The 72,089-nt window shown below is 48.2% G+C and overlaps 1 protein-coding gene and 1 pseudogene across 1 annotated transcript; one reads left to right on the top strand and one right to left on the bottom strand.

Moving 5' to 3' along the window:
• Window positions 1-620: 620 nt before the first annotated feature.
• Window positions 621-1,541, top strand: LOC134434305 (olfactory receptor 14C36-like; the record flags this gene model as incomplete). Its single annotated transcript, XM_063182982.1, has 1 exon — window positions 621-1,541. A coding segment is annotated over exon 1 (921 nt), but the record flags the coding sequence as incomplete, so codon positions are not given.
• A 33,104-nt stretch (window positions 1,542-34,645) lies between these two features.
• LOC134434258 (olfactory receptor 14J1-like) lies at window positions 34,646-58,476 on the bottom strand (annotated as a pseudogene).
• Window positions 58,477-72,089: the final 13,613 nt, after the last annotated feature.

The following is a 72,089-nucleotide window of genomic DNA, read 5'->3' as shown; positions in this document are numbered from 1 at the left end:
AATGCCATCATAAGGACACTTGGAAGTCTCCGAGATTTCAGTCCAAGCTGGAAGCTCCAATCCAGGATGCAAACCTGTCCTAGAGCATCTCTGACTGATAAGATTGATGGGGAGAGGCAGAGGTGTTGTGACACTGAAAATGCTGCTGGGTTGGTGAAATGAGCAATGTGAGTCCTTGGCTACAAATGTGGAGCTGGGCTGTGGTGGATCCATCTCTTCTGAGCAGGACCTGGTGACATTTTAGGGAAAAAATGGGAAGATGATCACTCTCCACCTGAGAAAGGTTAAAGCCCAGAGAAGCTGAATAGGTCAGAATGAGAGACAATCTCCCCTCACTCTCCTCTCATTATTTTGTCTCACAGAATTTGCTCTGTTCTCCCTGAGTGCAGAAACAATGTAGAGGGTTTCTGATATCCAAGAATACCAGGACACAAATGGGAAGAGCTCAATCAGAAAGCCTCAGAACTCTTAAACACAGAATTAATTGACAATTAAAATAATCCCTGTGTGTTACAGAGGAGGGTGTACGGGAAATGGCTTTAATTTTGGTTACAAATATCTCCTCTAACACTTCACTGTCCTTTTTTCCATGAACAGGTCCTCATGGCCAGCCACAGCAAATGTCCAACAGCAGCTCCATCAGGCACTTCCTCCTGCTGGCATTGGCAGACACGCGGCAGCTGCAGCTCCTGCACTTCTGCCTCTTGCTGGGCATCTCCCTGGCTGCCCTCCTGGGCAACGGCCTCATCATCAGCGCCGTAGCCTGCGGCCACCACCTGCACACGCCCATGTTCTTCTTCCTGCTCAACCTGGCCCTCAGTGACCTGGGCTCCATCTGCACCACTGTCCCCAAAGCCATGCACAATTTCCTCTGGGACACCAGCACCATCTCCTACTCAGGATGTGCTGTTCAGCTATTTATGCTTGTCTTCTTCATTGGGACAGAGGTTTCCCTCCTGACCATCATGTGCTATGACCGCTACGTGTCCATCTGCAAACCCCTGCACTACAGGACCCTCCTGGGCAGCAGAGCTTGTGCCCACATGGCAGCAGCTGCCTGGGCCAGTGCCTTTCTCAATGCTCTGGTACACACAGCCAATACATTTTCCCTGCCCCTGTGCCATGGCAATGCCCTGGGCCAGTTCTTCTGTGAAATCCCACCCATCCTCAAACTCTCCTGCTCACACTCCAAACTCAGGGAACATGGAATTATTGTGGTCAATGTCTGTTTATCATTTGGCTGTTTTGTGTTCATGGTTTTCTCCTATGTGCAGATCTTCAGGGCTGTGCTGAGGATCCCCTCTGAGCAGGGACGGCACAAAGCCTTCTCCACCTGCCTCCCTCACCTGGCCGTGCTCTCCCTGTTTGTCAGCACTTCCAGTTTTGCATACTTGAAGCCCCCCTCCATCTCCTCCCCATCCTTGGATCTCGCCCTGTCAGTTCTGTACTCGGTGGTGCCTCCAGCCCTGAACGCCCTCATCTACAGCCTGAGGAACCAGGAGCTCAAGGCTGCAGTGTGCAAAATGATGACTGGATGGTTTCAGGAACATTAAACTGCTGGCCAGTTTCTGCCAATTACTTGTAATAAAAGTCATCTTTGATACTTCTTGTTGGGTTTTGAGGTTGGGTTATTCTTTTCATTCCTTTGTTTTGTTTTTTTTTTTTTTTTTTTTTTTTATTGTCCAGAAAGAAATGTCATTATCCCAATTTTTATTTTGTTTCTCTCCACATTCAGTACGGCCTTAAACTGTGTCAGTGAAGAGCTGTGCTCTCAGTGGTTTTAAAGGAACTAAAGGACCTCCCAGCTGAGTTTTCCTTAGAGATTTCACTTCTTTTCCCTTCTCTGGAGCTGCAGCAGCAATGTCTGTGTGCAGAGCTGTGGGCAGCTCAGGGCTGGCACAGAAGCTCTGCTCCTGCTGGCCACATCATTCCTGATCCAGGCCAGGAGCCATTGGCCTTCTTGCCCACCTGGGCACACTGCTGCCTCATGTCCAGCCTGCTGTCCATCAGTGCCCCCAGGTCCCTTTCTGCCTGGCTGCTGTCCAGCCACTCTGTCCCCAGCCTGGAGCACTGCAGGGGGTGTTGTGGCCAAAGTGCAGGACCCAGCACTTGGTCTTGTTACACCTCACCTTGTTGGATTTGGGCCCTGGATCCAGCCTGTCCAGGTCCCTCTGCCGAGAGCCCTCCTACTGTCCAGCAGAACACCACTTGAAGCCAACTTAGTCACCACAGTTCCACGAGGCCCTAGAGTGTCACAAGGGTTTCCATGGTTTCATGAGACTGCTTAGTGTCACCAAGTCCCTTGCATCCTTGGGCCCTGCAGTGTCACAATGTCCCTTGGTTCCATGAGGTCTCTCAGTGCAGCAATGCTCTCCCTGGTCCCACAGTGTCACAATGGCCTCTTGGTCCCAAGGGCCACCATGGTGTCAAACATGTTTCCTTCATTCCATGAGTATCTCCAGAGCAACACTGGCCCCTTGGTTCCATGGGGCCCTGCAGTGTCACCAAGGCCCCATCATTGCACTGGGTCCTGCAGTGTCACAGTGACCTCCATGGTTCCACAAGGCCACACAGTGTCACAGTGGTCCCTTGGTCCCATGAGGCCCCAGAGTGCCCCAATGGATTCCCTGGTGGTGCAGTGTCACAATGGACTGCTGCTCACACAAGATCCTGCAGTGTCACAGGTGACTCTTGGTTCCATGGGGGCACCAGACTGTAACAATTGTTCCCTTAGCTCCTCAAGTCCCTGCAGTGCCGCAATAGCCCCTTGGTTCCACTGGGCCCCAGGGTCTCACAAAGGTCTCCTTGCTTCCCTAGTGTCACAATGGCCCCTCGGTTCAACAAGGTCCTGCAGTGTCAAAGTGGCCTCCATGGTTCCACGAGGACCCAGAGTGTCACAATGGGGCCTTGGTTCTATGGTGCCTTCAGTACACAATGTCACTGTGATCCTCTTCGTTCCACTTGGCTCTGCAGTGTCACAGTGGCCCCTTGCTGCCCCAGGGCCCTGCAGTGGAGGAGAGCAGGGCACCCAGGGAGCCTCCTTTCCCTTGGCCAGGCACCTTCCCCCATGCTGGGGCTGAGTCCTGTGGCAGCTGCAGCTGCTGCTGTGCCCTTGCCAGGGCCTGAGGCCGTGGGGCAGTGCCCAGAGCAGCCTGACCTGAGCAGAGCTGTGGGGCCAGAGCCGGCTGGGCTGAGCTGGGGAGAGGCCCTTGGTGCTGCCCAGAGTTCAGGGCAGCTGGCAGAGCTTGCAGGGAGCTGGGCTGGGCTCAGAGAGCCTGGCCCAGAAACCATCAGTGTCCATCTCAGCCTGGCTGAGTGTGCAGGGGCCAAGAAGAGCAGCCCAGGGTCTGCAAGTTCTCTGGGTGGGAGCTGAGCTTGGGAGCCCTTGAGCCCTGACAAGTGCTGGGGCTGCACCTCCAGCTCCAGAGGAGATGGGACAGATGGGAGCACAGACAAATCATTCCTGCTGGATTCTTTCTTGTGTCTGCTTATACAGGTGACTTGGATCTATATGTAGAGGAGGTGTTTTGTGTCAGATAACACTGGTAGAGTGAGAAGAATAATATTATGTAGCTGAAAATAATATTTCATGCAAAATACAAAATGAGGAAAAAAAGTCACATATGATCAGAAAATCATCTGAGTTTTTCAGAGGAGGAGAGACTCGTTGATGTTCCAGCAGTCAAACCTGTTCAAATGCTTTCTTCAGGGCTTCCCTGAGATGAGAAGTGACCACCAGATGCCAAGGGCAGCCATAGCTCTCTGTCCTGGCAGATTTTGTCTGGGACAACTCTTGCATATAGGGAATTTGTCAGAGGGAGTATCACTTTTGGCCATGGGCACCTGGAAAGTGGGAGAGTTCTTTTCCATTGGAAGGAAAGCACAGAGGCCCAGTGCTCCAGGAGCTGATGAGAAGCAGCCCTCAGCATGCCAAGATCAGCTGGACCTGTTAGGTGGCCCCTGGGAGGCCAAACCAGCCAGACCTGTTCCATGTTCCCTTGGTTCCATGAGGCCCTGCAGTGTCACAATGTTCCCCTTACTTCTGCAGTGTCACAATGGCCCCGTGCTTCCATGAGGCCCTGCAGGGTCACAGTCGCCCTTTGGTTCCGTGGGGCCCCACAGTGACACAGTGGTCCCCACAGGAAGGAAACTACGGAGCCCCAGTGTTTCAGGGGCTGATGAACTGCAGGCAGCAGAGACCAAGGACACACAGATCTGTCTCTCCTGGCAGCTTTGTCTGGTAGCAACCCTTGGTTATTTGAAATCATGCATGTGGAATCCCAATTTCAGCCACTTCTCCCTGTAGGAGAAGGCCAGTTCTTCTCCACAGAAAGGAAAGCGTGGAGCCCCTGTGTTTGGAAGGCAGGTGAGAGCCGGCCCTCAGGAGGCCAAGGCAGCCAGACTTGTTGGTAATGGCAGCTTTTGTGTAGGAGCAATCCCTGGATATTGGGAATTTTGGAGAGGGAATCCCATTTTGGCCACAGATGCTTAATGAGAAGGGCAGTTCTTTTCCATTTGAAGGAAAGCCCAGAGCCCCAGGGTTTCAGGGGTACATGAGAAGAAACCTTCGACATGACAAGGGCAGTAGGACCAGTCAGGCCAAGCAAAACCTGTTCCCTGTTCCCTTGGATTCATGGGACCCTGAAGGGTCACAGTGGTGGTGTCACATTGGATCCTTAATTCCATGAGGCCCAGATGTGTCACACTGGCCTCTTTTCTCCATGGGGCTCCAGTGTCACAATGGTCCCTGGCTTCCATGATGCCTTGCGGTGTCACAGGGGTCTCCTTGGGGCTGCAGTGTCAAAATGGACCCTTGGTTCTATGGGGACTCACAATGTCAGAAGGGACTCCTTGGTTCCATCAGGCCCTGCAGAGCCCCTTGATTCAACGAGGCCTCCAAGTGTCATCATGGCCTCCAGGATTCTATGAGGCCTCACAATGTCACAATGCACCTTTGGTTCCATGGGGTCTTGCACTGTTCCATGGATCCTTAGTTCCATGGGGCCCTGGAGTGTCACAATGGCCTCCTTGGTTCCATGGTGCCACACAGTGTGACAACTGCCCCTTGGCCTGCCAGGACTGCAGAGTGTCACAATGGTTCCTTGTTTCCATAAGGTCTTGCAGTGTCACAACAGACCATTGGTTTCATGGACCCCCATAGTGTCATTATGGTCCCCTTGGCTTCACAAGTCTCTGAAGTGCCACAATGGCCTTTTGGTTCCACAAGGCGTCCAAGTGTAAAAATGGCCTATATGGTTCCATGAGACCCTGCTGTGTAACAATGCACCTTTGGTTCCATGATGCCCCAGAGTGTCACAATGGTATCCTTGGTTCCATGGTGTCAGAATGGACCCTTGATCCCATGGACACCCAGAGTGTTCCCTGCAGTCCCCTTGATTCCACCAGGCCCTGCCATGCTCTAATGGCCCCTTGGTTCCATTGGGTCCCAAAGTGTCAGAACAGTCTCCATTGTTCAATGAGGCCCCACAATGTCACTGTGCTCCACTTGGTCCCACAGGGCCCTACAGTGGAAGAATGGACTCTTGGTTCCATGAGGTTCCTCAGTTCCAATGGTCTCCTTGGATCTGCAGTGTCACAGTGGCCCCTTGGCTCCATGTGGCCACGCTGCGTCACAATGGCTCATGGTTCCATGAGGCCACACAGTTTAACAAGGGACCCTTGGTTCCATCAGGCCTTGCTGTGTCACAATGGGCTTCTGGTTCCATGAGGTTTCACATTGCCAGCAGCATTCTCCTTGGTTCTGCAGTGTCACCATGGACCCTTTGTTCCATGGGGTTCCACAGTAGAACACGGTCACCTTGGCTCTGCGAGGTTCTGCAGTGTCACAATGAACCCATGGTTCCACCAGGCCTTGCTGTGTCAAATTGGCCCCTTGGTTCCAAGAGGTTTCTCAGGGTCAGAATGGTCTGCTTGGATCCACAGCATCACAATGGACCATTGGTTCAATGTGGCCCCAATGTGCCAAAATGGATTTTGGTTCCATGGGGTTCTGCTGTGTCACCATGGACCCTTTGTTCCATGAGTTTGCACAGTGTCACAGCTGACTCCTTGGTTCTGTTAGGCCATGCTGTCACTAAATCTCTGAAATATCAAAATAAGGCTCTTTAAGACTCATTTGCTATTTCAGAGGGCATCATTTATTCAGGCCTAAGGTCCAACATGGGATAACTCCTAAAAATGTGGACAGGGAATTCTAGCAGTGTGTTGCTTATATACACACCCTAAATGTGAATTACATTTTACCCATTTCCATAAAACCCACCCAAAATCCAAAGATTCAGTCCTTGTTTTCTCTATTCCCTGCACCCCTGAGCTAGATGTCTTCTTCTCTTCCAACTATCCTTGCTGAGAAAGCAGCCCCTGCATGCCTTTTTCCTGTGCTGAAAGTTAACAAGCAGGGTAAAAATGGAATGAAGCCTTTTGGTATCAGCCCCAGGCTTTGTGCGGGCAGGCAGAGGCAGGCAGGAGGCAGAGCTGTCAGAAAAGGAAGGGGCCAGCCAGGTGGGGCAGCCGGGGGATGCCGACAGCCTGGAGGGACAGAGGTGCAGGGCAGGGACACCGTGGGACAGCCTGGACTGCACAGGGCACAGGCATGGGCAGCAGCTGCAAGACAGCCCTGCCAGAGCCAACTTGGGCAGCACTTTGGCCATGGCTGCTGGGCCTGGGCCTGAGGCAGGAGCAGGAGACAAGTGACCCTTGCAGGCCTGGGGCTTCATGGCCTCCTTGTCCCTGCTCAGCAGCCTTGCAGGGGCCGCCCCATGCTCCTGCCCTTGCCATTGCACATCCCCACGTGCCAGTGCCCATCCCGGCAAGAGCCCTGAGCAAGGAGGGAGGGACAGCATCTGCCTGGCCAGAGGCTGGGGTTCAGCCCTTGGCCCTTTGCATTCCTCAAACACATCCAGCTTTGCTCACCACCAGAGACACCTTGGCCTTGTTTGTCCCCAGCTGTCATCACTGCCTCCATTGTTCTGCTCTAACTGGAACCTGGGGACACTTGCTGAGTTGTGTCCCTCAGTGGGACCCATTAAAACTTCAAGAAACTTCACACTTTCAATTTAACTTTGAGTTCTTGAGATGTATTTTGAAGACACTGTCAGGGACTGAGTCTGATGTAAACAACATCTAAGTCTTGTGAGAATCATTAAAGTTTTCCTAATCCAGTTAATGAGAAAGAATTCAAGGACCTTGTAAGAAATACACATTCCTATTTTAAATAAAGTATTTATTTTATTTCTCTTTACATTAGATCTTGTTGCAGCATTCTGTGATTGATATTGACCCAGGATCTCTCCTCAGCAGCTCTGGCCTGCTCACAGAAGCTGTGCCTGGAGCTCTGACCCAGAGTGGACAACCTTGTTCCACATTGCCCAGCCCCATCCTGTCTGTCCTCACTCCCCTGGGCCCTGCTGTGCTTGCAGAGCTGGCTGCACTCAGCCTAAGAGGGGTTTTCACTTTTGGGGATTTTTTGAAGCAGTCTCAAACTCCTGAGTTTCCCCACTGCAAAGAGACACACTGCTCAGGTGTGTGCCAGCCCCAGGTGCCACCAAAGGCACTGCAGAGCTGCCCTGGCCCAGCTGTGAGGGTGGATCATCAGCCCAAGCTGTACTGGGCCACTGCAAGGGGCTGTGGCCATGGGCACTGCGCTGACCCCAATGCTGGGTTTGGCTGCCATGGCCACCGAGAGAAATTAAACTGTCCTTGGAAACACTGGGGAGGACTGGGACATACTGGGGAAAACTGGGAAGGCTGTGGGAGACACTGGGACATACTGGGAGTGACACTGGGGGATACTGGGAGAAACTGGGGATACTGGGGATACTGCAGGGAAGACTGGGGACACTGGGGTACCTATGGATGACACTGGGAGGAACCGGGAACGACTGGGAATGAATTCAGGTGTATTGGGATGGACTGGGCTGTACTGGGAGGAACTGGAGGGGGACTGGGGTTGTACTGTATTCTACTTGGGATGTACTGGGCTTTACTGAGGTTTTACTGGTGTGTACTGGGAATGAACTGGGCTGTACTGGCAAGGACTGGAGGAGGCTGATTTTGCTGTTCCCACCTCCACTGCATCCCATTTGCCGAGGCCTCTGTACATCACCAGTTGCAACCAATCAGCACCAGAGATCCAGGTCTGAAGGCGGTTCCTAGATTGACAGCATATTTTTTCTGCCTACATTTCCCACCATGCCCCGCGGCCAGATACAGCCCCATTGCAGCCGCGACTGAACCGCTCGTTATGCCCCGCGCTCCACAGAACCCCGGCATCCGCCCCCATCAGTCCCATTAGTGTCCCCCAGATCCTCCAGAATTCCTCAGTGCTCCCTCAGCGCCCATTCTGGACCCCTCAAAGTGACCCCGGACCCCCCGAGTGCTCCCAACCCCACAGATGCCCGGTACAGCCACTTCTAGGAATTCATCTCCTCTCATCCCCCGCGGCCCCAGAGCCCCTCAGAACACAGTCCCGCGCCTAAAATTTCTGCCGTGCACCGTGCCCTAAAGAGCCCGGTTAGAGCTCCCCGAGCTCCCTCCATGGGCTCCCGAACCGTTTAAGTTCCCCCGAGGACTTTAACCCGCGGCTCGGATGCAAAGGTGTCCCACACGTGCCTTCCCGGACCCCCAAACGCTGCGTTCCAACCACTTCCGAGACTACAGCTCCCATCATTCTCCGCGGCACCTGTACAGTGCTAATCCAGCCGGGACTTCACCTCCTGTCATGCCCCGCGCCCCACCGAGAGCCATTGCAGCTGCGCCCAGAACTCCCGTGATGCTCCGCGGCCCCGTTAAACCGTATGATACCAGCGCATACAACTCTCATCCCCCCTCGCGCCACAGGGAGCCCCCTTCGAGCTCCTCACGGGCCTGCCCGGACCCCGAAGGGCCTCAAATTCCCCTCCCTGACCTCCAAGGGCCTCCTTGGACCCCCAAGTGCTGCCCCGGACCCCGAACTGTCCCTCAGAATCCCTGAGTGCCCCTCCAAGTGCCAACCCGGCTCCCCCAAGTGTCCTCCAGACCCTCAAGTTCTCTCTGAATTCCCTCCCCAGACCCAAAACTGCCCCAAATGGGCCCCTGAAGTGTCTCCATGGACTCCAAAGTGCCCTCACTGCCCCCTCCACCCCTGTATTGTAAAAAGGATTTTAAAAATATCACAAAAAGAATACAAGTGTATTTAATACTCTTGTTATAAATATAAACACATATAATAAATATATAAATAATAAAATAGTAACACTAAATAATATGTTACAGAGTAAAAATAAAATAATAAATTTCATGAACATTTTTGGATGTTTTGGGATCTCAGTCCAAGGGGGAGATGGTGTGGTTGGGGGTGGGGGTCAGGTTGTCCAAACAGGCTCAGCATGAAGGGGCTCATTCTTCTCCATGCCCAGACCTCCTAAGGAGACATTCAGCATCCAGATCATCTGGGGAACGCTTCTGTCACCTCTTCAATGAACTTAAAAAAAATAAAATGCACCCTTGATTAAAAACCAATCAGGAGGTGCATTTTGGAATCTCCCTCCCGAAGACAACTCCAAACTGACTCCAATCACTGCACAAGCCCTGGAGACTCAAAGACAATGGAAGGGAGACAAAGACTTCCTGAGGCCTTTCTGTATTTTAATCAGCCCCACGCTGGATTTGGGGCTGGGTCCAGCAGCCTCAGGCATGCAGAGAAGGATGGAGAAGCTGCTCAAGGAGTCAGCAGCAAAACTCCAAGTGCCTTGGAGCATGGCTGGGCCCCAGGGAGGGCAGGGAGTGCCAAAGGCTGCCCAGGGCCTGGTGAGAGCAGATCCTTGAGGGCAGGATTGCAGGGAGCCCAAGGCTCTGAGCAGGGAACTGCAATGCTGAGCAAGGCCTGGCTTGGCTGCAGGAAGCAGAAAGGCCAAGCCCTGAGCCCAGCCTGGGCCAGCAGGGCCTGTCCCTCACGGCTGCCTCGGGGCTCTTGGTGGGCCAGGGGGATGTGAGGGGCAGCAAGGACAAATGGCATCAACCTGCAGCCCCTGCCAGCTGTGATAAATGGGGCCCGGAGACCAGCTCCTTTAAAAGGCCTTTATTAAAGTCAGCTCTGGGTGGGGAACCCGAGGGGTTGCGCACACCGCCACTGCTCCCACTGGACAACGCTGAGGAGGAGGAGTCCAGCTTTGTCTTTCCACACAGCTGGGGCTTCCGTCCTCATGAGAGTCTTTAGGAAGGTGATGTTGGCTCCTACTTCCGGGGTATCTTTCAAGCTGGGTACTATCAAAATTATGGTGACAGCATGAAATCCAGCTCTGGTCTAGAGTGGGTGACTTAGTGTGGTTCTGGTGGGTTAAAGTCAAAGTTAATGTGATGGTTTGTTGTTTAGAGAGGGTTCATATAGTTCCCACAGCCTCTCATTTGAATTCAGTCCGGGTGCAAGTCCTCCGGGGAGCAGGGGAGCAGGGGAAGTGGTTCCCAATGGGAAGGGATACAAATCCCGGGTGAGAGGGAAAGGGGTACAAATACAGAGTATGATGGGGAGAGATACAAATACAGGGTAAAATAGGTACATCTAACAGCGGCAACTAAAGGCAAGTCTTAGAATTCTAACATTCAATATTTCACAACAGACTACAAGGGATACAAATAGAGAGTACCTCGAGGAGAGATACAAATACAGGGTAAAATAGCAACTTTTAACATCAGCAACTAAAGGCAAGTCCTAGAACTCTAACATTCAATGTTTAAAAACAGACCAAACACTTCAAATTAAGACCTTATCAACTTCATTAACATGAACTACCAATTACTCCTCTGAAAAACAGCTGTCATCTCCAGGATTTTATTTCCTCACAGTATCCTCCCTCTTTCTTTTTAATTGAGTTTAAGCCCACATCAATATGTAATTTTTGTTTCGTGGACATAAAACTTCTTTAACTTCTGATACAGGTCATAAACACTTTTAGCTGTTTTATGTTCTCCGTCTTGACTTTCAATCATCATTATTTGGGTTTTGGCTTGAGCAGTTGTTTCTGAAAACTGTGTACTAGCCTGAATTTTACATGATATAAACCGAATTAAACATGGGAGTAGGCAAGGTAAAACTATTAAACTTATTAATGCTGCCATTACTATAAAGATTACTTTCTTCCACCATTTCCCTTTAAAAGACCAAAAATCATCCCACCAACTGGTGCCTATTAGGGGAGTCCACTCCTGATTTCCCACATATGCTATTTTTTGTATTTCTGTAGAGATATTTCTTATTACCTCACTTCTATCATCGATTTTCAGGCAGCACTCTGATGAATTAAATTTTCCACATATCCCTCTTTCATCAGCTACTTAGTCATCAACTGCAAGTAAAATTTGGTAGATGACAGTTCTAGTTTGGGCCAGTTGGTAATTAATATGGTCAAGGACAAGTGATGTTCTGTTGGGCACTACTTCTAGTACTGCCTGGAGGCGAATGATCCTACTGAGCATGTAAATTGGAGTACGATATCCCCAGGATCCATCCTGGGCCCAAGTTGCAGGTCCATATGTGTTAATTATCTCTTCTGCTGTCCAGATTGTTCCCTTTCAGGTTTGTTTTCTCCCCAGGTCAATTATATTCCTCTTTTTCTGGTTAGTCTTTCTCAAATTGTCATACAATGGAACCCCTAAACTTGACCCTGATTTCTTTGGCAATAGAAAGAAAGCAGGTTTGATGACACCTATAGTGCAGCTTCCCATCCAGTCTCCTGGAAGAGTAGTATAGGCTGTGATGCCACAAATCCAAAATAGATGATCGGGGGCTTTCCAAAAGATGTCTCAGACTTCCCAAGGGTATTCTCAATATTTACATATTTGTCTTATTCCCCAAAAGGGGTTTACCCCTTTTTCTGCACATTTGTGCAGCCTATAGCCTTCAGGATAAATGCACCCCTTTTCCTTTTTCCCAGTGGACCATTATTGATTTGGCTCTTGGGGAATCCATCTAGCATTTAAGTCTTCAATCTTTAGATACCTCTTGCATGCTTTCCCACTGGGGTATTATATCTCTTCCCTGCCCTTATTATGCATTCTTCCCCAATTACTTTAGATTTCACGTCCCATTGTTCTTTCCTTCTTTGTCCTAAAATGTGAGGTTTCTGTCCTGATTGTTCCCACCTTAGAACTTCTAATGGTCCTAAACTAATTCCCTCCCATGGCCAAATTTCTGTCATTTTAGTACTCCCACAGACCCAGCAGTTGGTTAGATTTAGTTCCTTACTAATTCTTTCAACTAGGTCTAGGAATAGGTTCTTCCCTAAGGGCATTTCTATTTCATCCTTTTTGGTGGTTACTGTTAATTGTCTTTCCTTTATTAGATCTTTCAGTCCTTCCTGATTACTTTCATGCTCAAAACAAAACCAATTTTTTCTTCCAGGGCATTCTCCAAGTGCCTAAATGAGGCACTGCTTCTTGCAATCCAATAGACTTTCCCGACCTCTTGACAGGTAAATACCTGGGAGTAGTTAAAAAATAAGGATTTACATTGGTGTGAACCCTTATCAGTGACCCAATGTTCTCCCCATTGTGTAGGGGGTGATAGTACATGGATTTTCCTTACTCCCTATACTTTCCATAAACAGGAATAACACCAGTCCTCCCAAGAGTCCAGTATGAACCATTGCCATGATCTCACCCGGCCATGCCTCTTAGGATTGGGATCCCTTCTCTTTCCTCCCACTTCCTATCATTTTAATAGCTCCTGAGGAATGTTCTGTAGGAGAGTAGGTTTGAAACCCCCAGGGTTTTCCTTGGAGAAAAACAGATTATTAGAACTCTATTGATGATATAACCTTTTGAACTTAACTATCATACTAACATTTAATTCTTATAACTCTTCAGCTTGTAACCTTGAACAGTTTAAAAGAGATGGAGGAACCCATTCTCTATATTGAACATAATATATGAAATCTTTACACCAAACAGTTAACAAACTGTTCACTCTAATCTCTAATCCAATAATATCATAATATACTCCAAAACTAATGAAGGCTCCAACACAAACTAAAAATTCCACATTCATAAGTCAACAACAATTACAATAAATAATAATGACTTGAATAAAAGTATAACAATTTTAATATATTTGTCTCTTGTGCTTTTATCAGTCTTTCTAAGCAACCTTAGGTCTCTTTCTAAAGGTAACTTTGAGATTGTCCGAGTTCGGGATTGCAACCCATGTGGAAGCGTCTGTAGCTGGTGCTGTTGGATCCAGTCTTCTGTTTGTTGGGGGTGGTGCCGGTCCTTTGACTGGAGTGATGTGAGTCCAGCCTCTTTCTCGTGTCCTTCCTGCAGTGTGCGTCATGAGTAATACTTGGAAGGATCCTTCAAATTTTGGAGTTATTGGGGTATTGCTCCATGACTTCATTAGTACCCAATCTCCCGGACTTATTTGGTGCACATCTGTATCAAGGGGGGAAGTTTGGGGAAGATATCCTCTTTTTCTCAGACTCCTTAGGGTCTTTCCAGTGGTTTCTATTTACTTTTGAGTAGCTGTTTCCCCTTCTAAATAGTCCCCACTACTATATGGAGTCATTAAAAATGGGAGTGCAAACATCATTTCATAGGGCGGAACCCCTATATCTGATCAGGGTCCTGTCCTGATACTTAAAATGGCAAGGGGTAGACATTTGAGCCAGTTCATCTACATTTCTGCAATCAATTTTGTTAATATATTTGTGAGGGTTTTATTCATTCTTTCTACCCTCCCAGAGCTCTGGGGATGCCATGAGGTATGTAATCTCCATTTTATTCCTAAAGCCTCAATTATTTTATGTAATGCTTGTGCGATAAATTGTGGTCCCCTATCTGAATCAATATTGTTCACCAACCCGTATCAGGGATTGATGTTAGAATTCAAAGATAATCTTGGCTTCTATTAGTGCTTTTCCGGTCGCTTTTCTAGTTGGAAAGGCTTCTACCCAATGAGTAAGGTGGTCAACTATTGCCAATAAGTGTTTGCAACTCTGTACAGGGGGCATTTCAGTAAAGTCTATTTGAATGTTTTGGAATTGTCTTTGGGCTAATTCTTTTTCCCCTCGTATGGTCTGCCTCATCACTTTTTGATTTAGGTTTTGGCAAATTATGCACCCCTGAGTTACTGCTTTTGCTACCTCATGTATTCCGATACATAAGTTTTCTCTTAAATAGTGATCACATAACCCTTGGACTCCCCCAAAGGGTTAATTCCTGTATCTCTGTTAACGTTTTCTGGGCTAGGGCTTTATTTAAAAATTTATGCCCATCTGGTGTCAACCACTCCCCTTGGTTCCCCTGATGCATTTTTAATTCTTTTATTGCTTTTAGTTCTTTCTCACCGAATACTAGTTTTCCTTTCCTTTCTTCGCCTAACACTTTGTTTAACCTGAGCAATTTCACTGGCTCCCCTGGGTTTAACGCTGCCTCCTTAGCCACTTGGTCAGCTAACTGATTCCCTTTTTCCTCGATGGTATCCCATTTCTGATGTCCCTTAACATGTACCACTGCGATCTCTGCAGGTTTAGGTAGAGATTCTAATATTGATCTTATCAGTTCTGTGTGCACTAAGTTTTTTCCTTTGGAGTTCAGATACCCACGTTCCTCCCAAATCTTTCCAAATGTATGAACGATTCCAAAGGCATACTGTGAGTCAGTGTAAATTGTCCCTTGGTCCTCTTCCAATAAGTCAAGTCCCTTCGTTAAGGCATAGATTCCACAACACTGAGCTGACCTATTAGAAGGCAGTTTGCCCTTCTTGGTAAATCTCATGTCTTCCTTTTCTGTAGTTTCAATTATTGCATATCCAGACATCCTTTTTCCCTCCACTACTCTCGAAGACCCATCAGTAAATAATTTTATTCCATAAGGTAGAGGTATCTTTTCTAGATCTTCCCTTACTTTTGTCTGAAAGTCCACTTGTTCCAAGCAGTTATGCTCTAGTTCTAATAATGGCTCTCCAGAGAGAAACTGCACTGGATTTAGAGTTTTAGAGATTTCCAGCTCTAGGTTATCAGCATCTATTAAGATTATTTCATACTTTAATACTCTGGAGTCAGTAAGCCACTTCTGGGCTCTTTGGCCTTCAAATTGTTTTTAGATCATGTGGTGTATGGATTCTTATTTTACATTGCAAGGTGAGTTTTTGAGTCTCTTCAATTAAGGTGGTTGCTGCAGCAACTGCTTGAATACAGGCCGGCCACCTCCTAGCTACCGGGTCTAGCAGTTTGGAGATGTAAGCTATTGGTTTCTTGCACCCTCCCCACTCTTGGGCTACCACCCCATATGCAATTCCTTTTTCAGTATTGACAAATGGGTCAAATTCTTTTTCCAGATTGGGCAAACTTAGGACAGGTGCTGAGGTTTGTTTATCTTTCAAATTATTTAGTTTTTTGTCATCCTCATTTCTCCATTCTATTGGGTCAGCATTTACTAATTTGTCATATAAAAATTTTACACTTTGGGTATATTGGTCTAACCATAACTTACAGTACCCAAATAAGCCTAATAGTTTTCTGACATCTCTCTTAGTTTTCTTTTCCCAATTGTGTGTCCCAGATAAGTAACTTCCACTTCCACAAATTGCAATTTATTTTGAGATACTTTTAAACCCTTTGCTCTTAGGAAATTTCAAAGGCGTATACTTGTTACCCTGACATTATTCCGTTCCTCTCCAGATATTAATAAGTCATCTCCATATTGTAGAATTTGTACTTCGCTCTCAGGGTTGAATTGTTCTAAAAGCCCTTCTAAGGCTTGCCCGAAGAGATCTGAGGACTCAGTAAATCCTTGGGGTAGGTACGTCCACCTTAATTGTTGTTTCCTCCTCTTCTCTGGATGTTTCCCCTCAAACAAGAAACAATCTCTACATTCCTCAGAGAGAGGACATGCCCAAAATGCATCTTTTAAATCTATAATAGTAAACGAGACATGCTCCCTTGGGATCTGACTCAAGATGGTGTAGGGATTTGGGACCACTGGATGCCTGGTTATAGTTCTCTTATTTTTCTTCCTTAAGTCTTGAACCAATTGGTATTTTCCATCTGCCTTCTTGATTGCTAAAATAGGGGTGTTGTGGGGAGACATACATGGCTCCAGGATACCTTCCTCTAATAGCTGCTCAATCACCGGGGTCAGTCCCTCTTTTCCCTCAATAGACCTTGGGTATTGCTTTACTTGAACGGGAGGAATTCCTTTTTGCATTTCAGTTCTTATTGGTGGGATGTCTAGATAGCTCCTCTTTCCTTCTCCTGCCCAAACCTCTGGGTTTATCTGCTCTGTATCTCCTGATGTCAATTTCATGATCTGGACTATCATTCTCCCATCCTTTGGGATAATCCCCACTCCTAATGAGACTTGTATGTCCCTTCCTAGTAAATTACTTTCTAGATTAGGTAAATAGGTCAAGTCAGCCATACACTGCCTTCCATTTCCTTTAATTTCTACGTTTTCAGCTATGGAGGCTCTAAATGGTTTTCCCTCTGCTCCCATCACCTCACAGACCTTTCTCCCCGTCGTCACTCCTGCGGGTAATTCCTTTATACTTGATCTATCTGCTCCGGTATCAACTAAAAATTCAAATTCCTCACTTTGGGGACCGACTTCAAAGTTTACCAGAGGCTCTTCTTGATGGTACATTGGGTCCCCTAGCATGGAATGCCCCTGACACCCCTTGTTGTCATCCCTCAGGAGTCTCTCAAGAGCCTCTTGTTCTTTTACCATTGCCTCATCCAAAGAGAGTTTATTGCAATCCCTTCTTATGTGTCCTATCTCTCCACAATAAGAACATTTCCTGTCGCTCAGTGGTGCCCCTGGTCTCTTGTTCGTATCCACCCATGGCGGTAGTATAGGTTTATCTTTGGGTGTTTCAAAGGAGGACTTGTGTCCATTTGCAGTGATTCTCGATGGTTGTCCCTGCTGATCTCTTTACCCCTAGACTTTCCCTGGCTACAGCTACCATGATTCTAGCTTTAGCTTTAGTTTTCTCCTCTTCTCTCCTTAAATATATCTTTAAAGTTTCCTTTAACAGTTCATTTATTCCCTTCTCCTGCCAGTCGTCCATTTTCTCTAACTTCCTCCGTATGTCCAGCCACGATTTTGTAACAAATTGCACTTTTAGAAGTACTTGGCCTTCAGAGCTATCAGGATCTCTATTGGAATATAATTGGAAGTTCCTCTTTAATCTCTTAAGCCAAGTAGCTGGGGTTTCATTCTTTTCTTGCATGCTATCAAAAGCTAGTTTTGTGTTATAACTTCAGGGAACTGATTCCTTTATTCCTCTAACTATCAGGGACCTATACTCTTCCATGTTCCTTCTATCTTTCTCTTCATTAGGGTCCCACTCAGGGTCCTGTAAGGGTAATTTCTGGTCACTGGGATCTCCTGAATGATTTTCTCACTCCCAGATCCGCATTCCTGCGGCCCTAATCATCCTTACTTGTTCTGCGCTGAACAAAATTTTAAAGATAGAGTTCAACTCTCCCCAGGTGTAAATGTTGGGGCCTAGAAATTGGTCTACTTGGTTCAATATACCTATTGCATCCTCCACTAAGTTCCCTAACTCCTTTTCAAAGTCTCGAATTTCAGTGGCTGTTAATGGGGCATTCACAAACCCAAGTCCCCCACGTATCCCACCCATGGGGACTTCTCTAAGAGGAAAAAGCTTCTCCACTTTAGATGTTTTAGATCTTGTATTACACTAAGGTCCCTCCGTGAGGTTACCCTTCTGGGAAGAAACAGGAGGAGTGGGGCTAGTTGACTTATACTAACTGGGTTAGAGATGGAGGTGCTCACCTCCCAGTTAGGAGGGAGCAATGGTACAGCAGTAGGTAAGGGGAAAGAGACTGAACCTGTAGGAAGGGACACTAGAGGTGGGGCTGGAGAGACAGTTGAAGAGGCTGAGGGGGAGACTGAAGAAATAACTGGATTAGAGGGAGGTGGGGCAGTAGTGTTTGGAGCAGGTAAGGGAGTTGAGGTTAGGGTAGCAGTAATAACCATAGGAGTGTCAATTGGAGGTGGTAATAGGATCAGAGCGGCTGCTGATTCTGGGGATGGAGAGGCCAGAGGTAAAATTGGGGGATCTGGGAGAGGAGCGTGGGGCCTTGCCAGGTAAATAGGAGGGAATGGAGGAGGAGGTAAGTAATCAAGGGGGTCCCACTTAACACTAACCTCTTTTCTCCCCTCATTATTTTCCTTCCATTTTTGTAGTTTACAGATTTGTATAACATTGCCAGTGGTATCCCTCTGCCAACATGCAGCATATGTTAACTGCTCAAGATTGGGACTTTCTCGGGTTTTCAGGTGTTGTTTTAATTGGGAACACATCCATAGATCTCTTGTCCCATACCATTGCCACTCCCCCTGCAGGTTTAACTTAGTCCAGACTTTGATACAATAGTGAATTATTTTCATTTTGTCTAAGTCTTTTGTGGCCTCCTGAATTTTGGGAATTCTGTCCATCCCTGCCCCAAAGACCAAAAGAGATGTTAGAAAATTATTAGGTTTGTTTGAGTATTGCAGATTATGGCTTGATCAGTATTAAAACCACTAAAAGCGTTAAATTTCCACATGACAAATTGATAGACTCAGAGCCTGTAACCTGGACCTCAAATGACGAGGAACAGCTTCGGAATCTGAAAACTAAATTGTCCTCTGCCCCTGTGTTGTAGTGTGTTGTTAAGTTTTTTGTATTGCTCCGCCATTTTATGTATTATTCCCCCCTGTCCAATGTAAAATGGTTCTGCCCTCCCCAGTTTTCCCACCATAGCCCTCCTGACAATTATGTTGGTATGGTTACCCCTGCCCCTGGTTTTGTCAGTCAATTAAGTTATGTAATTTCTCCTCCCTCATTCCTCCTTATAAGTAAACTTTTCCTCCTCCCCAGTCAATCCCCCCCCACTCCTCCTAGCCTTCTAGAATCTTCATCTCTCTGGGGGTTGTGGTTGGCTGTGGTCCCGGGGCCCCTCCTTTACTTTGTATTTATTGGATACCTCTGTATGTCAGTTATGTTAAGTTCTTCCCCTCACCTTTCTCTATTGGTTCGCTGTGGATCCCTCCCTGGTACACCCCCTTTCTTTAAAACCCTGCTTCTCCCACCCCTCAGGGCTATTTGCTGGTTGGTGCTATCCCCTGGCTGGTGATCCTGTGACATCAATAAACTGACCTTCACCCCCAGCAAGTGTGTGGCTCCTTCCTCTCGTCCTTTCAGCAGCGTGACCAGTGCACAAGCCAGCCCAGCCCGAGGCCTATAGACGCCAAGGGGGGCTGGCAGTTTATGCAGCTGGGGTGTCAGCCACAGACCATCAGCTAGCTGGACTTCGCCCTAGTGGCCACATACGCACCGCTGTACCCCTGTACTGAGCCTACCAGACCTTTAAAAGATTTTTGACCTATTTGTAAACGTGGAAGAGGGGGTAGCTTGTGAAGTCCTTACACAGGATTGGAGAGGATGCAGGAAGCTGGTCACATCTCTCTCCAAGTTACCAGATCCAGTAGCCAGAGGGTGGCTAGGCTGTGTGCAAGTGACAGAGGCAACAGCCACCCCAGTAGAAGACACACAGAAACTAACCTGAAAGGAGAAGATCCGGGTTCATACTCTTCACAATGTGAAAGCTGTTTAAAGTCACAAGGCCCCTCAGTGGCTAACCGACGCCCAAATACAAAAGTATAAAGTCATCCTAATAAGTACCAAGGGCCTCCAATTAGTCTCTTCAAAATGTTTTCATTCAGCCCAGTTCCTCACAGGAGAGCCGTTAACAGACCTGGAACATGATTGTTTAGAAATTATTGATATGCAGACTAAAGTGAGAGAAGATTTAGAAGATAGGCCCCTCCCATATGGGAGAATTTTATTTACAGATGGGTCATCATGAATGGTAGCCAGTAAACAGGTCTCAAGGTATGCAACCATAGATGGGCAGAACATGTAAGTTGAGGAAAGCTACCCTCAAATTGGTCTGCCCAGTGTTGTGAAATCTGTGCCCTGAAGAGAAGTCTAGATTTACTAGAAAAAGATAAAGGAACAATCAATATCGACTCCTGGTGCGCATTTGGGATTGCCCATACATTCAAAACCTATGAGAAGAACAGGAGTACCTTAACTCTTAAGGCAAAAATATAATACATGAAGAGCTAAGAAAATTAGTACTCGAGTCACTAAGGAAACCAATAGAGATAGCCAAAGTTCACATAAAAGGACATCAAAAAGGAGACACCCTTGAAATAAAGGGAAACCAATTAGCTGATCAAGTAGTGAAAGAAGTAGCTTTGGAACAGGAAAGTCCAGTTACAATTTTTAAGATAGAGAGAACACCAAGTAGAGAAAGAAAAGAGGAAAGACCCATCTTTGATGAGAAAGAATTAAGGGAGTTAGAAAAGATGAGAGGACAGCAAAAAGAAAATGGAGAATGGTGGACCCCTGATGGACAGCAAATTTTAAATAAAGCTCTCGCCCAAATGGTGATGATGAAGTTACACGAGTTGACCCATTGGGAAATACAAGGCTTATGTGACCACTTTCCAAGGGATCATATGTGCATGGGAGTACATAACATAGCAAAGGCAGTTACCAAGGGATGTTTAACTTGCCAACAAATTAATCAGAAAGTAATGAGAAGAGTACTGTCTGATCTGGGGGAAGAGAGTTGGCCTTGTGGCCATTCCAAAGTGTGCAGGTAGACTTCACAGAAATGCCCCCTGTCCAGGGATACAGATACTTATTAGTGACTGTGGATCACCTCACCCATTGGGTAGAGGTGTTCCTGACCAAAACACAGACAGCCCAAACAGCCACAAAAGCAATTGTAGAAAACATCATTCCCCAATATGGGTTGATAAATAATGACCATTCTGACCGAGGTCCACATTTTACAGCCCAAGTCTTAAAACAAGTTGTTGAAGCCCTGGGAATGAAAGGGAGGTTGTACAGCCCATTGGCATCCCCAGATCTCCAGAAGAGTAGCAAGAATGAATAAAACCATCAAAAACACATTAACTACATTAGTTACACAAACCCAGATGAATTGGCTTAAATGTCTATCCTTAGCACTGTTACAAAATAGAACAAGGCCTCGATCAGGTATAAGAGTCTCACCTTATGAAATGATGTTTGGACTCCCCTTCTTGACAACACCATATAGCATTGGAATTTATCCAGAAGGAGAGACAGCCACCCAAAAGTATCTAAAGGCTATAGGAAGTATGTTAGAAGATCTCAGGAAAAAGGGCTATCTCCCTCAAACCTCTCCCTTAGACACTAAGGAACACAACATCAATCCAGGGGACTGGGTGTTAGTTAAATCGTGGAACTCTGCACATTTAACCTCTAAGTTTGAAGGCCCTTTTCAGGTCCTACTCACCACCAATACAGCCATATGACCCAAGAGAGGGGGTGGACACATGAAACCCAGATTAAAGGACCTGCACCACCTCCCACTGAAGAGTCAAAACCAACCACAACCCCTACTAAGTCTTCTAATGAATGGATTGTGACTAGTCACTCAGACGATCTAAAGCTAACCCTCCAGAGGAGACCTAAAGATTACTAGAGAGTGTGTATAGTCAAAAACTTGTTAAGAACTGTTTAAATAATCAAAACTCTTTAAGAACTGTTAAAAATTGCAGTTAATGTTATTTGTCTTTTACTTTTGAGTTGGAAAAGTAGATACTTTCCTCTTGCATTTATTATTAGTTAGTGTTTATTAATGAATGAAGAATTTTTAGTTTGTGTTGGAGCTTTTGTCTGTTTTGGTGTATATTATGGCTTTGTAGGATTAGGCATAAGGTGTACTATGATTTTGTAGGATTAGCATAAAATCATATTATGATTTTGTAGGATTAGGCATAAGAGTAAATACCTTGTTATTTGTTTGGTGTGAGTATTTTATCTATCATTTTGGATACTGAAAATTCTTAAAGTCATCTGACCATTGAGTTCAAGGTTTTTAGGTCATGTTTTTGTGTTAAAAAGTAAAACACCCCAGTTAACTCCAATCTTAGTGTGCAAAGCAATCTCCTATAAAACACCCCTCAGGGCAAAAATAAATTAGTAAAGAAAAGTCAAATGTGTTGACACCAAGAGAATAAAAATCTCTGTACTAAAACCAATGAGCTCTTCTGTAGGAGAAAAGCATAACCAGGAGGCAAGGCTGGGTGGGTCTACAGTCCGCCTCAAAACAGCCACTCCAATCACTGGGTGCAGCTCAGTAGTTGTAGAGTTTAGGGGAATGCCTCATACCAGACTCCTGGGAATGCTCTTACTGATCTTACGTGTTAACAACATGCTGGGAAGTCAGAAGAGCCCATGTGCTAAATGTTACTACCCCCTTTATAAAGGGGAGGAAACCGGATCTTTAATACGAGTACATACAAATTTAAGCTTAAACTGTGTCAACCTCTCTGTTAGTAACCTGCCAAGGGCATGGAAGACTTACTGGATTTCATAAAATATAGAATGACTGCAATGACTGCTTGGGGAGCGTCCTATAGGAGATGTTTGACTTTGCTTTGAACAAAAGTCCAATCAAAAAGGCACAGCAGACTTAATAAAAGAGAAAGAAGTAATGACATCAATAAATTCAGAAAGAAGACCTAGAAACATGTGGGAAAAACTTGTTGATAGATTTAGTGGAAAAGATCAGTAAAGAGTTAAATGTAACTAATTGCTGGATCTGTGGAAATACACAAGTGGCCAAAGTCTGGCCTTGGAAAGGGACCAGCTTAAAACCAATGGAAATATTAAAATGGACACAAACAAGACCAAAAGTACCAACGATTGGACAAAGAGGAAAAGAATGGTGGGAATTAATGTCTAAAATAATTGGAGAAAAGGAGTGACTATCTAGGAAAGGGAAAATGTATAAAATATATAAATTTATAAAACCTCAGTAGGAGAAATGTCTTGTAAGAAATATTTAAAAATACAACATCCAGTAACTGGGTAGTTCCCTAGATAACCTAAAAAATATTGGAAGTGTTATTTATTATTTATTATTTATTATTTATTATTTATTATTTATTATTTATTATTTATTATTTATTATTTATTATTTATTATTTATTATTTATTATTTATTATTTATATACTGGAGGTAGTAATTATTAAATAGGAAATAATAATATTAATTTATTAAGATGTTATTTTTTAGATAATAGATAATACTACTAATTTATTAGCGTATTATTTATTAAATAATAATAAGCAATAATAATTTATTAAAATAGTATTAAAATAGTCGTAATGATGAATACATGTTAATACTATATATTAATACAATATATTAACATATAGTATTGATTAATAAATAATATAATACATAGTATATATGATATTATATATATTAATTAATAATATATTACTATAACATATTTTATTATTATAATGCTATATTAATAAATAATATTTTATATTGATATAGAATTTTATAAATTAAAGTAATATATAATATATTATATATAATATTATATAACATGATATATAACATATATAATATATAATAGATAATAGATAATAGATAATATATAATATATAATATATAATATATAACATATAACATATAACATATTACATATAACATATAACATATAATATAATATTACATATTATGTATTAGATGTTATTAGTAGTAGTAGTAGTAATAGTAGTATCATTATTATTATTATTACTAGTACTAGTACTACCAGTACTAGTACTACTAGTACTAGTACTACTAGTACTACTAATATTATTATATTGAAATACTAAATTAAACACTCAAAATCGATTGGGAAGAAAGAAATGGGTTGTACCTACCAAGGAGGATCTAAATTCCATGAGTGTACTGGAAAAGGAATAAATCAAGGAATAAATCAAGGAATAAATCAAGGAATAAATAAAGGAATAAATGAAGGAATAAGTCAAGGAATAAATAAAGGAATAAACCAAGGAATAAAAGGAATAAACCCATTCTCCGGAGTGAGAGAAATATCCAAGTATTGAGAATTTCCAATGACTATTAATGATGCTTCTTGGAAAGCTCCAGAAAACCTGGTTTGGATATGTGGGAATGTGGCTTACACTGAATTACCCGGGGAGTGGAGCAGCACTTGCACTATAGGAATTACTAAACCATCATTTTCCATACTCCCAAAAGAGTCTGGATCGAACCAAGGGGTCCCAGTATATGATGATTTGAACAAATCAAGCTGATCAAAAAGAAACTTAATTGAAATTGGAGGAACCCAGACACGGAAAAACACAGTATGGAACCCCAGGAAATAATTTGCACTTATGGACCGGTCACCTGGGGTCAAGATGGGTCCTGGGGACACCAGAGCCCAATTTATACGGGATTAAATCGGATTCTGAGATTAGAAGCAGTACTCGAGATGGTATCAAACCGAACCTCTCTGGCTTTAGACCACATAAATGACCAACTATCCCAGACTAGAGGTGTGGTGTATCAAATCAGATTAGCAGTAGATTATTTATTAGCCCATGAAGGAAGCACATGTGGAAAATTTAACTCCTCGAGTGCTGCTTAGAAATGGGAGACCACAGTGAAGTCATTAGAAATATCTCAAAGGAAATCCAGAAATTAGTCTATGTTGGAACACAAGAGTGGAGCCCTACATTCGATACCAGCTGGTGGGACAATTTCTGGTCATTAAAAGGAAACTGGTGGAAGAAAAATCAGCGTTTTTCATCTTATCTGAAATTGCTACTTTAATCCTCCTACCTTGCATGCTCCCCTGTATAATCCGAGTTGTAACATCTGCTGTACAAGCAAGTTTAATGATACCAAAAGAGCTTAATAAGAAAGAAGTAAAAGTAATCATGATAATGAACGATCAAGAACGTCCAGATACCAAGCAAATTTGGGAAATTGTAGAGAATTGATTGTTAAAGGAGTTGATATAAAGTTCATTGTTAAAGGAGTTAATATAAAGTTCCAATGTTAGTCATAGATTCTTTGTTGAATGTTTAATACTTATGTTCCAAAGCTAGTTAAAGGATTTATAATTATGTAAATCCCCTCACTGTCAGGTGTTCCCCCCACTGCTCCTGTCAGCGTTCAGAAGCACATAATCACGAGAATGATTCTGTGCTGGTGCTGTTATTGAACAGCTCTGGGTGTCAGGGGTACAAACCCAAATCTGTCTCCAACCATACATTCGGGATGAACTGTTTTTATATTCTATCGTTATATAACTTTCATGTTAATTATTAAACTTTTATTGTTCTATTGTATACATAGATTTCATCCAAGCACGGGCTCCTCGTGGTCCCTCTCAAACTTCTATCATAGTTTCTCATTATTCTTCTCATGATTATACAATAATTATATTTAATAATAAACACTCATCAAATCTAACAATTATATAATTTATCATATACTCCTTATGCAGGTGCAATTTCACATGATCTGGCAAAACACAAAGCCTGACATTTTCAGAGTCTATTTTTAACATTTTTCCAGGGCCTCACTAAGTCTAGCTTCTTTCTAATTTCCCGAATTTTATGATTTTAAAACCTTTTACTATCACTCCCACTCTCATCTAAGATGGCGAACCACCCGACACCATAAAGAAGAGGATTGTGTCACCCAGTAACCTGATATGAAAATCCCATAAGACCAGGAAGAAAAGAATGACCTAACAAAAACACCTAAAACAACAAGCCACCATGCAAATGAAGAATTAAAATAACACTTCTAACCAGAGAAAACATCAGACAACATCAGGACCATGGTCAAACCTTTTTGCCTTCGTCACCCTAACCAGAACAGGCCAAGAGCAGCACAGGGACCATGGACCTGAAACCAACAGTGCCTACCCAGAGACTCTTGAAAGGAGAGAAAACCCAGCCAAGCCAGGCCTTGCTCAGCATTGCAGTTCCTGGCTCTGAGCCTTGGGCTCCCTGCAATCCTGCCCTCAAGGATCTGCTCTCACCAGGCCCTGGGCAGCCTTGGGCACTCCCTGCCCTCACTGGGGCCCAGCCATGCTCCAAGGCACTTGGAGTTTTGCTGCTGACTCCTTGAGCAGCTTCTCCATCCTTCTCTGCGTGCCTGAGGCTCCTGGACCCAGCCCCAAATCCAGCGTGGGGCTGATGAAAATACAGAAAGCCCTCAGGAGCTCTTTGTCTCCCTTCCATTGTCTTTCGGTCTCCAGGGCTTGTGCAGTGATTGGAGTCAGTTTGGAGTTCTCTTCAGGAGGGAGATTCCAATGTGCACCTCATGATTTTTCTTTTCAGTCAACGGAATATTTTTTTACTTTTCATTTCAGAGAATAGGGGACAGAAGCATTTCCCAGGTGATCTTCATGCTGAATGTCTCCTTAGGAGGTCTGGGCATGGAGAAGAATGAGCCCCTTGCAGGCTGAACCTGTTTGGACAAGCTGGTCCTCACTCACAGCCTCACCATGTCTGACAACACGCACCTGGGACTGAAAGCCAAAAATATCCAAAAAAGTTCATGTAATTTAATTTTTTATTTTTATTCTGTACACAACATTTTGTGTTAATATTTATTTATATTTTATTAAATTTATTTCTATTTCTAAAAAAAATATTGGTTTTTCTTATCTAATTTTTATATTTACTTTAACAATACATAAGTTTTTAGTAGACAAAAAAATTGATATTCATTGTTTCTAAGTAACACTATTACCTTAATTCATATTAATTAAGGGCTATTTCTTTCTAAGAATCACTATTTCTTTCTTCCTCTTTATGGAAATTAGGAATATTGCCAGTCATTTTCTGAACATCTTCATCATCTTTTTCAGACACAGGGACAAGAAGGGGCACTTCGGGGCCCCTGGAGACATTTCTGGGGCCCATTTGGGGCAGTTTTGGGTCTGGGGAGGGAATTCAGGGACAACTTGAGGGTCTGCAGGACACTTGGGGGAGCCGGGTGGGCACTTAAAGGGGCACTCAGGGATTCTGAGGGACAGTTTGGGATCCGGGGCAGCACTTGGGGGTCCAGGGGGACCCTTGGAGGTCAGGGAGGGGAATTTGGGGCCCTTTCAGGGTCCGGGCGGGCTGTTGTGGGGGCTCAAACAGGGCTCTCTGGGGCGCGGGGGGTGATGGAAGTTGTATGCATGGGTATCATACGGTTTAACGAGGCCGTGGAGCATCACAGGAGTTCTGGGTGCAGCTGCAATGGCTCTCGGTGGGGCGCGGGGAATGAGGGGGGATAAAGTCCCAGCTGGAATTGGGCTGGACGCTCGCCGCGGAGCATGATTGGGAGCTGTAGTCCCGGAAGTGGTTGGAACACAGCATTTGGGGGTCCGGGAAGGCTCTTGGGGGACACTTTTGCGTCCGAGCCCTGACTTGAGGCCCTGGGGGAAACTCAAACGGTTCGGGAACCCTTCGGGGCAGCTCAGGGAGCCCTAACCGGGCTCTTTAGGACGCGGGGAATGGCAGAAGTTCTAGGCGCGGGACTGTGTTCTGAAGGGCTCTGGGGCCACGGGGGATGAGAAGAGATGAAATCCCAGAAGCGGCTGTACGGGGCATCTGTGTGGTTGGGAGCACTCAGGGGGTCCGGGGACGCTTTTGGGGGTCCTGAATGGGCGCTGAGTGGTCACTGAGGGATCCTGGAGGGTCTGGGGGACACTTATGGGACAGATGGGGACGGATCACCGGGTTCTGTGGAGCGCGGGGCATAACGAGCGTTTTAGTCTTGTCTGCAATGGGGCTGTATCCGGCCGCGGGGCATGACAGGAGTTGTAAGCAAAAATAAAATATGGCACTAATGTAGGCACCGCCCCTAGTCCCGGATCTCTTGCGCTGATTGGCTGTGGCTTCTGATGATTGGCTGAGAGCATCGGCAAATGGGATGCGGTGGAGGCAGGAACAGCCAATTCACCTGCCTCCAGTCCCTCCCATTACAGCCCAGTTCATCCCCAGTACAGCCCAGTACAACTCCAGTGGTCACCCAATCGCTCCCAGTACAGCTCAGTCCCTCCCAATACACCCAAGTTCATTCCAGTCGTTCCCAGTTCCCCCCCAATGTCATCCACAAGATGCCCTGGTGTCCCCAGTTTTCTCCGCAATGTCCCCAGTGAGTCCCAGTCACCCCAGTGTCACTCCCAGTATGTCCAGGTGTCTCCCACACCGTTCCCAGTGTTCCTCAGTATGTCCCAGTCCTCCCTAGTGTTTCCAAGGACAGTTTAATTTCTCTCGGTGGCTGTGGCAGCCAAACCCAGCAGTGGGGTCAGTGCAGTGCCCATGGCCACAGCCCCTTGCAGTGGCCCCGTGCAGCTTGGGCTGATGATCCACCCTCACAGCTGGCCCAGGGCAGCTCTGCAGTGGCTTTGGTGGCACCTGGGGCTGGCACACACCTGAGCAGTGTGTCTGTTTGCAGTGGGGAAACTCAGGAGGTTCAGATTGCTGCAAAAAACCCCCAAAAGTGAAAAACCATCTTAGACTGAGTGCAGCCAGCTCTGCAAGCACAGCAGGGCCCAGAGGAGTGAGGACAGACAGGATGGGGCTGGGCAATGTGGAGCAAGGTCATCCACACTGGGTCAGAGCTCCAGGCACAGCTTCTGTGAGCAGGCGAGAGCTGCTGAGGAGAGACCCTGGGTCAGTATCAATAACAGAATGCTGCAATCACCTCTGCTCTAAGGAGAAATAAAACAAAAAAATACCTCAATTAAACTAGAAATCTGTATTTCTTAAAACTTTTTTTAAATCTTTCTCCATTATTGGACTAGGAAAATTTTAATGACCCTCTCAGGGCTTTGATGTTGTTTACATCAGACTCAATACCTGAGAGAGTCTTCAAAAAACTTCTCAAGAACTCAAACTTAAACTGAAAGACTGAAGTTTCTTGAAGTTTTAACGGGTCACACTGAGGGACACGACTGGGAAAGTGTCCCCAGGTTCCAGTTAGCGCAGAACACTGGAGGCAGTGATGACAGCTGGGGACAAACAAGGCCAAGGTGTCTCTGGTGCTGAGCAAAGCTGAATGTGTTTGAGGAATGCAAAGGGCCAAGGCCTGAGCCCCAGCCCCTGGCCAGGCAGATGCTGTCCCTCCCTCCTTGCTCAGGGCTCTTGCCGGGATGGGCACTGGCATGTGGGGATGTGCAATGGCAAGGGCAGGAGCATGGGGCGGCCCCTGCCAGGCTGCTGAGCAGGGACAAGGAGGCAATGAGGCCCCAGGCCTGCAAGGGTCACTTGTCTCCTGCTCCTGCCTCAGGCCCAGGCCCAGCAGCCATGGCCAAAGTGCTGCCCAAGGTGGCTCTGGCAGGGCTGTCTTGCAGCTGCTGCACATGCCTGTGCTCTGTGCAGCCCAGGCTGTGCTACGGTGTCCCTGCCCTGCGCCTCTGTCCCTGCAGGCTGTCGGCATCCCCCGGCTGCCCCACCTGGCTGGGCCCTTCCTTTGCTGACAGCTCTGCTATATCAGTGACTTGTGAGGGTTCCTCAGGGTGAGAGAGATGGACTAGAATCTTGCTTCATGGTCAGAAGGCTGGATTTATTAATATAAGATATATAATACTTTATGACTATATTAAAAGGAATAGAGGGAAAAGTTGCAGAAACTGCTAAGCTAAGAATAGAATAGGAATCTACAAACAAGTTTCTGTGTCCAGGCAGAAAGTAGGACAATCTCTCCTGTGAGTGGTCAGTAAATCCAAACACTCACAGAAGACCAATCACAGATGCATCTGGTACATTCCACAACAGCAGATAATAATTGTTTACATTTTTCTTCTGGGGCCTCAGCTTCCCAGAAGGGACGAATCCTAAAAGAAAGGATTTTTATGAAAAAATGTCTGTGACATGTCACCTTTCCAAGTTATATAAATTAAAAGGAAAAAATGCTGATGTGGAATGAACAGGAAATTTCGTCGCCTGTATAACATACAATACTAACAAATCACTAAAACAATCTTACAATCTAAGAAAATGCAAAAAACAGTTCCAAGAATATTGAAGTCCAAGCAGCTGAGTTTCAGGAACAGTCCATGGGCTAAAATCCTTCCTCTTGGACACATCTGAAAGTCCTTTTTGGTCCTGAAACAGAATTGCTGCAAAAAGTCCATCAATAGTTATCAAAAACCATTGACAGTCATAAAACAATTTCAAACAATTTCAAAAATTTTTGGAATATCCTTTTCTGTCCCTTCAATGCTTCAGTGTTTCAGAGCTGCTACCAGCTATTTTCAATCTTTTTTATTTAATTTTAAATTATTTTTTTTAATCGAAAAGAGCAGCAGCAGAGCAGAGCTCATTATTATTGTGCCTACTGGGGCTGCGAAACAATAGCCAGTGGATGGCTACCACCGCGGAAAGATGAGTACATTGGAGTCATTTGGGGAGCTAAAGGTTGCACTCAACCTACACTTCACAACTATATCGACACTGGGGATCAACCACCGACGGGGAATGTCTGCAAGTATTTGAGCATTACTACCCAGAGGCTAGCAGATGCCTCGTGGTTAATAGGGAAAAGGTGGGGTGTCCGATTGGCAGTAGCTGGGAAGTATCCTGGCAGTCTATTTGCTATTAAGAAAGAGGTTGCTCCACCGGACCCGGACTCAGTGGGACCAAATCTGGTACTGAATCCAGAAATGAGCACAGGTCAAACCTCAGACCCAACCAAAGACAACACCTTAAATACAGTCGGGGAAGGGATCGATAACACTCAAGTGAATAAAACAACAGAGCAGAACACTTTGTGGAAAGTAATGCAGGCCAGTTTTGGAATTCTAAACAAGTCCAACCTGAACCTAACTGAGGGATGTTGGCTATGTTATAATATCCAGCCTCCCTTCTATGAAGCAATTGGTGTAACTGCAAAAGCTAGAAGGGTGAATGGGACAAATCCTAGTCAGTGTCATTGGAAACGGGACAAAGAAAATACTAATTCTCAGGGAATAACACTCTCCCAGGTAACAGAGAAAGGGCGATGTGTAGGGGCTATACCAAGGGACAAGCAGCACTTATGCGAGGAAATTATCCGAGTAAAAGACAGCACACCTCCTGCGGAATGGCTCCTGCCTGCTGCTAATACAAAATGGGTATGCCAGGGCATCAGATTAACTTCCTGCTTTTCTTTGAAATTGTTCAACCATTCAAATGACTACTGTATCCAAGTGACTATCATACCTAGAATTATATATCATTCCATGGATTATGTAATTGACCAACACACTACAAGGGAACACTACTTAGTCAAAAGAGAACCATTTACGGCATTGACAATAGCTGCCCTCCTCACAGTTGGGGGAGTAGGGGCTGGTACAGGGGTGACTTCACTGGTCACTCAGCATAAAGAATTTAGGGAGCTTAGAATTTCAGTCAACGAGGACTTAAGCAGAATCGAACAAGCTATTGATGGATTAGTAAAGTCCGTACGATCCTTATCAAAGGTGGTATTACAAAATAGAAGAGGATTAGATCTGCTGTTCTTACAGCAGGGTGGACTATGTGTAGTGCTTAAGGAAGAATGCTGTGCTTACACTGATCATACCAGAGTTGTTATTGATACCATGGCAGAACTAAGAAAACGGTTGGAACAAAGAAAGAAAGAAAGGGAAGCACACCAGAGTTGGTATGAGTCATAGTTCAGCCACTCTCCCTGGTTAGCCACGCTACTGTCTACCATTGCAGGGCCCTTAATTTTACTAGTGCTCGGACTTACATTTGGGCCATGTATATTCAATAGGTTGATTGCTATAGTAAGAGGACGCCTGGAAGCTGCACATCTTATGCTTGTTAGGGCTAAGTACAAGCAAGACTCAGAAGACAAAACATTGGAACTTGCTAGACGGGAATTGCAAAGATTTAATAAACAAAATAAACAAATAGAAATGATTTGATGAAAAAAATGGTTAAAAAGAAAAAGGGGGGAATTGTAATGGGTTAAAACTTTAAGTTTGTTCATCAAAGCTGACAAAGTTATTCCAGTAAGAATGTTGCCTAATAAATTTCCAGACTTAAAAGGATTAGGAAGGGGAAACCAAAGACAATGGGTTTCACAAACATTTGTTTATCTGCTGAGTAAACTGTTGGGTGGTGGGCTTGCTCTGATTGATAACACAGTATTAGCTTATCCGCTCAGTAAACTTAAGATTCCAGGAACTCAGCTTAAAATTCCAGGAATCAGATAAAGGAAAAATACCAACCTTCATCTTCAGACCTCCGAGAGGTGGACTATGACTACCTAGATACAAAAGAAGAATACGCAGAGTACTACACATCAACCCGGAAGCAGGACTGTATAAGAACTCCACGAAAAATCAGAAGAGCGCGGCAGCGGCGGAGCGGAGACTCCCCTGTCCCCCAGAGCTGATTTGCTTATTTCTTTGCCCGCTGTAATCAATAAATTCTCAATTGATTTTACTTGGCAAATTGTCAGCTCAATTTATAACAAGGGGTTATGAGGGGCTCTGGGAGGGGATGAGAGGGCTGCTATGGGTCATGAGGGGCTGTGAACTGTGAAGGATCACGAGGGGTCATGAGAGGCCAAGAGGGGCTTGGAGGGGCCATGAGCAGATTTTAGGGGCCATGACGGGCTCTGAGAGGCCATGAAGGGCTGTTGGGGACCTTGAGGGGGAGAAGGCTCTCTGAGAGGCTGTGGGAGGCAAGGCACCTCGTGGAACCAAGGGTCACATTGGACACTGTGGAACCAAGGAGAGTTGTTTGCAGTATGGAAACTTATGGAGTCAAAAGTCCATTGTGACATTCTGGAGCCTCAGGAACCATGGAGATCATTATGACACTTCAGGACCCACTGGAACCAAGGGGCCATTGTGACACTGCAGGGCCTTGTTTAACCAAGGGTTCATTGTAGCATGGCAGGGCCTCATGGAATCAAGGGTATCGTAGTGGGGCTCCATGAGACCATGGGGGCCTTCTGACTCTGGGTAACCAAGGGGGCCATTGTGACACTGCAGAGCTCAGTGGAACTAAGAACTCATGTCACAGTGAATAGCCCAATGGAATCAAAAGGCCATTCCGTACTTCAGGGCTTCATTGAGCCCTGTGGGGCCTCATAGAATCCTGGAGGCCATTATGTCACTTTGAGGCCTCATTGAGTCAAGGGGCTCAGCAGGGCCTTGTGGAACAAAGGAGCTCTTTGTGACACTGCAGGGGCTCGTGGAAGCAATGATACCATTCTGGCACTCTGAGTCCCCATGGCACCAAGGGGCCTGTGTGCCACAGGTATGCCCTGAGGAACCAAGGGTCCATTGTGATCCTGGGGAGCCCAATAAAACCAAGGAGCCATTGTGGTACTCTGCACAGTCCCATGGAACCAAGGAAACCATTTTGACACTGCAAGGCCTCATGGAAGCAAGGGGCCATTGTGCCAATGGGGACCCAACAGGGCCACTGTGATATCACTGGACTTAGGGACACAAAGATCTCTTGCTATACTATGGGGCCACATGGAACCAAGGGGCCATTGTGATGCTGCAGGGACCCAAGGATCAAAGAATATGGAAAAGTTCTGGTTGGCTTGGCTTGACTGGTGTTGCTGACCTTGTCATGTTGAAGGGTTGCTTCTTACCTGCCCCTAAAACCCTGGACTTCAGTGCGTTCCTTCCTGTCGGAAAGAACTCTCCTCCTCCAGATGTTCATGGCGGAAATTGGGATTCTACGTCCAAATTCAGTTATATGGAAGGATGATTCCTGTATGAAACCTGCAAGAATAGACAGCTCTGGGTGGCCTTGGTATCTTGGGGGCCACCTCTCATCTGCCTTCAAAACATCTGGGGGGCCAAGCTCTTCTTTCCATGGAAAAAAATCCTTTCAAGTGCAGGTGTCCATAGCCAAAAGTGGGAATCCCCCTCCAAAATTCCTTATTTCCTAGAATAGCTCCCATACAAAAGCTGCCAGGACTGTCAAGGTTCCCATGGCTTCCTGAGGGCCAGCTCTCATCTGCCTGTAAAACACTGGAGCTCTGTACTTTCCTTCCTATGGAAAAGAACTGTCCTTCTCATCCAGGTGCCCATGGAATAAACTGGGATTTGGCCTCCCAAACTCAATCCACCCAAGAACTGCTCCCAGACAAAGGCTGCCAAGACAAACAGGTCTGGCTGGCCTTGGCCTCCTTGGGGCTGCCTCTAATCAGCCTTTGAAACACTGGGGCTCTGCCCTTTCCTTCCTGTGGAGAAGAACTGTCATTCTGGTCCAGGCACTCATGGCTGAAATGAAACTCCACCTCCAAAACTCCACAAATATCCAAGGGTTGCTTTCAGACAAAAGCTGCAAGGACAGACAGGTCTGGCTGGACTTGGCGTCTGCTGAGTGCCTCTCATCTGCCTTCAAACCCCTGGGGCTCTGTGGGTTCCTTCCTGTAGAAAAGAACCGTCCTTCTTGTCCAGACACCCATGGCCTCAGGCACATGAGCACTGTACAGGGACAGAGGAGCTCTGTGCTCAGTAGGGTGGGGACTGAGGACAGCAGAGGAGAGCCCTGGGAGGGACTGAAGAGTGGTTACAGACATGGTGGACCCTTTTAACATAATAGTAAACAGGGAGATAAAAAGAAAAAATTAATGTGAATTGCCACTGGGGAGATCTGGACTGGACACAAGAACAAAAGAATTTCCCTCACAGGGAAGAGCTGGGGTGCAACACATACCCCAGAAGGAGTCTGGGTCAGCCCTAGGCTTTGTGTGGGCAGGCAGAGGCAGGCAGGAGGCAGAGCTGTCAGCAAAGGAAGGGGTCAGCCAGGTGGGGAGCCGGGGGATGCCGACAGCCTGTAGGGACAGAGGCGTAGGGCAGGGACAGCGTAGCACAGCCTGGGCTGCACAGGGCACAGGCATGGGCAGCAGCTGCAAGACAGCCCTGCCAGAGCCAACTTGGGCAGCACTTTGGCCATGGCTGCTGGGCCTGGGCCTGAGGCAGGAGCAGGAGACAAGTGACCCTTGCAGGCCTGGGGCCTCATTGCCTCCTTGTCCCTGCTCAGCAGCCTGGCAGGGGCCACCCCATGCTCCTGCCCTTGCCATTGCACATCCCCACGTGCCAGTGCCCATCCCGGCAAGAGCCCTGAGCAAGGAGGGAGGGACAGCATCTACCTGGCCAGGGGCTGGGGCTCAGGCCTTGGCCCTTTGTGTTCCTCAAACACATCCAGCTTTGCTCAGCACCAGAGACACCTTGGCCTTGTTTGTCCCCAGCTGTCATCACTGCCTCCAGTGTTCTGCTCTAATTGGAACCTGGGGAAACTTTCCCAGTCGTGTCCCTCAGTGTGACACATTAAAGCTTCAAGAAACTTCAGTCTTTCAGTTTAAGTTTGAGTTCTTGAGAAGTTTTTGAATACTCTCTCAGGTACTGAGTCTGATGTAAACAACACAAAAGCCCTGAGAGGGTCATTAAATTTTTCCTAGTCCAGTGATGAAGAATGATTTAAAATAACTTTTAAGAAATACAGATTTCTAGTTTAATTGAGGTATTTTTTTGTTTTATTTTCTCCTTAGAGCAGAGGTGATTGCTGCATTCTGTGATTGATATTGACCCAGGGTCTCTCCTCAGCAGCTCCGGCCTGCTCACAGAAGCTGTGCCTGGAGCTCTGACCCAGTGTGGACAACCTTGCTCCACATTGCCCAGCCCCATCCTGTCTGTCCTCACTCCCCTGGGACCTGCTGTGCTTGCAGAGCTGGCTGCACTCAGCTTAAGTGGCATTTTCCCTTTTTGTAGTTTTTTAAGCAGTCTGAACCTCCTGAGTTTCCCCACTGCAAACAGACACACTGCTCAGGTGTGTGCCAGCCCCAGGTGCCACCAAAGCCCCTGCAGAGCTGCCCTGGGCCAGCTGTGAGGGTGGATCATCAGCCCAAGCTGCACTGGGCCCCTGCAAGGGGCTGTGGCCATGGGCACTGCAGTGACCCCACTGCTGGGTTTGGCTGCCACGGCCACCGAGAGAAATTAAACTGTCCTTGGAAACACTGGCAGGACTGGAACATACTGGGGAACACTGGGAACGCTGTGGGAGACACTGGGACATAATTGGGAGTGATACTGGGGCAAACTGGGGACACTGGGAACATTGCTGAGAAGACTGGGGACACAGGGGCATCCTCTGGATGGAATTGGGGTGAACTGGAAGGGACTGGGAATGAACTCAGGTGTATTGGGAGGGACTGGGCTGTACTTGGAGGGACTGGAGGGACACTGGGGTTGTACTGGGCTGTACTGAGGATGAACTGGTCTGTACTGGGAGGGACTGGGGGAGGGTGAATTGGCTGTTCCCACTTCTACCGGCTCCCATTTGCTGAGGATCCCGCTCATCACTGCTCTCAGCCAATCATCGCCAGAGATGGAGGCCACGGGGGCGGTGTCTAGGGGGGGGGGGGGGCGCCTTTTTTTTTTTACCTACAACTCCTGTCATGCCCTGCGTCCCAAGTGAACCTTCCTAGAGCCGGCACTGCCACTCCCGTCCTGTCTCACGCTCCACAGAACACCGGGATCCGGTGCTCCCTGAGCTCCCCCGCCCCGAGTGCTCGCGAAACATTTACGTTCCCTCCCAAGGATCTGAAGATGTGGCTTGGACGCAAAAGTGTCCCTCAAGAGCCTTCCCAAATCCCCAAACATCGCGTTCGAACCACTTCCGGGACCACGGCTCCCATCATGCTCCACGGCCCTCATACAGCGCTATTTTAGTCGGGACTTCATCTCGCGTCATGCCCCGTGTCCCACAGAGAGCCATTGCAGCTGCGCCCAGAACTCCCGTGATGCTCCGCGGCACCGTTAAACCGTATGATACCCGCGCCAACAACTCCCATCACCCCCCGCACCCCAGAGTGCCCCGTTCGAGTCCCTCCAAGTGCCCGCCCGGACCCCGAAGGGCCCCAAATTCCCCTCCCTGACTTCCAAGGGCCCCCCTGGATCCCCAAGTGCTGCCCCAGACCCCGAACTGTCCCTCAGAATCCCTGAGTGCCCCTCCAAGTGCCCACCCGGCTCCCCCAAGTGTTCTCCAGACCCTCAAGTTCTCTCTGAATTCCCTCCCCAGACCCAAAACTGCCCAATATGTGTCCTAGAAATGTCTCCAGGGACCCCTAAGTGTCCTCTTTTACCCTGTCTGTGAAAATTATTAAAAAGATGACAAAAGGATTTTAAATAGGACTAATTAGCATAAAGAATGAAATAAACCGGGCCAGTAGACTTCTCCTTTTTAATGCCTTTATTAAAAGTGATCAGCTCAGGATTGGGCGGCTTGAGGTGCTTGAAGAAGAGGATTATAAGGTGGAGGGGCAGAGGGAGGCAAATAATCCAGGGGGTCCCATCTTTTACTAGTTCTATCATCCCCTCCTTCATTCCCCTCTTTCTTCCTCTGTACCTTACAAATTCGCACCCCTTCATCCCCAACAGCGCTCTTTACCCAGCAAGATACATACAGTAATTGCTCAGGATCAGTATCTCTTCGAGCTGTCAGATAATTATTTAATTGTTGGCACATCCACTTATCCTATGTCCCACACCAAGGCCATCCTCCTTGCAACTCTAATTCTGGCCACGCTTCCATACAATAATGGATCATTTTCACTTTATCTAATCCCTCCATGGCCTCTACAGAATCCCATTTTACTAACAGTTCTCCTAAGGGACTACTGGGAGGTATATCCCTCAGTTTCTTGCCGGTCTTTTTACTATTACAACCTCCCATTTTTCAGGTCTTAATAAAAAAGTCCCGAAGGTGCCTCTACTGACCAGGAATTTCAAAAAAAACCTTGTTTGAGGAGCTTCAGCCTCCTCCACTGAACTTCAGATTTCTGCCTGATGCTCAGGACTTTATACTGACACAACTGCCCAATCTCTTGACTGCCCAACTTCCCAACGTCAGGTCTTACATCTATCGAGACTTGAACACACGAAGCCTTGGCCAAGAATCCGGGTCGTGCCTGACTCCCTCAGTCAGGAAAAACAACTGCCTGATTTTTTTAGTTTGCCTAACCCGCCAATTTTTAGGCTTCACCGTATCAGGACTTAAAAGCAAACCACAGCCTCCTTCGCTGGGGTTTGTGCCTGACCCCCTCTGTCAGGACTTACTTTGCCTGCAGGGCTTGTGAAACACCCGAATCCTTCTCGGGACTGACAATTCTTACACGGATCCTTCTCGAGGCTGACAATTCTTACTCGGATCCTTCTCGAGACTTACAAAGGTGCCTGACCTCCCTCTGTCAGGACTTACTTTGGGTGTGTGCCACTCAAACACAAATTCCCTTCGCACGCCCAAAGGGGGGGGGGCCCTTTATTCCCCCTTGGGAGACGACTTCACTCACACTAAGTCCATTCACTTCCCGCTGTTCCCAGCCTGCCCCTTCGCAGGAGTCAGGAAACGCAGTACTAAGGGGTCCACTCTCACTTCGAAGGTCCGGCTGCCGGCCCGCGTCTCACTCACACACACATGCGCACGTCTCCCACTCCCGCCACCGGATTTCCCATCAGTCCGGTGCTCCTCTGCGTCACTGTCCTGAGCCGATCTCTCTGGTCCTGGTAGCCAGCTGTCCTCTGAAGATCCAAGATGGCCAGTCCTGAGTCCTCTTGCGGCATTGCTATCCCGGACGAGCATCCCAGCTGAAATAAACAGGGCCAGGAGACTTCTTCTCCTTTTTAATGCCTTTATTAAAAGTGATCAGCTCAGGATTGGGTGGCTCGATGGGTCTGCAGCATCCGTCGTCTCTCCCAGGGCGACTCAGAGGAGGAGGATATGCACAGCTCTGTCCACGAGGGGCAGGGCTGGGGGATCCAGTCCTCGTGGGAGCCTTTAGGGTGTGATGTCCCCGTAAGATGTTAGTTCGGTCCGAGTCTCGCTCCCCTCCCAGACCTGGCCCGGGGATCGAAGACAGGGTGAGGAACGATGAAGCTTTCCAGCATCTCTGCAGGCCTAGCGCTCTGCTCCTCACATCCAGACATCACTCCAGTCTCTCTCTCAACTCTTATTTGGCTCGTTGCTTTTGGGATTTCTTCATGGGTTTGGAGTCGGGGGTCCCACAAAGCATTCTGGTCGTTGGAGTCACTTTGCATAACCCCCCCCTCCAGGTGTCTTCCCTATTCTGAGAAAGGTACAACTCAGCCTAGGGCAAGGCTCTTATAATACAAAAGGAGCAATTAGCCACAACGACCCGTGATTACAATAACAAAACACACAGAACTTGGGCAGGGCCAGTGATCTGTCTGCCTCTTTGTAACTTTTTCTCACAAAAAAATATTAACCGAATTTTTGTTCATAACAAAGAAGGAGAAATCAATAGCCAACACTGGTCAATGAATTAATGAAGGGAATTGTGTTACTTAGAACCAATGACCAATAAATCTTTTGCTTGCTAAAAATGTATAGATTTTTAAATGTAAATATAAAATTAAGTAATACAAATATAGAATAACACTATTATAAATAAATTAGAACAAATAATTGTCATTTATTTATTCATTACTTTTTTTTACAGGAAAATGCATAAATTTTTTTATGTTTTGGATTGTCATTCTGTAAGAGACAGTCCAAAGATCCTTCATCTGCCTCACAACTGCTGTGAAGGACAGAGATTGAAGCCCCCCTTGTAATGGGTTAAAACTTTATGTTTGTTCATCAAAACTGACAAAGTTATTCCAGTAAGACTGCTGCACCACCTCTAGTTTGTTTAAGTAAATTTCCAGACTTTAAAGGATAAGGAAGGTGAAACCAAAAGACAATAGGTTTCACAAACATTTGTTTATCTGTTTAGTAAACTGTTAATATGGGTGGGAGGTTTGCTATGATTGATAACACAGTATCAGCTTATCCGCTCAGTAAACCAAGGATTCCAGGAACTCAGCAGATTGAGCCTAAAAATTCCAGGAATCACACAAAGGAAAATTACCAACCTTCATCTTCAGACCCCAGGAGGTGGACTATGACCACTATGACCACCTAAACACAAAAGAATACGCAGAGTACTACACATCAACCCGGAAGCAGGACTGTATAAGAACTCCACGGAAAATCAGAAGAGTGTGACAGTGGTGGAGTGGAGCCCTGTCACCCAGGGCTGATTTGCTTATTGCTTTGCCCGCTGTAATCAATAAATTCTCAATTGGTTTTACTTGGCAAATTGTCATCTCAATTTATAACACTCCCCAAGGACTGAGATGACACCCTTAAAATTCTAACCCAGGCATGCTGGCCTGACTGGAGCGGGATGTCTGCCATAGGAAGCAGGAGGCTTCCCATAGGAACCAGTCCTGAAACAACGAGCCCCGCCCCCTTCTGGCACCGGTTTGTGCTGTTCAGAACTGGACTGCCTGTGCCTGTTCTCAATGGCTTAATTCTCCACTGTGCCCTCCATCTGCCGTCCTGCTCCCCTCACAGCGGGAGCTTAGAAAAGACCTCTGAGTTAACCAAAGACTTTGAGCCCCAGCCCCTAGCCAGGCAGATGCTGTCCCTCCCTCCTTGCTCAGGGCTCTTGCCGGGATGGGCACTGGCATGTGGGGATGTGCAATGGCAAGGGCAGGAGCATGGGGCGGCCCCTGCCAGGCTGCTGAGCAGGGACAAGGAGGCAATGAGGCCCCAGGCCTGCAAGGGTCACTTGTCTCCTGCTCCTGCCTCAGGCCCAGGCCCAGCAGCCATGGCCAAAGTGCTGCCCAAGTTGGCTCTGGCAGGGCTGTCTTGCAGCTGCTGCACATGCCTGTGCCCTGTGCAGCCCAGGCTGTCCCACGGTGTCCCTGCCCTGCGCCTCTGTCCCTGCAGGCTGTCGGCATCCCCCGGCTGCCCCACCTGGCTGGGCCCTTCCTTTGCTGACAGCTCTGCCTCCTGCCTGCCTCTGCCTGCCCACACAAATCCTGGGGCTGATACCAAAAGAGTTCGTTCCACTCTTCCCCTGCCTATGAACTTTCAGCACAGGAACAAGGCATGCAGGGGCTGCTTTCCCATCAAGGATGGTTGGAAAAGAAGAAGACATCTGGCTCAAGGGTGCAGGGATAGAGAAAACAAGGGGTGAATCTGGAAACTTGGGGTGGATTTTATGGAAGTGGGTAAATTGTAATTCATATATACTGACTGTGTAGAAGCAAGACAATTGTAGAATTACATGTCCACGTAAGGTTAGGAGTTTTTCATCATAAGAGCTCAGGCCTGGGTAAATTACACCCTCTGAAATACCAAATTAGATTTCAGGAGCCTTATTCTGATATTTCAGAGATTTGGTGACTGTGGTTCCTAACAAACTGAAGTTTTCAGCTGTGACACTGTGCAAACTCATGGAACAAAGGGTCCATGGTGACATAGCAGAACCCCATGGAACCAAAATCCATTTGGGCACATTGGGGCCACATTGAACCAATGGTCCATTGTGATGGTGGGGATCCAAGGAGACCATTGTGACCCTGAGATAGCTCTTGGAACCAAGGGGCCATTGTGACACATCAAGGCCTTGTGGAACCATGGGTCCATTGTGACACTGCAGAACCTCATGGAACCAAGGTGACGTGTTCTGCTGCGGAACCTCATGGAACAAAGGGTCCATGGTGACACTGCAGAACTAAGGAGACTGCTGCTGGCAATGTGAAAGCTCATGGAAGCAGAAGTCCATTGTGTCACAGCAAGGCCTGATGGAACCAAGGGTCCCTTGTTAAACTGTGTGGCCTCATGGAACCATGAGCCATTGTGACGCAGCGTGGCCACATGGAGCCAAGCCACTGTGACACTCCAGATCCAAGGAGACCATTGGAACTGAGGAACCTCATGGAACCAAGAGTCCATTGTTCCACTGTGGGGCCGTCGGGAACCAAGGGGAGCACAGTGATATTGTGGGGCCTCATGTAACAATGGAGACTGTGCTGACACTTTGGGACCCACTGGAACCAAGGGGCCATTGGAGCATGGCAGGGCCTGGTAGAATCAAGGGGACTACAGGGAACACTCTGGGTGTCCATGGATGAAGGGTCCATTCTGACACCGTGGAACCAAGGATACCATTGTGACACTCTGGGGCATCATGGAACCAAAGGTCCATTGTGACACAGCAGGGCCTCATGGAACCATGGAGGCCATTTATAGACTTGGAGGCCTTGTGAAACCAAAGGGCCATTGTGGCACTTCAGAGCCTTGTGGAGCCAAGGGGACCATAGTGACACTGTGGGGCTGCATGAAACCAATGGTCTGTTGTGACACAGCAAGGCCTGGTGGAACCATGGATCCATTGTGACACTGCAGAACCTCACGGAACCAAGGTGACCGTGTTCTACTGCGGAACCTCATGGAACAAAGGGTCCATGGTGACACTGCAGAACCAAGGAGACTGCTGCTGGCTGTGTGAAAGCTCATGGAACCCGAAGTCATTGTAACACAGCAAGGCCTAATGGAACCAAGGGTCCCTTGTTAAACTGTGTGGCCTCATGGAACCATGTGCCATTGTGACGCAGCGTGGCTACATGGAGCCAAGGGGCCACTGTGACACTGCGGATCCAAGGAGACCATTGGGACTGAGGAACCTCATGGAACCAAGAGTCCATTGTTCCACTGTGGGGCCGTCGGGAACCAACGGGAGCACAGTGACATTGTGGGGCCTTATGTAACAATGGAGACTGTTCTGACACTTTGGGACCCACTGGAACCAAGGGGCCATTGGAGCATGGCAGGGCCTGGTAGAATCAAGGGGACTACAGGGAACACTCTGGGTGTCCATGGATGAAGGGTCCATTCTGACACCGTGGAACCAAGGATACCATTGTGACACTCTGGGGCATCATGGAACCAAAGGTCCATTGTGACACAGCAGGGCCTCATGGAACCATGGAGGCCATTTATAGACTTGGAGGCCTTGTGAAACCAAAGGGCCATTGTGGCACTTCAGAGCCTTGTGGAGCCAAGGGGACCATAGTGACACTGTGGGGCTGCATGAAACCAATGGTCTGTTGTGACACTGCAAGGCCTTATGGGATCATGGAGACCATTGTGACACTACAAGGCCTCATGAAACCATGGAACCATTGTGACACTCTGGAGTCTTGGCAGCCCAAGGGGCTGTTGTCACACTGTGTGGCACCATGGAACCAAGGAGTCCATTGTGACACTCCAGACCCCCATGGAACTAAGGAAACATGAAACAGTGCAGGACCCCATGGAACCAAAGGACCATTGTGACATTGTGGGGCCTCATGGAATCCTGGAGGCCATGATGACACTTGGAGGCCTCGTTGAATCAAGGGGCTCTGCAGGGCCTGATGGAACCAAGGAGACCCTTCTGACATTGTGTGTCCCCATGGAACCAAGGGTCCATTGTGATACTGCAGCACCAAAGAGACCCCTGTGACACTGCAGGGCCTCGTGGAAGCCAGGGACCATTGTGACACTCGGGAGCCCTATGGAAACAAGAGGCCAGTGTGACACAGGAATGCCTTATGGAACCATGGAGACCATTATGATGCATGGGGCCTCATGGAACCAAAGGAGCATTGTGAAACAGCAAAGCCTCATTGAACCAAGGGCACAATAGTGACACTGTGGGGCTCCATGGGACCAAGGGGAGATTCTTAAAGTGCAGAATCAAGAAGACCATTGGGACACTTTGGGGCATCATGGAACCATAGGTCCATTGTGACGCAGCATGGCTGCAGGAAACCATGGGGGCCATTTCTACACCTTGAGGCCTTGTGAAACCAAAGGGCCATTGTGGCATTTTGTGTTTCCATGGAACCAAGGAGTACATTGTGACACTATGAGGCCCCGTTGGGCAACTGCGGCCTGTGTGGCACCATGAAACAAAGGGCCCATTGTGACACTACAGGAAATAAGAATGAGTCATCCCTATGGAGCTAAGGATTCATGGAAAAATGTGGGACTCATGGAACCAGAGGTCCATTGTGACTTTGCAGGGCCTCATGGAACTAAGGGGAGGGACAATAGTGACACTGTGGGGCCCAACGGAAGCAAGGGGCCAGTGTGACACAGTTGGGCCTCATGCAGACAAGGGGCCACTGGGATCCTGAGGAGCCCAAAAGAACCAAGGGGCCATTTTGACACTCTGCAGCTGTGGAGACCCTGAGAGGCATTCCCTGGGTTAGGGAGATACAAGAAGCTTCCCTCAAAAGCTGTGCGATCCCATTGGCTCCTTCCCCTTGTTCTGTGTCCCTCAGTCCCTCCCTCCCTTTCCCCCATTGGCCCCATCTTTGTACTGCCCCCATGGCACTGATCAACCCCTTCCTGTGGAGATACAGAAACCTGGACTCCCCCCAGGAGTCCTGCCTTGTGACCCAGAACATCTCACCGCACGGCTGAATTAAACATCTGTGGGTACCATGCAAAGGCCCTTTTTGCTTCACTACCCTGGGCTTTATTAGCAGCTATTGCAGCTGCAACAATGGCCCATTTTGGCAGTGTGGATCCAAGGACATCATGGTGACACTGTGGGACCTCATGGATCCAAGGGGGCATTGTGACACTGAAGAATTTCATGGAACCCAGGATCCATTGTGACACAGCAGGGCCTCAGTGGAACAAAGGAACCATTGCTGACAGTACAGAAACTCATGGAACCAAGGGGCTGTGTTGACATAGCAGGGCCACATGGAAGCCAGGAGACCAGTGACATTTAGGGACCTCGTGGAACCAGGATCCATTGTGACACTGCAGAAACAAGGAGACCATTGTTGATGCTATGGAAGCTCATGGAACCAAGCAGCCATTGTGACACTCCAGGGCCTCGTTGAACCAGGCAGACCATTGTGACACCACAGAACCTCATGGCACTGAGGGTTTATTGTGACACAGGAGGGCCCATGGAGCCAATTGTTCATTGTGACAATGTGGATCTGAGGAGACCATGGTGTCACCATGGAAGCTCATGGAACCATGGGTCTATTGTGACAGAGCAAGGCCTCGTGGAACCATGAGGAGACCATTGAGACATCATGGAACCTCGTGGAACCAAGGAGACCATTGTGATGTCATGGAATCTCATGAAACCAAGGGTCCATTGTTACAGTCCAGAACCAAGGAGACCATTGTGACAGTACAGAACCTCAAAGGACCAAGATTCCATTGCTTTGCAGTGGGGCTTCATGGAACCAAGGAACCACTGTGACACAGCAGGGCCACATGGAACCAATGGTCCATGGAGATACTGCAGATCCAAGGAGACAATGGTGATGCTGTGGAAGCTCATGGAGCCAAGGGGCCATTGTGACACTGTGGGTCTCCATGGAGCCAAATATTCAGGGTGACACAGCAGGGCTGCTTGTGACCAATTGTCCATTGTGAGCCTGCAGATCCAAGAGACCAGGGTAACACTCTGGCAGTTGATGGAACCAAGGGGCTGTTGTGACACACCAAGGCCTCGTGGAATCAAGGAGAGCATTGTGGCAGTGCAGGAACAAGGAGACCATTTTGACAGTACGGAACCCAATAGAACCAAGGGTCCATTGTTCTACAGCAGGGCCTCATGGAGCCAAGGAGTCATTGTGAAACTGTGGGGCATAAGGGAGTCAAGGACACCACTGATACTGAAACCCACTGGATAGAAACTTCTGAACAGTTTTGACTATTTGAAAGCAGGTATTCTTTATTACAGTATGGTGGTCACTTGGGCCATTCTTCCTCCATTGGAGTGCCTTAAGCATTGATTGAACAGAGTTTTTATTACACACACTGATTATGTATCCATTAGCTATCTCCAGTTCCTTTGAGTTTATTTGACATAGTTGAACCCCCTTATCTCAAATCCTTTCATGGTTCTTTGGGTTTTGTCTTCAACATCCAGTGTCCTTTTAGGTGGCTGTTCCTTGACCCTCCCCCTTTTGAGTATGTCAGTATTATTGTTCTGCATAACTTCTGCTTTGTCAGCCTTGCAGAGCTGAGCTGGCACCCTGCTTGCATTTTGTGTGTCTTCTGCTTGCCAGAGGTACATCCCCAATCAGTTTATCCAAGGCTGTTCTGTTCTACTGTCCTTGACAAGAGTAAATCTTGTTCTGTTCTCCTGTCCTTGTCTCAGTGCTCGCCCCGCGCAACACCCCCAACCTATGGGCCTGGGGTGGGCAAGTGTTCCTGGGGGACAGGGATGGGACAGCTGGGCTGGACTGACCCAAGGAATGTTCCATTCCATGTCACACCATGATCAGAAATCAAGTTAGAGTAGCGGGAGGGCAAGAGTGGTAGGGAATGTTTTTTTTTTTAAGATATTTTTCTTTGAAAAAAGCAGCTGCAAATACAGAATCCTCTCCCGCCACAGGGTGGTAAAACATTTTCTGCTGATAGGAGATTTGCTTTTCTTTTGTTTATGGTCTTTTCTTTTTGTGGTTGGTTTATTTGTGGGGTTTTTGTGTTGTTGGGGGTGGGTCTTGCTTTGGTTTTTTTTTGGTTGGGTTTTTAGGTTTTTTGCTATTGAACTGCCTGACTTCTGATGCATAAGTTTTTCCTGCCCTTTCTTGTGGCTTGCTTGGCACCTGCTGACCTGGTAACTTGGTGTCCTTCCGTGCAGGGACAAACAACCTTCTGCAGGTGGGGAGAGGCCAGTGCTGGCAATGGTGGTTGCAGGGGCTGGTGTGGGACAATTGCCCTGAGGCACCTTCCCAGGCTGTCCCAGAACAGAGACACAGCCCAGGCCCTGCTCTGCTGCTGCCTCAGGTCCATGCCAGGAGCTTTGGCTGTGCTAGGACACTGCTGTGAGCCCCCCCTGCACACTCCCCCCCTGCCCCAAGCCCTGGGCTTTGCTGTGCCAGGGCATTTCTAGAGCACATTGCTGACAGCAGCTCTGGAGGGGAGCGAAGCCTCCCTGCCCTGCCCTCAGGAGATGCCCTTTGCTGCTGGAGCTGCTGTGCGGGAGCCCAGCTGTGTCCCAGCAGTGCCCATGGCCTGGCCCTGCCTGTGGCCACAGCAGGGACACACAGCAGGACAGTGACCAAGCTGCCAGAGCACTCCGGCCTTACAGCCACAGCAGGGCTGGCAAGGACAGGGTGGAGTTGGGCAGAGCAGATGGGGGAAGAAGCAGGGACATTGTCCCTGGCTGTGCTGCTGTGCTGGGAGTCTCTTCCTGCCACCTCTGCTCACAGGCACTCCCCCTGCAGAGACAGAGAAAGGCTGAGGAAGAATCCTGGATAAACAGGTTGGGGCAGGCACTTGTTTTTATTTAAATGCACAGGGAACAGACCACTTGTAAGTTTTTGTGCTTCAAATAATATAGATATTAATGCAGAAATGCAAACAATATTGCTACAATATTTTGCAGTAAAAACAACAGTAGTCAAAGAAGTTACTAAAAAAATATAGTCAAATAGGGGGAAAAGTCTGAGATTGTAAAGAGTTACATTCTAAAGGCTCTGCAACAGAAAAGAGACAGTTTAATGCTTTTGAAACCATCCAGTCATCATTTTCCTCAGGGCATCCTTGAGCTCCTGGTTCCTCAGGCTGTAGATGAGTGGGTTCAGGGAAGGAGGCACCAACGAGTACAGAACTGACACTCCCAGATCCAGGGAGGGGGAGGACATGGAGGGATGGGGCTTCAAGTAGGCAAAGGCTGCAGTGCTGAGGAACAGGGAGACCATGGCCAGGTGGGGGAGGCAGGTGGAAAAGGCTTTGTGCCGTCCCTGCTCAGAGGGGATCTTCTGCACAGACCTGAAGATCTGCACATAGGAGAAAACCATGAACACAAAACAGGCAAATGATAAAAAGGCACTAACAGCAAGAAGCCCAAGTTCCCTGAGGTAGGAGTATGAGCAGGAGAGTTTGAGAATCTGGGGAACATCACAGAAGAACTGGCCCAGGGCATTGCCATGGCACAGGGGCAGGGAAAATGTATTGGCTGTTTGCAGTAGAGCAGTGAGAAAGGCACTGGCCCAGGCAACTGCTGCCATGTGGGCACAAGCTCTGCTGCCCAGGAGGGTCCCGTAGTGCAGGGGTTTGCAGATGGACACGTAGCGGTCATAGCACATGACGGACAGGAGGAAAAATTCTGCAGAAATGAAAAATACAAACAGAAATAGCTGAGCAGCACATCCTGAGTAGGAGATGTTCCTGGTGTCCCAGAGGGAATTGTGCATGGCTTTGGGGACAGTGGTGCAGATGGAGCCCAGGTCGCTGAGGGCCAGGTTGAGCAGGAAGAAGAACATGGGCGTGTGCAGGTGGTGGCCGCAGGCTATGGCGCTGATGATGAGGCCGTTGCCCAGGAGGGCAGCCAGGGAGATGCCCAGCAAGAGGCAGAAGTGCAGGAGCTGCAGCTGTCGCGTGTCTGCCAATGCCAGCAGGAGGAAGTGCCTGATGGAGCTGCTGTTGGACATTTGCTGCCTCAGGAAATGGTTTTCTGCTGAGGAGGAAAAGGCAGGAGAGAGCTGGGCCAGATGCAGAGCAAAATCTATTACATATCTCGTAGCAATTCAACATTCAGAGTCTCTCTTTTTAGGAACACTTCTCTGCATTCCCCTTTCCTGGGCCCTGGGTTTTGCAGGCATTGAGAGCAGGGACTTACAAATGGGCTCCAAAGGATTCCTTAGTCCTGTCCAGTGAGAGGCAATCGAGAAGGCTGGATTATCACGAATTAAATGGACTCGTCAAACACCAGAAAGCTTTTCAGTCCTGCTGTTTGCAATTTGCCCATCTGAAGAACTGAGCTGAGGAAATTCCTTGTCTTTTTTCATCCAGCTGCACCTGCTACAGTTAGGAGTGGTTGTGGGTGTCTGAAATCCCTGACATTTCTAAAGCACTGCAGATGAAATCGCATGGGTGTGAGAGGCACAGGGATGGACTCTCAGTGCAGGGACAAGAGAGCAGCTCTGCCCATCAGGGCTGTTCTCAGCTGCCCCTTGCTGGCAGCTTGGAGCTGAAGGAGAGGCACCCAGAGGAGTTCCCCTAGAGAGAAACAGGACAGTGCTGAGGGCAGAGGGCTCTGGGCAGAGAGCAGATGGACAGAGCCCTCGCCTTCTCCCAGAGTGCCTCATGAGGATCTCAGCTGTCTGCTGCCAGGCTGGTGCACAGAGGGATCATTGCAGCTGCCCAGGTGCAGCTGCCCAGCAGCATTTCCCTGGCCCTGCCACTGAGCTGTCTCCTCCATGGGGATCCCAGGCAGCCCAGAGACAGCACAGGAGAGCTGTGCCCTTCTGGAGAGCACCCTGCAGCCCTGCAGGATACCCAGGGAATGAGCTGAATGGCCCTGAGGGCACCTGGGCACTCTGCTCCCACAGACACATCTCCACAGCAGGATCCAAAGGGTCCCGGCCTGGACGGGCACCTGCCAGCCCCAAACCCTTGCTCTGCCTCAGTAACCCAATGGTGGCAACAAGGACAGCACAGGCACCTGGAGATGGCAGAGAAATGTCACAATGCTCCTGCCAGGGGAGAGCAGGGACACAGAGACTGATGGAAATCAGGGACTTGTCCTTCCTTCCTTCGGCTCTGGCTGCTGCAGGGGCTCTGCACAGCCAAGCCCCCATGGGATGAGGGCAGGGGCTCTGTTTAGGATGGGAAAGAAGCCCAGGGAGGAGCTGCTGGGGGAAGGTGCCTGAGCCACAGGGACAGCAGGGAGGTGCCACATCCCCCTGGCCAGCATTTTTGGCAGCAGCTCCCTGTCCCTCCCTGCCCGTGTCTCTGCTGAGTGGGGCTGTTCCTGCCAGCAGCATCTCCCTGTGCCCAGCTCTGCTCCCTGCCAGGGCTCACAGAGCCCATCTCCACCCCACGGCCCTGGGGCAGCTCTGCCTGTCCCTGCAGGGACCTGTCCCGTGCCTCCGAGGGGGCAGCAGGGAAGCCCCGCTCTGGAGCTTGTTCTGCTCCACACCAGGACATCCAGGAGAGCCACCCTGACAGGTCCTGTCAGTGCTGGCATTGTCAGAGACATTTCCAGGAACTCACCTGCATTGCCTTGCAGCCAGAGACTCACCGTGTCCAGGGGCTGTGCAGATTTCTCCCCTGAAGGGGTCTCTCCTGTCCTCCCACCCCACCCCTTTAACCTCTTTGTCACTTGTGCAGCCTGCCCTTGCTGCCTGCAGATACTGCCCTGTCTGCCCTATGACCGCCTCCTCTGCAGAGGAGGAACTGGGAGAGGGCTTGCAAAAGATCATGGAAACTGTGGGATGTGCCAGCCTTAGGAGAAGCCTCCAGGAATGGAAGTTTAACTTTCCTAGAGCCAGAGAATTATTCATTCAAATCCTGTGAAGATTCATCCCCTAGTGAGAGCTCAATCACCCTCCCAGCCCAGGCTGCCTCTGCTCTCTCTGTGCCTCTGTGCTGTGCCCGGGTGGCTGTAGGCAGTGCCCCGGCCCTGTTGGGCTGGGAGAGGAGCTGCTCCTGGCCAGAGCTATCTCTCTGCAGCTCTGCTGCCCTTGCCAGGAGCTGCCTCTGTGCCAGGAGCCTGGCCCAGCCCAGCAGCACAGACAGAGTACAAGGACTTCCCTTGTGGGTTGGGTGCTGAGTCCCTAAACATCAGTCCCTGAGAGGGAGGTGAAGAAATCACTTAAGAATTCAAAGTCAATATCCCTCTCCAAACTTTCTTGAAGTTTTAATGAGTCCCACAAATGGACACAACTGGGAAAGTGTCCCCAGGTTCCAGGGACAGCAGAACACTGGAAGCAGTGATGACAGCTGGGGACAAACAAGGCCAAGGTGTCTCTGGTGCTGAGCAAAGCTGGATTTGTTTGAGGAATGCAAAGGGCCAAGGCCTGAGCCCCAGCGCCTGGCCAGGCAGATGCTGTCCCTCCCTCCTTGCTCAGGGCTCTTCCTGGGATGGGCACTGGCATGTAGGGATGTGCAATGGCAAGGGCAGGAGCATGGGGCGGCTCCTGCCAGGCTGCTGAGCAGGGACAAGGAGGCAATGAGGCCCCAGGCCTGCAAGGGTCACTTGTCTCCTGTTCCTGGCTATTGGTTCCACTAGGCCTTGCTGTGTCACAATGGCTCCTTGGTTCCAAGAGGTTTCTCAGGGTCACAATGGTCTCCTTGGATCTGCACTATCACAATGGACCATTAGTTCAATGTGGCCCCAATGTGCCCAAATGGATTTTGGTTCCGTGGGGTTCTACTGTGTCACAATGGACCCTTAGTTCCATGAGTTTGCACAGTGTCACAGCTGACTCCTTGGGTCTGTGAAGCCCCACTGTCACAAATCTCTGAAACATCAGAATAAGGCTCCTGAACACTAATTTGCTATTTCATAGGCTGTCATTTATTCAGGCCTGAGGTCTGGTGAGGGATAACTGCTAACCTTACATGGGCATGTGATTCTACCACTCTGTTGCTTATATACAGACACTAAATGTGAATTACAATTTACCCATTTCCATAAAACCCACCCCAAATTCCCAGATTCACTCCTTGTTTTCTCTATCCCTGCACCCTTGAGCCAGATGTCTTCTTCTTCTCTTCCACCCTCGCTCGGAAAGCAGCCCCTGCATGTCTTGTTCCTGTGCTGAAAGTTCACAGGAAGGGTAAACATGGAATGAAGCCTTTGGGTATCAGCCCCAGGATTTGTGTGGGCAGGCAGAGGCAGGCAGGAGGCAGAGCTGTCAGCAAAGGAAGGGGCCAGCCAGGTGGAGCAGCCAGGGATGCCGACAGCCTGCAGGGACAGAGGCGCAGGGCAGGGACACCGTGGGACAGCCTGGGCTGCACAGGGCACAGGCATGTGCAGCAGCTGCAAGACAGCCCTGCCAGAGCCAACTTGGGCAGCACTTTGGCCATGGCTGCTGGGCCTGGGCCTGAGGCAGGAGAAGGAGACAAGTGACCCTTGCAGGCCTGGGGCCTCATTGCCTCCTTGTCCCTGCTCAGCAGCCTGGCAGGGGCCGCCCCATGCTCCTGCCCTTGCCATTGCACATCCCCACTTGCCAGTGCCCATCCCGGCAAGAGCCCTGAGCAAGGAGGGAGGGACAGCATCTGCCTGGCTAGGGGCTGGGGCTCAGGCCTTGGCCCTTGGCATTCCTCAAACACATCCAGCTTTGCTCAGCACCAGAGACACCTTGGCCTTGTTTGTCCCCAGCTGTCTTCACTGCCTCCAGTGCTCTGCTGTCCCTGGAACCTGGGGACACATTCTCAGTTGTGTCCCTCAGTGGGACTCATTAAAACTACTAGAAGTTCACTTTCAATTTAATTTTGAGTTCTTGAGAAGTTTTTTGAAGACACTCTCAGGGACTGAGTCTGTTGTAAACATCATCAAAGCCATATGAGAATCATAAAACTTTTCCTAGTCCAGTAATGGAGAAAGATTTCAAAGAACTTGTAAGAAATACACATTCCAATTTTAAAGGATGTATTTTATTAAATTTCTCCTTAGAGCAGAGGTGATCGATGCATTCTTTGATTGACATTGACCCAGGGTCTCTCCTCAGCAGCTCTGGCCTTCTCACAGAAGCTGTGCCTGGAGCTCTGATCCAGTGTGGACTACCTTGCTCCACATTGCCCAGCAACATCCTATCTGTCCTCACTCCCCTGGGACCTGCTGTGCTTGCAGAGCTGGCTGCACTCAGCCTAAGAGGAGTTTTCCCTTTTGGGGGATTTTTTGAAGCAGTCTCAAACTCCTGAGTTTCCCCACTGCAAACAGACACACTGCTCAGGTGTGTGCCAGCCCCAGGTGCCACCAAAGCCACTGCAGAGCTGCCCTGGGCCAGCTGTGAGGGTTGATCATCAGCCCAAGCGGCACTGGGCCACTGCAAGGGGCTGTGGCCATGGGCACTGCAGTGACCCCACTGCTGGGTTTGGCTGCCACGGCCACCGAGAGAAATTAAATTGTCCTTGGAAACACTGGGGAGGACTGGGACATACTGGGGAACACTGGGAACGCTGTGGGAGACACTGGGACATACTGGGAGTGACACTGGGAGATACTGGGAGAAACTGGGGAAACTGGGGCAATTGCAGCGATGACTGGGGACACTGGGGTACCTGTGGATGACACTGGGAGGAATTGTGAACGACTGGGAATGAACTCGGGTGTATTGGGACGGACTGGGCTGTACTAGGAGGGACTGGAGGGTTACTGGATTGTACTGGGTTACTGGGGAACAATTGGGCTTCACTGGGGTTATACTGGTCTGTACTGGGGATGAACTGGGCTTTACTGGGAGGGACTGGAAGAGGGTGAATGGGCTGTTCCACTTCCACTGCATCCCATTTGCCAAAGCTCCTGCCCATCTCCAGCTGCAGCCAATCAGCGCCAGGGATCCGGGCCTGGGGGAGGTGCTTACACGGGCAGCAAATTTTCTTTTTGCCTACAACTCCCGTCATACCCCGCGGCCCGAGTGAGCCCCATTGCAGCCGGGAGAACAACTCCCGTCATGCCCCGCGCTCCACAGAACTCCGGGATCCGTCCCCATCCGTCCCCTAAGTGTCCCCCAAACACTCCAGGATCCCTCAGTGCCGCCTCAGCGCCCATTCGGGACTCCCATAAGCACCCCCGAACCCCTGAGTGCTCGCACACTTACAGATGGTCGGTACAGCAACTTCTGGGAATTCATCTGCTCTCGTCCCCCGTGGCCCCAGAGCCACTCAGAACGCAGTCCCGCGCCTAAAACTCCGGCCGCGACTCGCACCCTAAAGAGCCCGGTTGGAGCTCTCGGAGCTCCTCCCAAGGGCTCCCGTGCCGTTTACGTTTCCCCCCCAAGAGGAACTCAAGTCGGGGCTCTCCCGCAAAGGTGTCCCCCAAGAGCCGTCCCGGACTCCCAAACGTTTTGTTCCAACCACTATCGGGACTACAGCTCCCGTCATGCTCCGCGGCGCACGATGAGCGCCATTTCAGGCGGGACTTTATCTGTCGGCATGCCCGGCGCCCCACCGAGAGCCATTGCAGATGCACCCAGAACTCCCGTGATGCTCCACGGCCCCGTTAAACCGTATGATACCCGCCCCTACAACTCCCATCACCGCCTGCTCCCCTGACAGCCCCGGTAGAGCCCCCCACAAGGGCCCGCCCGGACCCCGAAGGGCCCCAAATTCGCCTCCACGACCTCCAAGGGCCCCCTGGACCCCCAAGTGCTGCCCCGGACCCTGAACTGTCCCTCAGAATCCCTGAGTGCCCCTCCAAGTACCCACCCGGCTCCCCCAAGTGTCCTGCAGACCCTCAAGTTCTCTCTGAATTCCCTCCCCAGACCCAAAACTGCTCCAAATGTGCCCCAGAAATGCCTCCAGGGACCCCGAAGTGCACGCCCCCCCAATACTGTCTGAGAAAATGATGATAAAAAAGATGACAAAAAGACTACAAATATAACTAGTTAACATAAAGGGAAAGAAGAAATATCCTATAGAAATTAATTAATGAATTCATGAAGGGAATTGTGTTACTTAGACCCAATGATGACTAATTTTCTTGGTTGCTAGAAATGTATCCAATTTTAATATAAATATCCAAATAGGTAATAAAAATATTGTATGAGACTATCCTAAATAAAGAAAAATATGATTTTAATTTTGTTATTAATAAATTTTATTTATAAGGAAAAATGCTAAAATTTTTCTTTTTTGTTTGGGATGTCAGTCCCAGGTGGGCGTTGTCAGACATGGTGAGGCTGAGGGTGAGGAGCCGATGGTCCAAACAGGCTCAGCCTGCAAGGGGCTCATTCTTATCCATGCCCAGACCTCCTAAGGAGACATTCAGCGTCCAGATCACTTGGGGAATGCTTCTATCCCCTCTTCTCATAACTAAAAAATAAAAAAATACTGATGTGATTAAAAAACCAAAAATCATGAGGTGCATTTTGAAATCTTCCTCCTAAAGACAACTCCAAACTGACTCCAATCACTGCACAAGCCCTGGAGACTCAAAGACAATGGAAGGGAGACAAAGAGCTCCTGAGGCCTTTCTGTATTTTAATCAGCCCCACGCTGGATTTGGGGCTGGGTCCAGGAGCCTCAGGCACGCAGAGAAGGATGAAGAAGCTGCTCAAGGAGTCAGCAGCAAAACTCCAAGTGCCTTGGAGCATGGCTGGGCCCCAGTGAGGGCAGGGAGTGCCTAAGGCTGCCCAGGGCCTGGTGAGAGCAGATCCTTGAGGGCAGGATTGCAGGGAGCCCAAGGCTCTGAGCAGGGAACTGCAATGCTGAGCAAGGCCTGGCTTGGCTGCAGGAAGCAGAAAGGCCAAGCCCTGAGCCCAGCCTGGGCCAGCAGGGCCTGTCCCTCACGGCTGCCTGGGGGCTCTTGGTGGGCCAGGAGGATGTGAGGGGCAGCAAGGACAAATGGCATCAACCTGCAGCCCCTGCCAGCCTCCCCAGGGAGGCCGAGGGAGAAGCAAAGTGCAGCCCCTGCCAGGAAAGTTCCTCCTGTGGGGCCTCCAGAGGCGCTGCCCGAGCCCAGGGCACAAAGGCCTGGGTGCCTGTGGCCCTGCCAGCCCTGCCCAGCCCTTGGCCATCTGTCCTGAATGCTGTGCCCCCTGGGCGTGCTGCTCCTCTGCCCTGGATGGCTGCACTTGCCCATCTCGCTGTGCCCCAGCATTTCTCACCCAGCGTTGCTGGGCCCTCCCTGCGCTCCCTGCACCCAGCGATGCCGGCTCCTGGTACACAGAGCCCGGCCATGGCCCAGCCTGACGCTGCCACACCTCCAGCACCAACATTCTGCCCTGCGAGGGACTTTGCTTTCTCCTCAGCTCCAGCCTGAACCTTCCAAGGCGCACTTTGGGGAGGTTTCCTGCAATTCTCACTGCCAAAGAAAGCTCTGTCTCCTGCTGGTCACAAACAGAGAAGGGCTGGTGGCAGATCAGAGGTGGTCAGAGGTTGTTTAGGGCACAGCCACCATTGTAGCCATGATATTTTCTGAAAAATACCATTGCTAGGATTTCGCTCCTGAGAAGCTGAGGCCTCAGGTAGAAAATATAAACAATAATTATCTGCTGCTGTGGAATGCAACAGGTGGATCTGTGATTGGCTTCATGTCATTGTTTCTAATTAATGGCCAATCACAGTCCAGCTGTGTCTCTCTCTGGTCAGACACAGGATTTTGTTATCATTCCATTCTTTCTCCTTTGCTTGCAAGCCTTCTGATGAAATCCTTTCTTCTATTCTTTTTGTATAGTTAAATATAATATCTATCATAAAATAATAAATTAGTCTTCTGAAACATGGAGTCAGATCCTTTTCTCTTCCCACTTCTGGCACCTCTGTGAACACCACCACTGACCATGAAATTATTAAGTTTTTTAATATTCTCTGAAAGAACAAGGGGCATCAACTAAATACCTACAACTGGCTGGATGGCCAGTTGAGTGGCAGTGAATGTTACACCGGAGAGTGGTGGTGAATGCTGCTACATCCAGCTCGCAGCCAGTCACCTGTGGTGTCCCTCAGGGGTCTCTGCTGGAGCCAGTTCTGTTCAATATTGTTACTGAAAACATGGATGAGAGTGTTGAGACTTTCAGTAGTAAATCTGCAGACAAAACTAATCTGAGAGCGTGTGTCCATCTGCTGGAAGGTAGGAGGCCTCTGCAGAGAGAGTGGGAACAGTTGGATGGACGGGCAGAGTCCAATAAGATGAAGTTTAATAAGTCCAAGTGCCGGGTCCTGCACTTTGGTCACAACACCCCCTGCAGTGCTACAGGGTGGGGACAGAGTGGCTGGACAGCGGCCAGGCAGAAAGGGACCTGGGGCACTGATGGACAGCAGGCTGGACATGAGGCAGCAGTGTGCCCAGGTGGGCAAGAAGGCCAATGGCTCCTGGCCTGGATCAGGAATGGTGTGGCCAGCAGGAGCAGGGCAGTGATTCTTCCCCTGCACTCGGCACTGGTGAGGGCACACCTCGAGTGCTGTGTCCAGTTTTGGGCCCCCAATTTAGGAAGGCCACGGAAGGGCTGGAGCGTGTCCAGAGAAGGGCAACAAGGCTGGGGGGGGGCCCCGGAAATCAAGTCCTGTGAGGAGAGGCTGAGGGAACTGGAGTTTTTCTCTTGGAGAAGAGGAAGCTCAGGGAGACAAGGCAATGTCAGGGCACAGGTTGGCCTTGATGATCTCCAAGGTATTTTCCAGCCTTGCTGATTCTGTGATTGTCTGGAACCACCCTGGTAGCAGTTGCAACAGGGTCTGCAGGGGAAGGACAGGAAACTCCCAGCTGATGGGAACAAACTTTTTGGCTGACTGCAGAGGCCACGACAAACCTGAGTGGTTTCCCTGGTGTCCCCCAGCCCTTTCTGGCCCCAGGGGCTGATGGCATTTGTGCTCCCTCAGGTTCATGTCCCCACACCAACAGCATGGGGGTGCTCCCCCTGCTCTGTGCAGTGCAAACAGTGGCTGCTGAGCCAGTGCTGGCGTGTCTGTTCCGGCAAGGATGGGGCACCTGTGTGAGCTGGGGCAGAGGCCAGGGCTGCAGAGGGGGGATGTTGTTGACAGCTCCATGAGGACGCTCTGGGACGCTGCCCTGGGCTGTGCAGTGCACTGGGGATGGATCAGCCCCTGCTTTGCTGCTCCTTCCTGTCTGCCCCAGGGCCCTTGCAGAGCCCCAGCCATGCTGTTTGCCCCCAGCCTGCCCACGGCCAGCCTAGGCCTGCTCACGGGGCTTTTCTGTGCTGAGCATTGGCCTGGGCATATTCTTGAGAGAGCCTGGGCAAGGAGCCTGGAGCCCCAGGCCCTGGGCTGAGGCGTCAGCGCTGCCCCAGCAGTGCCCATGGCCTGTCCCTGCTGGAGCCCCGGCACTGCCACCCCCAGGGCTGTGCCCGGCCCCGAGAGCACTCAGGCCCTGCAGCAACACCAGGGCCACCAGGGCAGCGGGGCAGGGCCACGGCAGCAGCACTGGCAACACCAAGTGCTGTGGCTGCTGGGCACAGCTGCTGGGCCAGCCCTGATCTGCCCCAGCTCTGCACACAGACATTGCTGCTGCTGCTCCAGGGAAGGCAACAAAAGGGGTGTCTCTGATGAAAACTCTGCTCGGAGAGCCTTTATTCTGTCTGAAGCCACTGAGAGTGCAGCACCTCATTGACACAGTCTGAGGCCACGGTGAAGGTTGAGAGAAACAAAATGACAAATGGCACAAACAGTGACCTTCCTTTGTTGTAAATAATAAAACGGTAAACCAAAAGACAAGAACATATCAACAAACAAACCCAAGTGGTATCAAAGATGACTTTTATTACATGAGATTTGTAGAAACTGGTCAGAAGCTTAATGTTTCTGTAACCGTCTATTCATCAGTGTCCACACCGCAGCCTTGAGCTCCTGGTTCCTCAGGCTGTAGATGACGGGGTTCAGGGCTGGAGGCACCACTGAGTACAGAACTGACACTGCCAGATCCAGGGATGGGGAGGAGATGGAGGGGGGCTTCAGGTAGGCAAATGTGCCAGTGCTGACAAACAGGGACACCACGGCCAGGTGGGGGAGGCAGGTGGAAAAGGCTTTGTGCCGTCCCTGCTCAGAGGGGATCCTCAGCACAGCCCTGAAGATCTGCACATAGGAGAAAACAATGAACACAAAACAGCCAAAAGCTAAAATGCAGTGACCAATGAAATCCAGATTTTTCTGAAGGTGGAGTGTGAGCAGGAGAGCTTGAGGATCTGGGGAACCTCACAGAAGAACTGGCCCAGGACATTGCCATGGCACAGGGGCAGGGAAAATGTATTGGCTGTTTGCAGCAGAGCAGTGAGAAAGGCACTGGCCCAGGCAGCTGCTGCCATGTGGGCACAAGCTCTGCTGCCCAGGAGGGTCCCGTAGTGCAGGGGTTTGCAGATGGACACGTAGCGGTCATAGCACATGACGGTCAAGAGGGAAAACTCTGCAGAAATGAAAAATACAAACAGAAATAGCTGAGCAGTACATCCTGAGTAGGAGATGTCCCTGGTGTCCCAGAGGGAATTGTGCATGGCTTTGGGGACAGTGGTGCAGATGGGGCCCAGGTCGCTGAAGGCCAGGTTGATCAGGAAGAAGAACATGGGCGTGTGCAGGTGGTGGCCACAGGCTACGGCGCTGATGATGAGGCCGTTGCCCAGGAGGGCAGCCAGGGAGATGCCCAGCAAGAGGCAGAAGTGCAGGAGCCACAGCTGCCGCGTGTCTTCCACTGCCAGCAGGAGGAAGTGCCTGATGGAGCTGCTGTTGGACATTTGCTGTGTCTGCACATTTCAACGTACAGAAGGAGGAAAGACAGGGCAATGGAGGGGAAATTTCTCACAGAAAAATCACAACTCTTTGTTGTAGCCTCTGTCCACTAAGCACCTCCCCCTTGTGTATGTCTAGGAGATCTTCCTTCACCATTGTTGCTGGAGCTCTGATTGCTGCTGGCCAATGCTGTGTGAGGAGCTGGACCTTGGCCTGCAGGACACCTGGGAGTCAGCCCTGACCCCCAGTCAGTGCAGGGGAACAGTGAGAGCAGGGCCCAGTCCTGGTGTACAGGCTTGGATAAAGAATTTCCTGTAGGGCTGCAGAACAGCCTGGGTGAAGTGATGGGGATAACGGAAGGCAGAACGAGCGATTCTGCTGCACCTGGGGCGAACAGAGTCCAGTGAGACAGGAGGATGTCTAAGGCTAAGTGCAGACTGAGGAGAGCTGCTCTGTCTCTCTCTCCTGTTCCAGCTGCCCTGCACTTGCACCTTTCTGAGATCCACTCCTGTGTTACCCTGGACAGCCAGGAGACACTGCTGAGAGCAGAGGTTCCCTGGCACACAAAGTGGCTCCTGCCTTTCCCAGAATCAGGAGAGTGGGCTCATTGCCAGCCCCCCAGGCTGCCCTGCCCAGAGCTGCCCGGACACAGAGAGCTGGGACACCCCATTGCTGTGCTCAGCCTGCACAGGAGGAGCCCAAGGGCTGGGCCTGGCCCTGCAGCTGGAACTGCCATTGCAGAGAGCCCCTCAGCAATGCCAGCAGCACCTGGGCAAGGCAAGGAGAGAGAGAGAGCCGGGCCTGAGGAAAAGCCTTTCCCTGGCCAGCCCTGCCCAGCCCCTGCCAGGCAGCAGCAGGGCAGGACAGTGGCCCTCAGGCCCTGGTCAGCAGGGAATGGGCACATGGCCGCAGAGATGCCCTTCATCTCTGGGGCTGCTCTGCCAACCCAGGAGGGACTGAGGGCCCCGAGCCCCCGGGCTGAGGGCTGTGCTTGCTGCGAGGGGACACAAGAGCTGTGCTGCTCAGGGCAGTGTCTGCCCTGCAGGGCAGGCCCGGCAAGTGCCACCTAAGCCCTGCAGCAGGGCTTCCCTCAGCACTGCCTCCCTCCCTGCCTGCCCACGGCTCTGCTGCTGGAGCTGTCCCAGCCACAACTGCTCCTGTGGCCCCGGGCTCCTTCCCTGCCAGGGCTGCTAGAGCCCAGCCCAGCCCCTGGGCCAGCCCTGCCCTGCAGCTGCTGGGCCCTGCAGGGATGAAAGAACAGCTTCCCCAGCCTGGGCTCCATGGAAAGGTGATGCTGCATGGATCTGGAGGCTGGGCAGGTGCAGGCACTTACTGAGGTGCCCAGGAATCCTCAGGGTGATGGTTTAAGTGCCTCAGCCCCTGATCTACCCTGCACAGTTAATTTTCTATTGCCACCAAGCTGAGCCAGGGAAAAGTGGGAGCACAGATTCAGGAAAGCAGAGACCCAAGCAGGAAACTCCTGTCCTGAATGAGCTCATGAAAAGTCACCCTGGGCATGAGCTGGAGCTCTGAGCAGCCCTGGCTGCAGCCCCAGCTTCACCCCCTGCAGCCGTCCCTGGCAGCAGGAGCCGTCCTGCCCTGTCCCTCTGACAGTACCGAGGGAAGCCCTACTCTGCGGCACAGCCTCCCCCAAAGCAGAAACTGCAGCAGAGCATCCTTACAGTCACATCAGTCCTGTCCTGGGTCAGCTTAAGGAGATCTCTCCAGGAGCACAGGGGACATTGCCCTGCACCCTCACACTCACCATGCCTAGGGCTGTGAAGATCTTTCCCCAAGTGAAGTCTCAGCTCAGTGTCTTCCCAATGCTGAATTGCCTTCAGCCTGTCTCTGCCTTGCTCCTGTCCTCTCAGTGCCTGTAGGCAGAGCCCTCAGCCCTGCTGGGCTGGGAGAGGAGCTGGTCCTGGGAAGAGCTGTTCCTTTAAAGCTCAGCAGCACAGAGACAGCACAATGAGTTTAATGAGCCTCTTGGGGCTTTGCTGTTGTTTACATCAGACTCAGTCCCTGAGAGAGTCTTCAAAAAACTTCTCAAGAACTCAAAATTAAATTGAAACTCTGAAGTTTCTTGAAGTTTAAATGGGTCCCACTGAGAAAGTGTTCCCAGGTTAGTTAGAGCAGAACACTGGAGGCAGTGAAGACAGCTGGGGACAAACAAGGCCAAGGTGTCTCTGGTGCTGAGCAAAGCTGGATGTGTTTGAGGAATGCCAAGGGCCAAGGCCTGAGCCCCAGCCCCTGGCCAGGCAGATGCTGTACCTCCCTCCTTGCTCAGGGCTCTTGCTGGATTGGACACTGGCATGTGGGGATGTGCAATGGCAAGGGCAGGAGCATGGGGCGGCCCCTGCCAGGCTGCTGAGCAGGGACAAGGAGGCAATGAGGCCCCAGGCCTGCAAGGGTCACTTGTCTCCTGCTCCTGCTTCAGGCCCAGGCCCAGCAGCCATGGCCAAAGTGCTGCCCAAGTTGGCTCTGGCAGGGCTGTTTTGCAGCTGCTGCACATGCCTGTGCCCACGCTGTCCTGCTTTGTCCCTGCCCTGTGCCTGTTATACATGAGAAGCTTGCCTAGGCCAATATTCAAGCAGCAATCAATTCATTTTTTAATATGGTAAATATGAGCAATACAGCACTGGGTACAATGGGGGAAGTTTTCCCTCTAACTGCACACAAATAGTTGAGGCTTACAGGTATTTGTAGGGGTACTCATCAGCTTTCTCAGCAGTTTCTATTCCAATTTTTACTCATCAGCGGTTTTTATTCCCAAATTTTTTGTCGCAATTCTATACACTATTGTGATTTAGTTTTTCTTGAGATGTATGCCAAAAAGGAGTATCCCCATATGGTGGTGGTCCAGTTTCCAAAAGAAGAAAGACAGATCTCATCTAGTGGAGTCCAACTCCCCAGGTGTGGGTCCACCTTTTGATTGCAGAGACTATAAATCTCATAACAATGATATCCAGCTTCCCTTGGTCAAAAATGTAAATCCTCGAGTTTTTGTTCATCTTCCTTTCTTAAGCTGCTTTTCTCTTTTTTGTTAAGGTGTGAGATAAGCATGTTTCCTTTATATATATTCCAAAACTATGGTTTCAAGTATACAAACAACATTCTAAAATTACACTTCCAAAGGTTATTATTGCAGAACTCTTTAAGGAATAACTACAAGCAAAGAGCAACATCCTTAACACTTTAATTCAAATGCTCCTCAATCAACCAAGGTTAATTGCAAACAAAGATAGGTTCAAAGGCCTTCTTCCATGCTTTACTTTCCTCAGTTATTATTAGAATTCGCAACTGTCCCATTGTTGGTATCCATATTGCAATCACAAATACACACATTGCCTGTATGTACCTGACACGATACACAGCATTGTATCTCACAGTCCCCCCTCGCTTGTATAAATTTTCATTTATCTTACTCATTCGTGTCTGGGCTTCAAGTCTGGCCAAAACTTTGGAAGCTTTTCCCTTTTTGTCTTCTGTCTTTAATCTCATTATTTTGGATATCTTAGCTGTTGTCTCAAATTGTCCAGCCTCTCCTGTAGCCAATTCCAGGTCTGCCACAGCAATCTGCATGTTTTGAATGACTGAGTGGATTAGTCGGATAAAATATTGAATAAGGCAAGGTAGAAACAATAACCCAGCTAATGAACACAATATCATGAACCCTATTTTCTTCCACCAAGCTCCTCCTCCAAGCATCTGGTCCCACCATGAGGCTTGCAGGATGGAATTCCATTTTTGGACTGGGACATGAGCCAGCCTTTTGATCTCTGCTGCTAAACCTCTGATGATTTCTCCATAATCATTAATCTCAATGCAGCACTCGGACTCATTGAATTTTCCGCACACTCCTCCTTCTTCGGCCAGCAAATAGTCCAATGCTATTCTGTTCTGATACTCAAAAGCCTGCACCTGAGTGTGCTGCCAGCTTAACAAGTCCAGGGTCTCCGAGGAGTTATTTGAGACTATTTCTACCACTGTCTGTAGTCTAATCAATCGGTTCAATAGGTAAATCAAGGTCATATATCGCCAGCTTCCATCTTGAGCCCAAGTGGCTGGCCCAAAATAATCTATTACTCTTTCTGCTAGCCACACTTCTTCTCCCTGTTTTTGGTCCCCTCCTGCCCTTGGAAACTCAGGTTTCAATTCTCATTTTTCCCTGTTAAGGTTTTCATATAAGGTTGCTCCTAACAGGTTACTCTTGGACTTTGGTAGTACAAAGAAGGAGGGTTGTATAAGCTTTTTGCCCACAAATCCAATGTATACCATTTGGGGCTTTCTATGGTCATTTACAGCCTCAGGCTTTTCCCAGTAAATTTTTAGGGTCTCCAGGGATTGGTAAGGGTTAGCTGCAGGACTTTTATGACAGCACAAGTTTATCTGGTTGTTCCATTTGCAATTTTTCTCCTTAATTAGGCTCCACTATCCAGCAGGAGGTGTTGGCTGCCAAGTTCTAGTGTTATTGTTTGAATATACTGCTAAAGTAGATGTGCAGGGAGTATACCCTACCACTTCAGTATATTTTCTCCCCTCTCTGCTGATGCAAACTGTTCCAATTATTTGATGATTTAAAATGCATCCTTCAGGACGTTTCAATCTTTTGGAAATTTGAGTATGGTTCTATTTTAGAAATTGCTCTGGAGCTAGACTCTCACCTCTCCATGGCCATTTTTCAGCTGATTTCTATCCCCCACAAATCCAACAATTGGCTAACTCTAATTCTGTGGCAATTTCTTGCATTAGATCTACGAAAAGGTTCCTATTTGAAGTCAGAAAACCCCAATCACTATACTGCTGTTCTAACTGTTTGTATTGTTCACTAAATTTATTTAGCTGTTCTTGTTCTACTCTTTACATTTTTGCTTCTGATTCTTGCTTTTGTAGTTTTTGAGTAATGTGTTTCATTCTACTCTCTGGGTCTCTTCCTTCTCTGTCCTTTGCTAAACAAAAGAATTTGGCGTATCGCAGACAAATTCGTTCATCATCATCTTTGAGAAGGCTGATAAACACAGGCCAATCCTTGGGAGAAACCTTCAGTCCATGTTTTAAATTTTCTCCAACCCAGTATATTTTGCCGCTCATAGTGCACATCATTAATTGGTTATGGTCATAGCACACTTCATTAACATGGGAATGTGCCATGAACATTGATTCCATTTTTCCCCTGATCCAGACAGTATGATTGCATTTGTCACAGTCAGCCGGAGCAATAGGCTCTGATCCTGCAGCTCATGGATTATGTGGAGTTCAGGAGTGAGGCTATTAAGGCCCATTGCCTGGGATGCAACGATCAATGCAGTGAAAATAATCCTCAGAGGGTCTAACTCTCTACCTCTCTCAAGGCCCCTTGGGTTGCATCCAAGGCCCGAGATGTAGATCTTCTCTGTAGCAGAGTTTATACCTTGGGATTTAGTCACTGATATCTTTTGTTTCATTTTTGCCTTTTGCCTCATGAGCCTTCAGATCTCTATTTATTGTGGTTGTGGCCTGATTCTTTTTAATTTAGGCCAATTGGCCCCTAAGTTCGGGGTATATGTGACTACAATAGGGTTGGTGTATGTGCCTCCCTTTCTTCCAGCAATACTTGGCTTTCTGCCACTCTTTTGCTTTAATTTGATATTCATCATGTATCCAATTGCCCTTGTCACACTCTGTTTCTTCTAATTTGGCCTTTGGTACTTCCTGCAAATCAATTCCTACTCTTGTTCCATGTACCCAAGTTCTCCACCAATCTTTATCAACTGTTTTAATATATCCTTTCCTTACTACAGCCCACAACGTTCTATCAGTTTCTTTTTCTATTTCTTTCGTACAATTACAGCAGAGAGCTTTAGGGATCTGTCCCCTTGGTAGGTTTGTATACCAATATTCTTCACACCCTATACACTTAAAACAACCTCATGGATAACACAGTCTGGAGTAATACATTCTACCTCTCGTGAATGCAACTGGTTTTGCAGCTTAAGGTAGGAGCATTTTCCTGACATACATCAGTCCCTTTTTAACTTCATTTTCAGTTCTCTGGGGGTAGATGCAATTCTCCACTGGGATTCCGTCTCTGTCAGTGGTTCTGCTGGTTGTTTGACCCACGACGTGTGGGTCCAGCCTTTTTCCGCAGTTTGGACAGCTGTATCAGTGGTCAGCAGAGTTAAATAGGGACCTTCCCACCTAGGAGACAAACTTTCTTCTTTCCAGCTTTTAATCAGCACCCAGTCACTCGATTTTATTTGATGCATGCTAAATCTGAGAAGGGCTGATTGAGCAATTACCCCTTTCTCCCTTAGTTCTGGACATGTTGTCCCATCTTCTGGATGTATTTTTGAATAGTCATATCGGCTATGACTACTGATGTTTGGGGTACTTCCTGGGAATAGGGCATTCCATAAAGCATCTCATATGCAGAAAGTCCCGTATATGCATTTGGAAGCGTCCTTATATTAAGTAATCCTAAAGGTAAACATTTTGCCCATGACATTTGGGTCTCAATCATCAATTTTTTTAATTGCTGTTTTATAATTTGGTTCATTCTTTCCACCCTCCCAGAGCTATGGGGGTGCCAAGGGGTGTGATATTCCCAGGAAATACCCATGGCTTGTGTTACTCCTTTTATGATGCTGGAAGTAAAGTTGGAGCCCTGATGAGAATCAATGGCCCTGATAACCCCAAATCGGGGAATAATTTGTTCCAACAAATTTTTTTTTTTGCTTTTAAACTTCGCCGTGGGTCGGGCAGCTGAGTAGGCCTCCACTCAATGAGTTAGTTGATCTACTAATACTAAAAAGCATTTCCATCTGCCCACCCTTGGTAATTCAGTATAATCCACCTGAACCCTTTCCAATGTTCGGTAGGCTATTTTTCTACCGCCGGTTGAAGCTTGTCTCATTACTCTTTTGTTAACTTTTTGACAAGTCAAACACCCCTCTGTTGTTTTGCTATCTCAAAAATTCCAATACATCCATAATATTTTAAAAAATGATCACATAAGGATCTTGTTCCCCAATGAGTATGTTGGTGTAACTGGCTTAGAATCCTTCTAGCATAAGCTGTAGGTAAAATCTCTCTCCCATCTGGTAGTACTCATTTTCCCAGCTCTTTCTTAGCTTTTAATCTGTTTATAGATTCCTCCTCTTGAGTACTATAGCCTTTTGGCAGCTCCTCTTGAATTTCCACTATAGTGTTCAGCTGGATAGTTTATTTTAGTTTACAAGCTGCCTCCTTTGCAGCTTGGTCAGCTGTGTTGTTTCCTCTCACTAAGCAGCTTGATCCTCGTTGATGACCTCTTACATGTACTACAGCTCTTCTCTTAGGTCTTTTCAGGGCTTCAAGCACTCTGATTATTAACTCCTGATGAATCAGTTTCTTCCCTTGAGTGTTTATCAAACCTCTTTCCATTCAGATTTTTCCAAATGTGTGTACAATTCCAAAAGCATATTTTGAGTCTGTGTAAATAGTCCCCACCTCATCTTTTAGAAGTTCTAAAGCTCAGTATAAAGCAAACAATTCACAAGCTTGAGCTGACCAGCTAGAACTTATTTTCCCTCTTTCTTTGCAGACATATTTTCTCCTTCTACAATAGTGTATTCTGAATTTCTTTTCCCTTCCATCACGCTTGACGAGCCATCGATAAAATACTTTTCCTCACTAGATAGCTCCATCTCATTCAAATCTGGTCTCACTTTTGTTTGTAATTCCACACAAGCTCTTCAGCTGGCTCCCCATAGAGAAATTGAGCAGGGCTCTGAGCAGGAGTGACTTTAAGTTCCAGTTCTGGGGAATGTATCAAGATAGCTTCATACTTTAAAACACAGCTATCAGTGAGCCCCTTCTCTGCTTTTTGATGCAATATGCTTCTAACATTGTGGGGGTATATATATTACTAAAGGAGCTCCAAGTGTAACTTTCTTTGCTTCTTGTACCAGAAGAGCTGTTGCTACTATAGCTTGTAAACATATTGGCCATCTTTGACTAACAGGGTCCAGTAACTTGAATAATACCCCACCGGCTTTTTGTCTCCTCCCCAGTCCTGGGGGAGCACTCCATAAGCAGTTTGCTCAGCAGTATTTACAAATAATTGAAAAGGTTTCTCGAAGTTAGGTAGGCTGAGTACTGGGGCTTGAATTAGAGCATCTTTCAAACTCTTAAATTGTTTTTCATCCTCCTGGTTCCATTTCACTGTATTTACTTGTTAGTTTTTCATACAAAAATTTCACCTTTTGACTTTATCTATCTATCCATTGTCTGCAATATTCCAATAAGCCTAAGAGTTGTGGTACTTCCCTTTTGGTATTAGGGGAAGGCAGACTCAGTATTCCTGATATTCTCTCAGGATCTAATTTCTTTGTTCTTTTACTCAGCCAGTGACCTAGATATTTCACTTCCTCTTCAGCAAATTGTAACTTTGCCCTTGAAACCTTTAGGCCTTTCTTTCCCAAGAAATTCAACAGACTGATTGTTGCTTCTCTCACTTGCTCCTGATTCTCTCCTGCAATTAACAGATCATCTACATATTCTACTAGTTTAGTTCCTTCTGGTCTTTCAAAATCTTGTAAAATTCTTTCTAAAGCCTGGCCAAAAAGATTGTGGGATTCTGTAAAGCCCTGTGGAAGTACCGCCCACTTCAATTGTTATTTTCTCCCTGTATCTGGATCTTGCCGCTCAAAGGCAAAATAGTCCCTGCATCCCTCCTCTAAAGGACAGGACCAAAAGGCATCTTTCAAATCCACTAACTATACCAGGTATAGTCAGAGGAAATCTGACTTAGTAATGTATATCGGTTAGCTACTACAGGAAACCTTGTGGCTGTTCGTTGACTGACAGCCCTTCGGTCTTGGACTAGACAGTAGCTGCTGTCACTTTTCTTCACAGGGATTATGGGGGTATTGTGGGGTGACATACATCCTTCTGACTTGCCCTGCCCTAAGAGTTCTTCAATTACTGGCTTCAGCCCTCGTCTGCCATCTAGTGGAATAGGGTATTGTCTCACCCTTATAGGAAACTCAGGATTTACAACGGTGATTTTAAAGGGTTCTATATTCAATTTACCGATCTCCCCAGGAGTGGACCAGACATCAGGACATATTTTACTCTCGTCCTGGTCCGTCAGTTTGTACAGCTGTACCATTAGTTGATCATTTTGGGGTTGAATACAAATTGTTAATGAAAGAATCAGGTCTCTTCCCAAAAGATTGCATTCTGCTTCTGAGACTAGTAATAGATCACTAATATCCACTTTCCCCTTTGATTCAATTAGTACTTCTTCAATAATGGGAACCTTAAAGGCCTCCCCTTTTGCTCCAATTACTTGATCTGTTTTCCCACTGATTTTGCATCATTTTGGTAATCTTTGCACTGTTGATCTTTCAGCACCTGTATCTACTAAAAAGGTGTATTCTTCACCTTGGGGACCTACTTTTAATTTTATGAAGGGCTCTTGTGATGGCCCGGTCCCTAATAAATAGAGCCCCTGATACCGCTAATCTTCTACAAACAGTTTTTGATCTACCTCCTGCTTCTTGCAAACCCTTTTAACATCTCCTTTCATACCACAGTAAAAGCAGGTTGGTCTTTTAGAACCCTCACCTGTTATTTTTCTTGTGGTTTTAGCATTCCCTGAAGATGCACCAGTGTTCTGAACCTCTTTTAGTGCAGCCACAAAAACATTAGCTTTAGCTTTCGCCTTTTCTTCATCTCTGTGGACATAAACTCTCTGTGCTTCCCTTAAAAATTCTTGCAAACCTCTCTCCTGCCAGCTGTCTAACTTTTCAAGTTTCCTTCTAATATCCTCTCAGGATATGGCCACAAACTGAGTTTTGATTAATGCTTCCCCCTCTGTTGTATCAGGATCTAATCCCGAATACATTTGTATACTCTTCCTTATTCTTTCTAACCAATCTATGGGTGACTGATCTTTCCCCTGACATTCATCCAGGGCCTTGCTAATATTTTGCCCTCTGGGGACTGCTTCTCGAATCTCCTGAATATTCCTGAGATCCACCATATTCTGCCTATCCTGATCATTGTTATGGTCCCATTTAGGGGCTGCCAGGGGCCATTTCATTTCTCCTAAAGGTCCCTGCTGGTGGTCCCTATGCCAAATTCTCATGCCAGCCTGTCTTATCAGCTGTCTCTCCTCTGCTGTCAATAAAATACTTAAAATTGACTGAATCTCTGTCCAGGTGTAAATACTGGGTCCTAGAAACTGATCTAACCTTTCAGACACCCCCAGAGGATCTTCAAGTAACCTTCCCATTTCTTTTTTAAAAGCCCTTACATCCTGGTGCTCAGGGGTGCTGACACATACCCAATGACTGGTCTCCCTTGAGTTCCTACTAATGGTACTTCCTTCAATGGGTACAGCTGCCCCCCCTTCCCTTCTTTATTGCTATCCCCACTGTTTTCTGCTCGTGCCCTTTCCTGGCTTCTCTTTCTGTGTGCTGGTGGTGAATCATGTACCGGGAGCGGAGCCACCGGGGCTTGTGGCAGTGGCAGCAGAGCCACCGGGGCTTGTGGTGCAAGGGGTCCTGGTTTAGGTGCGAGGGGTGCTGGATTGGGTGCGAGGGGTGCTGGATTGGGTTCAAAGGGTGATGGATTAGGTGCTAGGGGGGCTGGATTGGGTGCCAGGGGTGCTGGATTAGGTGCTAGGGGGGCTGGATTAGGTGCTAGGGGGGCTGGATTAGGTGTGAAGGGTGCTAGAATGGGTGCAAAGGGTGCCGGGTTAGGTGCTGGATGAGGCACCTCTGGTAGATAAGGGGTGGGGGAAGGTTGTTTAAGGAGTCCCACTGATTCTTTTCCTTTTTGGTTTTTAATGCATACAGAGGAGTAGGCCAGGACCCATGCCATAAAGCAGCATAATCGCTTTCTTCTTGGTTAATAGGGTCCTTTTTATTTACATAGGCATTCAAGGCCTTACAGATCTACCCTTCAGATGACCCATGCATTGGCCAGTATAAATTATCAGGTCGTATCATTTGCTTAGTGCATTCTACCATACAATATTGTATCATTTTCTCTTTTCTTTTTCCTCTCCTGGATTCACATTTGTCCCACAATTTTAACATTACCCCAAGGGGGCTGTCCTGGGGTATATCTGGCAAAATGCTCCCTCTTTTTCCAGTGCCTTCAGTACCTCTATTTTCGTGCTGGTTTATACCAGCTCCTGGGTATTTGCTCTGGCATTGACCCATTTTTCCACTGAACGGGTGTACCCTCACTGGCTCTGATCTCACTCGTTCAGACCTTAGTCCTTTCTTGTCAGGAATTTCCCTAATAACAAGTCCCTTCTAACGCCTCTCGCCTCTGATTCTCTACTGGGAAAAGAAAAAAAATTCCTCTCCGTAATTATTATCTTATCTCACCACCCCCGACCTTTTACATACAGAGAATCCTTTTCCCCACGCTTCGTTCCTTCACCTGCTGCCCCCCCTGTGGGGTAGCGAAACCGAGGTTAGAAGAACTCCTCACTCGTGTCATGACTAGGTCACGTCTCATACACACACCATTCACACTCTCACACACCTACACCAATTCTTATCCCACCTCCCCAAGTGACACTTACAGCCTCCTTTTCTAGCCTGGGTCTTCGTGCATGAGTTTTTACAGGTGAATTTACTGCAGTCTACTCTGGGAGCTCAAAATTATTTGCTCATAATTTACCTTATGGATTTCCTCTTCCCTGAGAGATTCCCCCGTCACTCAGGGCCACTGGAGGCAGAAGCCTCCAAGGTGGCGCGCCTCCCTGAGATCAGGAGTCTCCCTCAATGGATTTGGAAATTCCCGGCCAATGTGACAAATCTGTTATGAATAAGAAGCTTGACGGGGCCAATATTCAAGCAGCAATCAATTTATTTTTTAATATGGTAAAGTATGAGCAATACAGCGCTGGGTACAGTGGGGGAAGTTTTCCCTCCAACTGCACACTGATAATTGAGTGTTACAGGTATTTATAGGGGTACCTATCAGGGTTTTTCCAGCAGTTTCTATTTCCAATCTTATACTCATCAGCAATTTTTATTCCAAATTTTTACGTCACAATTCTATACACTATTGTGATTTTAATTTCTCAGGATGTATTTTCAAAGGAGTATCCCCAGATGGCGACGGTCCAGTTTCTAAAAGAAGAAAGACGACTCCCATCTGGTGGGGTCGAGCTCCCCAGATGTGTGTCCACCTTTTAGTTGCAGAGACTATAAATCTCATAACAGTGATGTCCAGCTTCCGTTTGTTCGAAACCATAAATCCTTGAGTTGATGTTCATCTTCCTTTCTCAAGCTGTTTTTCTCTGCTTCAATAAGGCCTGAGATAAGCATATTTCCTTTATATATATTCCAAAGCTACAGTTTCAAGGATATCAGTAATATTCTAAAAGTAGACTTCAAAAGTTATTATTGCAGAGCTTTTTATGGATCAAATGCAAGCAAAAAGCAACATCTTTAACACCTTAATTCCAATGCTCCTAAATCAACCAGGGTAATTGCAAACAAAAGATAGGTTCAAAGGCCTTTTTCTATGCTTTATTTTCCTTAGTTATTATTAGAATTCACAACTCTCCCATTGTCAGGGTCCACACATTTCACATTCACAAATATACACATCGCCTGTTTGTACCTGACACGAAACACAACTTTGCATCTCACAGAGGTTGTCCACACTGGGTCAGAGCTTAAGACACAGCTTCTCTGGGCAGGCCAGAGCTGCTGAGGAGAGACCGTGGGTCAATATAAATCACAGAGTGCTGCAGTCATCTCTGATCTAAAGAGAAATAAAATAAAATACATCATTTAAAATAGGAATGTGTATTTCTGACAAGTTCTTTGAAATCTTTCTCCATAACTGGACTAGGAAAATTTCAATGACCCTCTCAGGGCTTTGCTGTTGTTTACATCAGACTCAGTCCCTGAGAGGGTCTTCAAAAAACTTCTCAAGAACTCAAAATTAAATTAAAAACGCAAAGTTTCTTGAAGTTTTAATGGGTCCCACTGAGGGACACAACTGAGAAAATGTCCCCAGGTTCCAGTTAGAGCAGAACAATGGAGGCAGTGATGACAGCTGGGGACAAACAAGGCCAAGGTGTCTCTGGTGCTGAGCAAAGCTGGATGTGTTTGAGGAATGCCAAGGGCCAAGGCCTGAGCCCCAGCCCCTGGCCAGGCAGATGCTGTCCCTCCCTCCTTGCTCAGGGCTCTTGCCGGGATGGGCACTGGCATGTGGGGATGTGCAATGGCAAGGGCAGGAG

This window comes from Melospiza melodia, unplaced genomic scaffold (genome assembly GCF_035770615.1).
Source record: "Melospiza melodia melodia isolate bMelMel2 unplaced genomic scaffold, bMelMel2.pri scaffold_34, whole genome shotgun sequence".
Lineage (NCBI taxonomy): Eukaryota > Metazoa > Chordata > Aves > Passeriformes > Passerellidae > Melospiza > Melospiza melodia.
Note: the sequence above shows the minus strand (reverse complement) of the source record. Positions and strands in the feature narration are given on the sequence as shown.